Source organism: Anarhichas minor, unplaced genomic scaffold (assembly GCF_050575085.1).
Source record: "Anarhichas minor isolate MPS153535 unplaced genomic scaffold, ASM5057508v1 ptg000006l, whole genome shotgun sequence".
NCBI lineage: Eukaryota > Metazoa > Chordata > Actinopteri > Perciformes > Anarhichadidae > Anarhichas > Anarhichas minor.
This window is the reverse complement of record NW_027466452.1, coordinates 991,167-1,063,255: the sequence shown is the minus strand read 5'-3', so window position 1 is coordinate 1,063,255 and position 72,089 is coordinate 991,167. Positions and strand designations below refer to the sequence as shown.

The 72,089-nt window shown below is 41.1% G+C and overlaps 2 protein-coding genes and 1 long non-coding RNA gene across 4 annotated transcripts; 2 read left to right on the top strand and 1 right to left on the bottom strand.

Annotated features, from left to right (window-relative positions):
• Nucleotides 1-38,568: 38,568 nt before the first annotated feature.
• Nucleotides 38,569-44,276, bottom strand: LOC142934416 (uncharacterized). 2 transcript variants are annotated; one of them, XR_012947727.1, is made up of 2 exons: nt 40,684-44,276; nt 38,569-39,386 (listed from the first exon to the last, which is right to left on the bottom strand). It is a non-coding gene; the product is annotated as an uncharacterized LOC142934416 (long non-coding RNA). The 2 variants fall into 2 exon arrangements; XR_012947726.1 differs by having other exon boundaries at nt 43,818-44,276.
• On the top strand, nt 41,383-50,643 carry cahz (carbonic anhydrase). Its single transcript, XM_076078938.1, has 7 exons — nt 41,383-41,549; nt 42,500-42,697; nt 43,889-44,007; nt 45,275-45,367; nt 45,558-45,620; nt 45,768-45,923; nt 48,838-50,643. Exons 1-7 carry the CDS (start codon nt 41,516-41,518, stop codon nt 48,955-48,957), a joined length of 783 nt encoding a protein of 260 aa, XP_075935053.1. The 5' UTR covers nt 41,383-41,515; the 3' UTR covers nt 48,958-50,643.
• Nucleotides 50,644-65,771: 15,128 nt separating this feature from the next.
• LOC142933795 (uncharacterized) lies at nt 65,772-71,053 on the top strand. Its single transcript, XM_076078021.1, has 5 exons — nt 65,772-67,515; nt 67,756-69,693; nt 69,781-69,876; nt 70,484-70,537; nt 70,930-71,053. The coding sequence occupies exons 1-5, from the start codon at nt 67,248-67,250 to the stop codon at nt 70,956-70,958; spliced, it is 2,385 nt and encodes a 794-aa protein (XP_075934136.1). The 5' UTR covers nt 65,772-67,247; the 3' UTR covers nt 70,959-71,053.
• The last annotated feature ends 1,036 nt before the right edge of the window (nt 71,054-72,089 follow it).

The following is a 72,089-nucleotide window of genomic DNA, read 5'->3' as shown; positions in this document are numbered from 1 at the left end:
AACAACGTATCATCGCGGCATTTAAGAAACCGTTTGTGGCAGAATCAGACCGGGCTCAAGCTATTACAGCATCTATTGAGGTCTTTATTGCTGCAGACATGAGGCCATTCTCCGTTGTGGAAAACAAAGGATTTCAAAATCTGTTTAAAGTGCTCCAGAGTAACGAAGAGCTACGTGACTGTGACAGCTCACTTCATCACGGCGGAGTGGAGATTCATAGTCCTGTAGACACGCCCCCTCTGGGATTGTCACACAGACACACACCTGGTGCAGGTGCTGACAGAAGCAGTAGAGTGGAAGCTAGACACGCCCAATAGTAATATCCCAGTCACCACAGAAAGGTCTACCCTCTCCCCAGACAATGGAGATATTCTCATCTTTTTAAAAACAATGTAAAGTTGTAGACCATTTCACAGTAATGTAAACATTATTGCAGTGTATTTGAATGACTTTAACCTGACAGGAAGTAAACATAGACCCAAGTTAAGAGTTGTTGCCGAGCAGTTCAGTTGAAACAGTGGAAGCTAGCTCACTGGCTGTTTCTTTCAATATTGATCAAAGGACGAGGGTATCAACATACCTCATGTTGCACTTCAACTTAACAGAATTGAGTATTCTTGAATGTTTTATTTTTATTTATTTTGTTTCAAATTGGACATCTTCAATATTTTTTGTTTTATGTAAGACTATAGCTCAAAGTTCTTTCTTTAAGTGTTCTTGAAGTTCTTTAATTAATAAATGGAAAGCAAAGTTCTATTTGTCTCCTCCCCTTTTCTTTGCTGATCCGAAAAATGATCCGAACCGTGACTCAAGAACCGTGATCCGAACCGTGAGGTTTGTGATCCGTTGCACCCCTACTGGACACATACCTCATACAACCCCACTTGAAAAAGTCTGAACTATCCCCTTTAAAGGCTGTATTGCTTTCATTGTGATTTCTGAAAGTTACTTTAGTAACATAAATGCAGAGTAGGCGAGACAAGTGTTGGGTTCAGAGTGGGAGGCTGTGCCTTGTGGTAAGAGATTTGTCTGCTAAAGCTTTAAAATCACTATTAGGTACATCACTAATCTTTTCGTCTGCTTTGCTTTTTCTCCTATACCACCCAATGTTATACCATCTCCTCTAGAAGCCAGAACTGTAGACACTCCAAAAAAATGCACATGCAGAAAAGCAGGAGATTGTAAAGAATGTATAGGTATGGGGAAAAAGGTAAATTGGTCCCACAAGAACAGAGCATCTCTGTATGTTGAGGTTGCTGGTCTAGCAATCTCTGACAGTCAGTGTGTAACAGGACACAGGGAAAATGTTAATCTCCTCAGGAGCAGTCAGAGAGCTAACAGAGTTGAAAGATTTTGCCTTCTCAGCTCGCGGCATACTAAAACTTCTCCGAGGACATGTTGGACTGGCAGGAAGCTGTCAGGATGAATACACGGGAACACTCAGAAACAAATCAGGACATCACAGTTTCTCACAATAAATAACTGTGCAAGAACTACCAAGACACTTTCTGCCTTCAAGCATCTCTTTGGGAAGGGGAAATGATTCCAGTCTTATATGATATAGAATTTCTATGAAATGAATTGAAAACAATGGAATTTTGCAAACGGTTTAGCAGTCTGGGGTCTTTTTGTTGATACAGGTTGTCTATCCACAAATAAGTAAGTATGTTATTGTGTGACTATTGAATCGCAACCAGGCGGCAACCTCCGGTTCTGAAAAGTGAAGCCGATGCAGAAGGCTTTTAAACCTGCATGCTCTCTAGTGTCCACCAGGGGGCGACTCCTCTGGTTGTATAGAAGTCTATGAGAAAATGACTCTACTTCTCTCTTGATTTATTACCTCAGTAAACATTGTAAACATGAGTTTATGGTCTCAATCTCTAGTTTCAAGTCTTCTTCAATACAGCATGATGTTCATTTCGTAAATTATGATCCATTTAGAGTCAAACAGACCATAAAGCAGGGGATGCTTTAGGGCGGGGCTACCTTGGGATTGACAGTTTGCTACTATGGCATTGTCCTGTCTGGGAGTTGTCAGTGTTTTGGTGTTAGATCCTTAATCATGTCAGTGTGTTTTCAGTTCATGGAAGTTAATTGTAACATTTTGGTCACCTAAAAAAAGTCGTATTCAGCGTTCGGTTACACTTAGCTCCAGATGGCAGGATAAAGCTGTTAAAATAGGCTAAATATAGTGTACACTGATATTAATATCTATTTTTTTGGTGTCTAAAATACGTCCACAGCAGTACATTCCTTTGCCCCCATGCTGGTACTCCTGTCTCTCTAAACTCCATCTACTGTAGTGACACACTGACTATGGAGAAGAACCTCATACAACCACACTACAAAACATCTGAACTATCTCTTTAAACAGGGATTCATCATGATGAAATCAAATATTGTGATACACAATTACAACGTCCAAAGTTCATTTGCTCAGTTCAGAGCTCATTATAACACAAACAGCATGATGCATCAGCAGCCCTTTCAAAATATCCTACCCATCTCATCCAAAGCAGGTATGAATACTATTTCCACACAGCAACAACACATTTCCTGCTGACTTGGTTAATTCAACTGGCTTCACGGTTGTAATGGTTAGTCACTGGGACAGGCTGCTCGTCAAATGGGATACTCCTCTTTTCCCCAAGGTCAGTGGGCAACGCAAGCACTGGCTGACAAATGGGGAATCTCCTTTCTCTGTCTAATGCTGCGTTCACACCAAACGCGTCGCGAATTATTCGAAGTAATCTATAGTAGATTACATACAAAATCTATGCACAGACGCGATGAGACTGTCGCGGCGCGAATCTGCGATGGCGCGTCGCGATGGACGCGAATCCGCGTCAAATGCCAAATCGCCCCAACGCGCGAGTTGAAATTTTTCAACTTCTGCGAAATATTCGCGTTACGCCCCGGTGCGATAGCCTATCAGCGTTGAGTTGCTCCCCCTGTCATCAGCGACGTCCTGCTGTTGCTGAATCAGAAACAATGAAGGAGAAAGTAATAGTGGCGCGTCCAGCGCGATTCACGCGAATGAACACTTGGTCCCCGGCGTTTTGACCGGTGGCGCGATGGACGTGAATATGCGGCGCGATGAATTCGCGACGCGTTTGGTGTGAACGCAGCATAACACACACACACACACACACACACACACACACACACACACACACACACACACACACACACACACACACACACACACACAGAATGCACTATGATCCATCAAAGTGGTTCCATCTGGCTCAGCTATCCCCACGATTCACTCTGCCCCAGTTTCTAAAGAAGGAACATTTCTAATAATACGGTTCAAAGCAGGATTAGGTCATTGTTAAACCAGGTTTATGCTCACCATAGTGGTTTACGCAAACTAGTACCAGCCACTTTCAACCAGTAATATTGTGACATCCGTCCATCAATCAATCTGCAACAACGAAGGTGTGTGTGGAGCCACAGTCGTCCTTGTGGCTGTAAAACAGTGGATGAATAGTTTTGAGCGTTATGAGGATCTCCTTCATCAACTGTGTTAAACTTTTTTTTTTTTAAACGTACAAGATTACATGAACATATCTTGATATAATTTACCTTCACCCAATATTATTTTTTTCTGAATAGAGCTTAAACACATCATAATGGCAGTCAATCCAGCGCAATCATGAATCCCACCGCTCGTCTTGGCAAGACCCGCCCTGCATAGCTGGTTGAGGCAAAGGGTACATCCCAAGTCTCTTAATTGCATCCCCGTTTCCCTCACTTGTGTCCTTTCCTTGCATCTTAGTCCCTCCCACCAGGGATGCATGGAGAGACACAAGGAAACCATGCGAGGAGAGAGGAAACGAGGAAATATGTTTTAAGAGACATGAGACGACCTTTCCTCTGAAGCGTCACGTGAAGCGACGTCTGTTTCTGATGACGGAGGATCAGCTGATCACAGCTGGATCAGCTGTCAGTCGGCTTTAACAGCTGGAGAGACTTTTGAGAAGTTTGTGTTCACATGATCACTGTACTTAATAATAGTAACTAATAATACTAATAACTAATAAAGACACAGTTGTCACCACTGTAGAGGTGTTTCTCTCTGTAACCTGTTACCTCTTTAACAAACTGTGTTCTGTTTATAAACGCAGGATCGATTTCTACCGACAGAATGCATTTGACTTATTTATGACTTATTTGCGTCTGTACGTTTTGAAATTGTGACTGTGGCGTCATTATTAATTAACCCAGAATATGATTATTGTTTCTCTTAAATACTGGAATTATTTTATTAGGCTCCATGTTTCAGGTTAAACTTAAATGATAAAACTCAAACACTCAGGAATGATCAGCCTCACGTGACTGAATGAAATGATGATAAATTATGTAAAAAGCTCTCTGACTTTAAGCGAGGAGCGAGGAAACGAGAATTAAGAGACTTGGGATGTACCCAGAGACGATTGATTGAGGTTAGGCGTTGACCTCGAGTAGTTAGGGTCAGGATAGACCGTTGGTCAGGGCATAGGATCAGAACAGATCCGTTAACGCAGTAGTTCCCAAACCTTTTCTATCAAGCCCCCCCACCGCACCCGACCCCACTCACCCCAAATGGGTCGTACCTTCTTTGTTTTGAATTAATTGCTTCATAATATACAAACTCTATAAAATATTTGTTTTTCTTTCTAAAATAAGTACATATCACTTCACTTTTCCACTTCACAGTTTATTGTTCAGTTTGTTTTACTGAAAGAAAATAGCAATAATAAAATCAATTTCCAAAAAGATTGGACTTTAGATTGCTTTCAAGTAGTGCTTTCTATATTTCTATATTTATGTATGCTTTTTATATTAATTGCATTACATTCTTGAATATATTTTCAAGTAAAATTAACTTCAAATGTTAAAATTGAATTGAAAAATCTGGATCCTTTCATTGATGCACACTGCCTTCTGAGAGTCGGAGGCCGCCTCCACAATGCAAACCTTGATCAGAGTGAAAAGACTCCAGTGATTATTCCTGGCAAACATCAGGTTGCAACCTTACTCATCAAGCATCACCACGAACAAATCTATCACCAAGGCCGTCTGTTTACAGAAGGGGCTGTCCGTACAGCTGGTTTTTGGATAGTTGGTGGCAAAAGAAAAGTGAGCAACATCATCCACCAGTGTATAACCTGCAGAAGGCTTAGAGCCCCACTTACAATTCAAAAGATGGCCAGTCTTCCAGCGGATCGTCTCTCGACAGAACCTCCTTTTACGAATGTCGGGCTTGATGTGTTCGGCCCTTGGAGTGTCTCTTCACGTAGAACAAGAGGAGGCCATTCACACAGTAAACGATGGGCCGTAATGTTCACGTGTATGAGCGTACGAGCGGTTCATACTGAAGTCAGAGTCCCTTGACACATCCAGCTTCATCAACGCGCTAAGGCGCTTTCTTGCTGTGTGCGGTCCTGTCAAACACATCCGCTCAGACCGTGGCACCAACTTTGTTGGTGCCTGCAAGCAGTTGAAGATACCCTCAAACATTGACAACACAACTGTGAAGTCTTACCTGTCAGGCCAAGGTTGCTCTTGGACCTTTAACCCTCCTCACGCCTCTCATTTTGGCGGTACATGGGAAAGAATGATTGGTCTTGCAAGGAGAATCTTGGACTCCATGTTCCTTCAGCTGAAGGACAAACTTACCCATGAGGTGCTGGTGACTTTCATGGCAGAAGTGACAGCCATTATAAATGGCAGGCCTCTTGTTCCTGTGACAACTGACTCTGAGGACTCATTTATACTCACTCCAGCTGCTCTTCTCACTCAAAAAGTGAATGTCCTTTCTGCTCCTACTGGAGAGTTTGGAGTTTCAGACCTCTACAAGCACCAGTGGCGGCAGGTCCAGCACCTGTCTAACACCTTCTGGGACAGATGGCGAAAGCAATTCCTCCCAACAATACAGGCACGCAAGAAGTGGCAGTCCACTCATCCGAACATCAACCCAGGAAGTGTTGTTCTCCTCAAGGATAGCCAAGTACCAAGGAATGAATGGCCTCTTGGACTGGTAACACAGACCTTCCCCAGCGAAGACGGGAAGGTGCGAAAGGTCGAGATCAAGGTCACACGAACAGGAGTGACTAAACTCTTTCTTAGGCCTGTCTCTGAGGTAGTGCTTCTTCTCCCCCCAGAGGCCCAGTGAAGTGAACTGTCTCGGATTTATTGAGTGGCGTGTATTCACGCCAGGCGGGGAGTGTTTTGTTACAATTGTTAAGTCAGTATGTTATACGTTTTATTTTGAAACAGGAAGTGTCCTGTAACTTGTCAGGTGACTTATAATCAGGAAGTGAAGGAAGAGCGTGGCTCAGAGCCGCTGTTTTCGGTAGTTTTCCAATCCAGTTGAGTCTGCCTGCAACTTATGCCTTTTGATAGCATCATTGGTATGTATTGATTTGTTTTATTGTTACTTATGATCGCAGATGATTATTTTTGTGACAATGTTTAGTTTTGGGAAGTTTTATGCACAAAGTCCTGAGTAACTCCGCTATGACTGTTGTTAAAGTTCATATCAGCAGTAAATACATAAAAAGCAGCGATTAAAAACAAAGCAATGTATTTCATTGAAGAATCAGTATATGTACATTGTGTGTATGTGTAAGGTTAAAGAGAAATCATTTTATTTGTATTCATTATGCCTTTTGTGCGTTTTAGTTTTACTCTTTCTTACGTCATTAAACCTGTGGACAACGGGCACTGTCTTCAGAGTCGTGATGTCAGGAAGGAGTTTGTCTAACTGCCAAGGTGTATCACAGCACATATACTGAGGGCAGCATAGTTGTTCCTCCACTACTGATTTTGGACTTGCAGCTGTGACACACTGCGAGATTAATGTCTTCTTCCCTCAGACTGAAGAATTTATACACCAACCAGTCACCTGTCATCGTAGGGTTTTGATAGGCAGGCAATCAATTTATAAAGCATGTGATTACCTAAGTCAGTGATTTTCAACTGGCACACCAGTGTGCTGTGAGAGATCGTCAGGTGTGCTGTGGGAAAATTACCAATTTCACTTAATCTGTCCAAAAAACATGATTAAGTTGCTGCAAATACTTTGCCATTGTTGAGCGTCTGAGCTGCAATATAGTGTCTGGCTAAGTAATAAATACTCTTCCATGCCAGTGGGTGGCAGTAGGTAGCGCAGTAATGACCGTGTTCATTTAGACAGTAGAAGTAAATGATGGGAGAGGTTGTGGTGACAAGACGAACAGCGATGGAGAAATATTTAAAAGGTAAAATGCTCTGAAAAAGACTCTGAACTGGGCCCTGGACAAAATAACTAAAAACAGAGAGAGACTGAGCTGTTGAGGAAGAGCTTTGTGTGCCTTTCTTCAGTTTCTGCCAGCTTTGTGTTCATCTAAACAGGCCCAGGTTTCACACTGAGTGAGGATCAACACATTGAAAGACTTATACATGCTGTATTCTGCTACAGTGTGTCATTTTGTAACATTTTTGGTTGTTGGTGTGCCGCGGGATCTTTTTAATGTAAAAAATGTACCGCAGCTCAGAAAAGGTTGAAAAAAACTGACCTAAGTGAACAGATGTATATAGTATTGTCAACGCAATATTTTAGTTATTTGATTTTCATATGTACTTCCTCTATAATGAATGCAAAGTGGGGGACATGTAGCATTAACCAATGAAACTTTGGTCACAAAATAAAACCGATCAACATATAAAAATATCGTGATAACATTTTTGGCTATATCGTCCAGTTCTAAGGTAGCGCCGTGTGGACCCTCCCCTAGTGCTGGTTCTATATGGTGCTTGACAGCTTCATTACTTACCGTTGGCTGTATTGAGAAAGGCAGAAGTATGTTACTCCTAACATCATAAACATGATGTGAATTGTATGAATAAAGCTGCACAGCTTTAATGCTCCTAATGAAAGACAGCAGGGGGAAATAGAGGGTGAAAGCTCCAGTGTAGCCGAGAGCAGGGCAGAGCAGTCAATCCACAGTATGGCAGGAATATTAAATGCAAGAATGCGTCTGCTGGACCAACCATCTTGAGGGTATGCATAATTTATAACAGTACACCAAAAATAATCCCACTTAAGCAAAGACATGGGTGTGAGGGAGGTGGCTAGAGAGAAACAGAGAGGCAAGCTGCCAAGTAGTTTCTTCAGGACAACAATATAAGAAATACAGCTGAGTTCACTGTGTAGTGGAATGGGGATTTGAACAAATAAACAGTGGGAACTACATTCTAACAATTATCTGCATGTTAGTTGGCAGAAGGTAGATTATGTGCCAGGTTATGCTTCGTCACTTCAATAACAGTCTCTTAGAAACAACTTCATCCATTTATCCCTAAATGATTAATGCCAATAATATCAACTATTGTGTCCACGTTGTGAAAAGGCCCCAGAAAACCTTACAGTGAGGGGCAAGTTAAGTCTCAAGTCTTTCATTGAGTCGAAGTCAAGTCAATTCAAAGCATGTGCTGTATTATCACAACTTCTTTATCTATTAGCATACATCAGTTTCAGTGTTAGTAATAATAAGAATAAGAATACATACGCTTTTCATAATACTCAAAGACACTTTACATTAACATCATCATATTAAAAAAAAAGAATAAAAAAAAAATTATTCACTAAAATTGTAAAACACAATATTGGTCAGACATTAAAAGCAGTTCTGATTAGGTGAGTTTTGATTTGTGATTTGAATATGGAAAGGCCAGTGCAGTCTCGGATGTGTTCGGGAAGAGAAAGTGTTGTCACAATCTATTGTGGAATTTCTAACTTTGATACAATACCTTGAAAAATATTAATATTAATATTTGTATACAATATTTTTGATACCACTGGGAAAAATAGAAAAAATATTGATGGCACAAAACTTCAATTATTATTAAAAGATGAATACAACACTGCCAAGTTAATCTGGTGCACTTTGAGTGCAATATTAAGAGGCTAAATCTATGAAGAATTCGGTTCGGTTGTATAGATATGAAAGGTGATGACGAGGTCCTGTACAGCTCACGGTCAGAGCCACAAGCCACCTTCACCCAGGGTGCCATACCCAGAGTGCACCGTCACGGAGAGGTCCCAGGAGGGGAACCTCCCACACTGAGCGGCCGGCCCTGATCCACCAAGATTGAAATGTTAAAATATTTTTGGTTCATTATGAAACTGTAGCAGGCCTAGACCGTCTAAATAGTTTATGTTAAACTCTGGAAGCTGTAACATGACGACAGCCCGCAAATTATTATTCAACAGGAGCATGTGAGTGAGTGAGTGAGTGAGCGAGCGGCTGTGTGGGCACTGCAGTGGAGTGTGTGGTTGTGTGTATCAGCTGGCTGTCAGAGAGAAAACGCAGCTGGTACCGATGTATCGACGAAAAAGATGTACTGATGTAATGATGAAGGATTGTTCATGAGTCCCTAATCTCAAGTCTGAGTCAAGTCTTAGGTCCAGTCTCATGTCACTGTGTGTGCGATTTAAGATTGACTCGGGTTCATGTGGCAGACTATCCTCCTTCTCTGGTATGTAAGGATATCCTTACATCCTTTTAAGTAATCAGGAGATCATCTTTCTTCCCCTGAATATTTCTGTCAGAAGTCAGGGCCTTCATGCTCTCGTGAACTCATCTGCTTGGGGAACTAACGAGGGAGAGAGAGGAAGTTCGGGAGGACATAGACGATTCTGTTCTACGAACCCTGATGCTTTCAGTATCAATTGCACAGGTTGTGGAAAATCGGACTCACGAGATCCTCATAGAACTTGGGTGGGGGAAAAAAGGTCCACCGAGAGATGGTCAGCTAAAAGACATGTCTTGAAACATTTTAGTACTAATTATTGGTGGTAGCAAAAATTGTAACGCTGAGAGCGAATTGGACGTTTTGAGATTGTGTGCAGGGCAGTAAAACATTTATAAAGGCATGACAAGAAGAGGAGAGTTGGAGGTGTGGTTCTGCCCTGAATGTTGTCTTATCTCATCTCCAATGGTCAAAACCTTGCATCATCAGAGTACTCTCTTCTTTATCATTCCCAACTAAATGTGATTGTTAGACTTTTGTCATGGCTCCAATCCATCCAAATATTGCAATATATGCAGCTGAAAAAAATTGTTAATAGCGACACTTGACAAGTCAAGTCAAAGTCTTCAGTTTAGTCAAGTGCACCCCCCTCATGAAACAGTTCTGCAAAAACTCCAAGGAGTCCCCTGCCCCACAGTTTGGGACCCGCTGCACAATGGGTTTAATGGTAAAAAAAGGATCATACAGAAGTGCCCACTCTTTTCAGGAGATCAATTTCAAGAAAATGGTGTGCATTGCTCTATACAAGTGCTGAAGCGAGAATAATATACCTGGATACTTGTAGATAACAACTAAATAAATGGACTAAACTTTGTCCTACCTAATGCACACAACAACCTCAGCATTTAACATTACCACAAATGTTGGAAATAGGGATTATCTAATTTACTCTCCACGATGCTCTCGCTACCTTTCGGTCAAAATGGTTGTCTAGTGTGTTAACAGTGTCCTGCTCTGGTGGATGAGCAAGCAACGAATGAAGGCAACCTGGGATGTCCCCATGTAATTCACAACGCCGGTCAATTCAGAGTGTTTTACAAGTCTAAATGCTGCCGATTCCAAACAGTCTGACTCACTAACCGCCATTCAACCCTCACCTTGTGCTGAACGCAAACATTTCTGTCATTCTCAGAAAGGAAGTGTACAAATATGTGAAAATGAATTTTCTGGAATATTGACTTTTTCTCTTTACGTCACTTTTCAGCTGTTTTAAGTGCTGGAAAGACTTTTCCATAATGCATGGCAACCCTGCATAAGGTAAGCCTGTTGTCCATTAGTACAAATCCTATTCACCCCTGCAAAACTGCAAACCTAAACCAAAAGACTCAAAAAAGACTTCCATGAATAAACATCACACATGGAGTGGAACTAAGAGTGGGGGAGTAACAGGCTGCTCAGATGGAACTTGTAACGTCATATTTTAAGTGTCAAGTGACTCATTGTGTTCACACGAGATGTGCTGTCTAGGCAGTGCATCAAAACCAAGAGCTGTGAAAGCACCAACAGGAATTCACTCTGACACCATGAGTGTTTCATCAACTAGCTAATGCACTGAAACAGTTTGAAGAAGGTCAGAGACTAACTGTTCTCGCAAAAGACAGCAGCATGAAGAGCTTAAAAATGGAGCAGATTAATCAACAAAGCTATTTCTCCTGAGCGTTTTTATTCATGCATTCGTCTTTAAGGTAAAAGCAGAGAATTAATGCTGGTAGTGGGAGGCCCTCCTACTTGATAGATCTATTGTCTTTCATGATGACAAAGGCAAACCCTAAAGGTCAGCTACCGAGTTACGCATGCAAGAAGCACAACAAGACTGCCTGTTAGTTCTAGCTCTCAACATTTTATGGATACCACTTCTGTGAACAGACGTGTGTATTAAAATGGGAATCAGTATTTGAGGTATGGCTTTAGAACCATGATGTAATTTTTGCATGTTTACCTAAGCAGCAACTTCCGGTTCTGCCGAGTGAAGCCGATGCGGAAGTGTCTTAAAACTTCTCTATACTGACCATCAGGGGGCGACTCCTCTGGTTGTATAGAAGTCTACCAGAGACGTATACGCTGTCCCTACGTCACTCCTACGCATTCTAAATATGGTCACTTCCATTCATTGTCTGCAACATCGTAATCCAAGATGGCAACGGTGAAATTGCCAAACTCAAGGCTTCATTACGGCAGTCCACAAACCAATGGGTGACGTGACAATGACTACGTCCACTTACATACAGTCTATGGTTTTACCCCATGAACTACAATTTAGTTAAAGCAAGAACATTTTTGAGGATGTGGTTTTGAGGCAGGGGTTGTTAGACATTGACAAAAATAAATAAACAATCATGTTTACTATCAACGACTGAAGAGACTGCTGTTGTCTGCAGATTTTCATTTATTATTTTGTGTATGATGGTAAAATATGTAAATGGACCAAAAGTTTGTGAAATAACTGAAGAAATCATTAAACCAGATAGCTAGGGCAACAACAGTGTTCTGAATCAATCACCTAGATCAGTGGTTCTCAACTGGTCTGGCTGCGGGACCCACCATCACCCCTTAATGACAAGCCGCGAGCCACATCGCGGAAAATTTTCAACTTCTCAAATGTCTTTAATGTAAAGATGGTGCAGTTCGTCCATTTGTAATGCAAAATGACCACTTGCCTTAATTCGAGCTGTGGTCTGTTGTTTGATGTCATCCGACATGTCTTCAATTCCTCTACTTATAGTGTCATATAGGTAACGTTTTCAGTTTATTCTCTGCTGATATTAGCATTACAAGGCATTAACGCCAAATATTGTTAAGAAGTGTGAATAGATGGCTCTCCGCTGCATAACAAATCCCCTTCAAAATAAAAGCACAGAATTGTATTTTATTTTTTCCAGACAAAGGCCCGCGACCCACTGAAAACAGGTCCGCAACCCACTTTTGGGTCGCGACCCACCAGTTTAGAATCACTGACCTAGAGGCTGCTGCTGTAAACAAACACAAGTTGTGTTTCCATTCAATTGTCAAACTAACTTTAAGGTAAATGTTGCAAAAAAGATATGCAAATTAACTGGTAACTGGTTTGGAGTGAATAAACTCAGCTACAGCGTAGTTGGGTCAAAGATGGCGCTGGTGGCTAATTTCGTAACCTCAATGGGACTTACCTGGTTAAAAGAAGGTTTATTAAAAAAATATATAAATTTAGACTTCATGTGAATATCCTAGAACAGCTGAACAGTCCTGTGAGTTAAACATTTGCTAAATCTGAATTTATTTAGCATTTGGGTTGGCCCCTTTTAGTCAATTAGTTGACTAAGATTTCAATTGTGTCTTAGAGTAGTCTTTATTTTTTTATACTTTTTTCATGCTAAATTACTTATTTCCAAGAAACATCTCTGGTAAACAAGAGTTAAAGTGCTGCTTTCGTGTCGTTCTTTGTACAGATCTGTCAATTAAATCAACTAATCCAGGGGTCTTCAACGTTTTTCAGGCCAAGGACCCCCAAACTGATAGAGAGATGGAGCAGGGACCCCCGACTATATATATTGTACAAAATTGTTTTATATGAAATGGGCCTAGTGCCATGTATAAACATACCTTGATATTGTGCATTAATTACTAAGCTATTCAAATAATACACAGGTTCATATATTCATGTTTTTATTTTAAACATGTGCAAGGTACAGTGAGTAGGGTGGCCGTGCCACTGCCTTTTATAAACATACCTTGTCATCTGATACCAATGCCAATATCAACATCGTCTGTCAATAGCATGATAATCATGCATACAAACTATTCAAATTGACGTTTTTATTTTAAACATAAATGTGGAAACGAAAATGAGTGATGGCCTATTAGTGCCACTGCCATGCATAAAGATACCTGTTATCTTTCATACAATACTGAACTATTACAATAATGACAGATTCATGTTTTTTGGTCAAGTTACAAAATGATCCATATTCGCTCATAACAATGTCCAAACACTTATAATAATATACTGGCCTCAGTAGTTGGCTGTTGTGGATATGAGCTGCAGCGCTTTAGCAGGAATATCTTGCAAAAATGATTGCACAAAGATTCGTGGGTCAAGTAAATGTCGTTTACATTTATTTTTTACAACGGTATCTTCTTTTCAAATAATATTGCAGCGTGCGTCCTTGTGTCTGGGTTCTTAGTCAGTTGGGGACTGAATAGGCTCTCGGTCAATCACGGGCAACCTGACAGAGCCGGCATGTAACATGCGGCCTCGTGATTGGCACAGCAGCGATAGGGGCGGGTCCTCCTCTTTGTGTGCAGGAGGCTTGGAGGGACAGGTCCAGACTAGTCTCGTGCTGAGTGGACTGGTGCCCAGCTTGAGAGCTCCTGTGTGTTGCTGAATGTGTGCATTTGTGACTGAAAGATAACATCTTCTGCCTCCATTTATCCATTCGCTACAATATGTTGGATTCATGTTAATGTGTATTTAAAGACATCTGAATTCGTGAAAAATTAAATAAAATGAAAAATATGAAGAATTGTCTAATCAACCAAAAATTTCACGACCCCCCTGCAGTACCTCGGCGACCCCCTGTTGAAGACCTCTGAACTAATGGATTAGTCTGAAAAATCACGAGTGTAAGTTGACTACGAATTTCTTTGGTCAAAGACAGCCCTAGTTTCCATAACACATTTAGCGCATCAACTGTTTTTGGTACACATTCCTTGGTTCTGTTACTTTCTTGTTTTCTCTGTATATATTGTGTTATATATTGTAGCATTATGTGTATCTAGCTAGCTAGTTCAGCTTGAGTTTATTTCTCATCCAAGAGAAGATGTTTGTTAGCTTGCCCGTTAGCTTGAGCATTCACAGAGAAAGTCTGTCTTTTTTATCTTCAGCAATGTTTCTTTCTCTGACAAACATCTTTAGAATCAAAACGCTGCCGAGGTTACTCTCCCGATAACTCAGAGTTACCCACAACCATTAACGCTGTCTCTTAACTCAGATAATGAGCAATAAACCAAGATCAGAACCATGCTTAGCTAGTGAACCAGCTAGCTAGGTAGGTAGCATGTGCAGCCTTGTTAAGCTGAATAAATAAGAGATGTTAGCTTCTGTGTACTGTTTTTATGAACTGCAGCGACTAAAAGGATGATTCAGAATTACTTTGATGCTTCTGCTCTAGCTAACAGGAGCTAACTGGTTAATTCTGGTATAGGGGCAGGGGATGTGTGATTAGGGGTGCACCCCCGAAACCCAGTTCTAAACAGGAACCTCCTGAAAATCCTAAATTAGTGAAGACTGGAGTATGTATTAAGGTATTGATAAAGTTAACTGTTCTGATATCATTGCTGAAGATATGAGTGAGATTTCCATAGTGGACAAAACTGCGGAAAATAAGGTTATTGATGGATTATTGGCAGCACCACAAAACTTCTCTCTCTCGTCTCAGTCTCTCATCCACCATCGCTATGTTTTTTACAAGCACTGCGAGTTGGTACAAACAAGCTACAACAAAAGCCGTCTACTCTGTAGTCTAACTGTTTAGCTTTAGTTTAGCTGTTAACGATCGTGTATCCATTGTTTCATTCTTGTAAACCGAGCCGCTGGCTGAGACAAACTTGCCCTCCTCCTTCTACCAGCTGGTTGCTGCAGGTTGAAGGACAGATACTGATAATGTCTGTGTTCTTCTTTCTTCATAAACTTCTCTCAGTATTGCGAAGACAGGGATGTGATTTATTTCATTTCGACATTTTGGATACGATTCCAGTGAGATATTATTGAGTTTAAGTCCAGAAAGCTGCAGCTCATCTGGTGTTCAATCGCCCCAAGTTCTCCCACACAACTTCCCTTCTCCGTTCTCTACACTGGCTCCCTGTAAGAGCCCGCATCCAGTGTAAGACTCTGGTGCTAGCCTACAGGGCAGTGAAAGGAACAGCTCCTTCCTATCTCCAGGCCACGGTCAAGCCCTACACCCCCGCCCGACCTCTTCGCTCTGCTGCCTCGGGGCGATCGGTTGCCCCGTCGCTCAGAGGACCCTGCGGCCGATCAATCCGATCATCCGCTGTTTTCTGTCCTGGCCCCACAGTGGTGGAATGAACTCCCCACTGACGTCAGGACAGCAGTCACTGCCCATCTTTCATCAGGCTGAAGACTCACCTCTTCAAGAAGTACTACCTGAGCCTTCCACTCACCACTTATTGTATTCGTATTACTTTGTTGCACTTATTGTATTCGTATTACTTTGTTTCTGCACTGTGCAGATGCTCTGGTTTATGCTCTTAGATGTTTGTTTAAAAAAGGAGATGCACTTATGACTTCTGGTGACTAGTAGTTCTCTTGAATACCAATGTTGAATACACTTATTGTAAGTCGCTTTGGATAAAAGCGTCTGCTAAATGACTGTAATGTAATGTTATATTTTAAACATTACTGTTGCTGCTGTAGAGACAACATTTTGTTATACAATACAAATATATTATAATCCTGTTCTTAAATGTATCTTGTTCTAAAATAATATATTTTTTAAAAGGCAATTTTTTTGTCATGGAAAAAAGCCAATAACTACAAGTGACATTGTGAAAAGGGACATAATGAAATAAAAATTGTCATGAACTACAAATAAATCGGAGGAAAATGCCATTTTGAAATGAAAGCTTCTGATGGCATTTGGAATTTTTAAAAATCCATTTTAAATTAAAAGGCAGTTCTATAAAACCATGTCATTGTGGAATAGGATTGAAATAATATTTCAACAAAGCAGAAATAGTTGAATCTGGCAAATTGCTCAATTCATCCAATAAGTAATAAAAAATAAATAAACGCAACAAATCGAGATATTTGAAAAAGCTGGAACCGGGAACGGTTGTCACATTTTCCTCAATAAATGACTGAAAAAACAACACACAAATTGATGATTACATTACTGATATTCCAGTCATTGTTTCAGCAGCACACAACAAACAATCTAAAAACTTAAAAGCAACTTGCCTTCCATGGAGGAAACATCCCTCTAACTCTGAATCATCCACAGACATCACGTTGACAGTTTTCTTTTGAACTACTTTGAGTTTTACTCCCGATTTTAGGAGGCGTGTCCTTGTTTCCTGTATAGTGTGGCCCTATGGTGTCCTTTTTATTATTATCATTATTGTAATAAATGCAAGAACAATTACATTACTGAGCACAACACAAAAATGAAAACACTGCATTGTTCACCGGCTGGTTCTCTCAGTATGTGCGGACGGCTGGTTTGCTGTTAAGCATGTTACGAATCACTTTGCATAGAAAAGCATTGAGATGAGAATACACTGTTCCATTATGATGAATGCATAGACATAGAAGATATAGAGCATTGTTAAAAAAGGTTGTATGAAGGTGATGTGCCGTGGAACTGATCACCTCTCCACGTTGGGTGGGAATATAATAATGTCATCCTTTCCCAGCTGACACTCTGCCCAAGCACTCGTCGTCACCAGTAGGTCTCCTTGAATTAGAAACACGCGGGGATCTGCACGTCCTCTCGTCCTCAGCCACGGGCGACCATTGACGCTGAGCTCACAACTTCTCTCACCAAAAACAAAATGACTCTGCACACCACTTTACGACATCACGCGACCCTTTTCGCGTTTCATCTCTCGGCTGTAAATTAATTAACGGGCGGTGGAGCGAGCGAGCGTGCGCGTTAACTCCATAGCAAACCCCCCCGTATCCAGCCTGCGTGTGCGCGCGCTCAATCTTGACAGAATCAAGGAGGTATTGCAGCATGTGTTGGGGGGGGGGGGGGGCGTTATGATGTCGGTGTGACATGGAGCGAATCTCGCCTCGGATTTCCGACCACTTAACGGTGTGGCTCGTAGCTTGCGACGCAAACCGCCGTGTCTTTAGGTGATTATTCAACATTCCGTCAAGAAAGCCATGTTCATTTCGAAACACACATAACCACTGCACCTTGTCAACACTGTGTGCCCCCCCCCCCCACATAATTGCTGACCGGGCGGTGTAGCGAGCTGTCGCCGCATCCATCACTCCAGAAACTTTACAATTGTATTGAAGGGGGGGGCGTTAAGTAGCGACACAGACGAATTTCTGAGGGCTCACTCGGAAGGTTTTTCGACATACTTTATGTGGCATTACGCGACGTTACATTTTGGAAAACTAAGAAGGCCACGTTAAATTGCGAGAAATTTGAATGGCAAACTGAGTCTCCCCACGCGTGACAACGGCGCGGAGGGGGCTGCCGCTGAAGCTCATCCCGTTAACGCCAATGCAGCTGAGAGCAAAAGGACATTTCAAAAGCGACGTTTCATCACCGGCGGTCCCTCTTACCGGTGTGAGTCATTTTGTCAACGGGCAGCGGTTCGTATTGATAAGGCTGTTCAATCCGGAGCCCGTCGCGCGCTCGAACCCCGAATATTACAACCCGCGGGTTTCAAGCCCATCTTACCTTTTGCCGTAGAGCAGCAGCTCCTCACACCATCGCTGAACGGAGGCACCGGCTGCTAAATCCAAAAAGCACGTCCGCTTCTCGAAGCGAGGCGACCACAACAGAGAGTCACTGCTGGAATGTGTGTGTGTTTGTCTTAGGTGTGTGTGTGTGTGTATGTGTAAGCGCGTGCGTGTGCGCGAGTGCATGTGAATGTGGGGGCATCAAGTGGCGCAAGCCTGTGGTCCGTGAACTGCGGCAAGTTAACCACAGCTAGGCAGAATCACACCGGAAACCAGACAATTCAGCTCTAGAAAGTAAAAGCACACGTTTCTCATGTGACATAAGGGTAAAAAAAAAAAAACGTTTGGAATTTAATTATTGACAACTGGTTAACTGATTAAGATCTCTTTGAGTTTAAATACATAACGTGGCCAATTCACTAGCCTATATCAAATCAAACTCCTCCCATGTCTTCAAGTCATCATTTGACTGATGTGAAGTTATGCAAGATCCTCCAGGTAGCGGACAAATATGTAGCTGTCAGATTTGTTTCATGTAGGGTTAATATGTTGACAGCACTGGTGGACTCGGGAACAAACACAGCAAATGTGCCCTGATTGATGCCCCCCTGATAGATAAAACAATATAAAGTGCCCTCTTGGATGCCCTTAAAGAGCTAACGTGAGATGTACAGAGAGAGAGTGAGACCAGGAAGCAACTTATGTGTATTATGTTGTCTTCAGCAGCGAATAAATGCTAGAAAATCATACTCTTGAGTCGTCTCCTTCAATGCCCACCCCAAGTCTGTTACACCTGCCCCTCAAAGAGCCTGAGTACAGCACTGGCTGACACCTTGTTAATTAAATATAGTCGTTTGAAGTATAATTATAAATCTTCTTTTTCTTTACATCATAGCATATCTACGCTTGAGCGCAAATTTCTCCAAACCGAAGTTTTGTCCAAACAGGGACAGATTAAGCTGGGAAGGCCCCATCTGTCCTGTTCTCTGTGTATTGCCTTCTGTCAGGGACAGAGCACACAGCAAGCAACATATTGCTGCTTCATTGGATTTTACCCACACTGATACTACCTGCTCCAGGTCTTCTGTCTCTTAGTTGCCGGTAATTCTGTTAAACGGAAATGGACCTTTTTTCAAGTAAAATGATAAGTAAGTAGATAAGTAAAGTAAAAATGCAGGAGCATCATAAAACCGTATCGTTTTATTTAACACTGTCCTTTAGTGGTGCACATTACCAAAAACATTTGCAATTAAATTAAAATCAAATCATTTCAAATCACGCAATGACCATCTGACCACCAGTGCTTCTGTTAATTGGCGCATTTGACAAATGTGGCATTAGTCCGAAAATGATCATTATTCTATATGACAGATAGTCTACATAATGCTTTGCAATTAAGGACTTTCATTTTTGAAGCAAAAGCGGAAGTAGAGTTGCGTCACCGCAGCGGGCTTCACTCTGGTGGACTCATCCGACAGAGAGAGGCTTGAGGCATGAGAGCGACGTTTCTTCGACATGTCTAGTGAGAACAGAGATGGAATCATTTTGATTCATTTCAGGTTCTGCATGTGTTCTGCTTAAGGAGAAATCACAATAATACGTATATGAGGCTCATTTTTTCACAAACTATGGTCAAATTAACAACAACAAAAACTGTACCTTGCATGCATTCTTTTGGACTGTAGTATTTCTAAATCAGACTTTATCCTCCCAGTAAAATTGGTGCTCCTGGAAGAGGGAACCAGACTGTCACACAATAATCTAATTACAGCCTTTTTTTCATGCCCCTCTATTATCCTGGCACTTTAGGATCGATGCTCCCCACATCTCAAGAAAGTGTATATCTGTCAAATAGATCTACAGGAGCTTATCACCGGCTCAGCACGCCGTGCTAAAACATCCTAAGTCTCTGTCGAAATGGTGAATGACATCAGATTGTAAGGCGCTCACATTTCAGACTCTGTTTCCCGGTTTCTACACATCAGTTGTGTTGTGAGGAAAGGCCCAACAAAGACTACACTGTCTGTGATGCCTCAGAACATGTAGAATGTCCACATCGATGTGGTTTGGCAACCTGACTGAACCACAAACAGGACAGGAAGAACAGCTTCAAAAAATGTGAGGAACGTCTCTGCCACGGTCTCTGGACATTTCCACTTCCTGCTGCTGGAGGAAGTCCTCCTTTCTCCCCTCAGGAAAACGCCCACAGAGCTCAGACCAGCTGCCTCAAAGACACTTTTCACCACCAGGCTGTTAGACTACTGAACAGCCAGCACTTTAATTAATAAGCCTTATTGAAGAATACATTGTCATTGTTATTTCTTCTTCTATATGTTTTGAGGGACGAGAGAGTCGGGTCAGATGAATTTTACCTTTTAATTAGTGCTGGGCAACAATTACAATTTTTAATCGCGATTTTTTTTTCAATTAATCGCATTGTTATGCGCAAAATTCAATAATGAATTCAAAAGTAGTGTATTGCGCACTTTTATTTTAAAAGTACTGCTATATGAACAAAAGGTCAATAACATTTGGTTTAAACACTACCTCTTGCACACGACGCCCCCAAATTTGGGGGCTCTCGGGCTCAGAACCCCTGAAAATCATGTTCGTATCATATAAGTCACTTCTTACACACTCCAAACACAACATAGACTACTAATATAAGCATTTAGAAAACGTGGCATAAAAGCATGAAATCCTGGCCAGAAATCACAGTTATGAGTACCGCAAATCAATATTTGCACCCTGATGCTAGCGGCTACCAAGCCATGCAATGCATTTTATAGAATTAGCACACGTGGCCAAACGTGTAAATAACTTCGGTTTTTCTCTCCGTGGGAGCACTACGAAGCTGTGAGTGGTCAAACGTACCTTCGTACTGCCCTCCGCCAAAAAGAATCGTGGGTATGTGGCCAAGTTTTATGAAAAATTAGTACAATAACGTCGCAGATTATCCATTTCAAAGCTGGAGTCATTGTTGCCAACTGCATCCTGTTTACTTCCGAGCTGTTTCCAGAATAAGAGCGGTCAATCCAGCATGGGCGAGCGGTCAGACTTCCCACCAGCTGAAATTTAGCTCGGGGAGACGAGGCACTTCTTGCAACTTTACTCGCTGAAACTTCTGTCAATCAACACCAAATTCGACACACGCCTTCCTGAGACTCTGACGCGTCGAAGGAGGGCGTATTGACTGAAATCGACCGATGATAGGCTGAGCTACAGCCCCATACACACACATGAACTGAGAAAATCCTATAGATAACAGCCAGAAACAGGCTCTGATGATGTTAGGAATCTCAAAATGATTCCTAACATCTGTATTTGGATGTATTGAATAATATGTGTGATAAAAAAAAGTGAAATATATAGTTATATAGTATATAAAAGTACAATGTAAGAGCTGCAACAGCTGGTTCGAAAATGATGACCTCTCTCTACTAAAGCCTCTTATTCTTCACTTTATCCCACTTTAACCTTTATTCAGCAACTACTGATCGGTTGTGCTATGATTTGGGAGAGTTTTTAGGGAGATATCTGCATTATTTCAAAAACATTATATCAATAAAAGTGCTTTTTTTTCAGGCGAACCTGATTATTTTCAATTTGAGCTGTGTAATGTCTTCATTACTATATTAACCAGCAACATATACACAATATTACCCATCTGAACAATCTCACAAGTGTTATCTGATTATAGCATCAACAATTATTAAAATAGACCTTGTAGTTACAGAACTGTGGTCACTTTTGTATGGGTATGCTATTTTTGAGCAGAGGCCTACAAATAGGGCCCGAGCTTAAGAGGTTTTAAACAAATAAGGTTCTTGTTAACAGCAGTATTCCCTTTACACAGCAGCAGTTATAACACAGTTATAATGATTCTGATCATAGATATTCAGCCGGTGTTCACAACTTTATCTTCATGTGTAATAGATGATATTTAAATGTACTTCTTGAAAACTGCAAACCTATCTATGTCATGTTGTTATGTTTGTTAAATTGTCAGTAGTGATAACTAAATGATGGTTATTATACATATTACAAACAAAACACTTTAAAACTCTAAAAAAATAATTTAAATGAATCATTTATTTTTTTGCTTTTTTGGTATTTTGGTCAGACACATAAGCAACGCTGGTTACCGTAATATGTGTGGTATTTGTTATGTGCGTTGGTACATAGAGGGTGATAAGAAGCTGTACATGGAGGGACTTAGGACCCAGGGGGATGTAGGTGAAGCATGGAACCTGTAGTCTGTACCGTAGCAGTAACCTGCATGAGGAAGTTATGCTCATACAGAGTTGCAGTTAAGAGCAGTTTGTTCTCACGTGCTTATATGTTCATTTAAAAACACGACAATATGTGTTTTGATATTGTTACTTTTGATCCTGTAACAAAATGATCGCGCGTGCGTGTCTGTGTGTGTCTGTGTGTGTGAGACAGGAGGGACCGACGGTTCTGGACCTGGCGTGTCACCCGGTGGGGGGGAGAGCGGCAGCAGAAGGAAGAGACGCCAAACAAACAGCTGTTCACCGCTCGCTGCCTGGTTCTTGTGTTACAAATGTCCGTTTAATAATACATTTTAAAAAACTACGTTAACGCGCGATAATATTATTGTCGGCGTTAAATAATTAATGCGTTAACGCGATAATAACGTGTTAACTTTCCCAGCACTACTTTTAATGTATAGACCCTTTTACAGTTTGTAAACAACGATGTCTTACAGCTATGTAATGGCATTAACCACCAAAGATGGAGAATGCAGCCTAAACAAAGTGACTTTCCTATGCTGTATAGTGAATGGGTGGAATATAGCAAGTTGTCCAATATTTAGTGGCCAGATATATACATGTGTTTGGTGGAGAAACCTAGCGTGTAACGTTCCACCAGCGCACTAATGCAGTGGCCATTTCACGATGACTACGTCCACTTCTTATATACAGTCTGTGGTTGTAACGTTAGTATATCCAGCATCCAGCAGCAAAAATGAGCTGCAGTCAATGAACAGTGGCCTGTGAAGGACTGTACAGAGGACACGCTAGACTCAGTCCTGAAGCCCAGAAGCTAAGGGGGCTCTGCTGTCACTTGTTTATGAGTATAGTTTATTGTCCACTTCACACCAACTTCAACACTGCACGTGCCAATGTCCACAGCAATACACCCACCGAGTGTGAAGTAGATCAGATGAATGGTTCTCGAGATATGCGAAGGACACACACAGACACACACACACAGACACATACACACAGACAGACAGACAGGGATTCCTTGCTTTCATATTTAGATGTTGAGATATGAAAATTGTTGATTTTTGTCACTATTCTCAGTCACTGTACCCCCCAAAAACTCCTAAAAGGCTCGAAGAGCACTTACAAAATGTGAAACTCAACTGTATATTACTTCCTGTGTACTTCTACTTCAGAGGAAAACTTTGTAGTACTACCTGACAGAAATATGCTACTGATCAGGTTGCAGATCCAGATTATACTCACAGAATAGAAAAATTAAAATATGATGCATTGTTATTCTTTCATCTATCCAGCATCATAGAATTACAAGCTCCACCTTGGACAGATGTTAATTAAGTAATGTTAAGTACATTGTGTCTCTCATGGTAATAATGCCTTAACATAAGCTACGTTACGTAAGCGACGTAGTAACGTTACATAACATTTAACATTAGTCAGCGATGACTTTTGGTTTCAGGTGACACAATCACTGGTCTTCTGGGAGAAAGTCCTGAGTTTTTGGACACAACCATCCACTCCAACCTCATCCTGACCTGGAATTTACTGCTCTTTATACTACGTCACCTGACTTCCTCCTTAATTCCCGCCATAACCGCGGCCATGTGCACCATCGTATCTTCCGGCGCCGCACGAGTGGCCGCCTTTTACAGCAGCTCCTGCTCACCACTGAGCTTTTTCTATTGATATTACTTGTTGCTCTTGTTTTTTTTGCTCTGCATCTTGTGTGCACTGTCCACTTTGCTGCTGTGATCCTGTGAATTTCCCCACTGCGGGACTAATAAAGGATTATCTTATCTTATCACAGTTTGAAGCAGAGGGCCACTGACCGAGCTGCTGTATTTGAAGTCTTGGGAGTGGAACTGGAGGCTGGTCTCATACAGCGTTTGGAGCTGTACCTCCGAAAAATGAATGCGCTGTCATTCGTAGATAACTCACGGAACACACAGGTAAGGTGGGAGGGGATGTGGATTTGGTCTTTGACCCAAGAGACTGTTACTCGCGCCCTTCTTGTGAAACCAGAAGTCAACATTGATTTGTTTTGTCATGTAACTGTTGTACTTTAGTAGCGCCACATCCACACGTATTTAAACCCAAACCTTCCTAAACCTATTGAAGTTCTTTCCTGTGAATACAGAAATTTATTTAGAAAAGACTGCATGTATCTAATTAGAGGAAATTGACACGCGTTGGAGGACTTTTTTAGGAAAATGCACGAAAAATGAAAATGATTGAATTATGTTACTAAGTATTCTCTGTCACTGTACTCCCAATGACTTTAAAAAAGGCTCCAAAAGCCCTCACAAAATATGAAAACCAACTGTACACTACTTACTGTGTACTTCTACTTCAGAGGAAAACATTGTTACAAATATAAAATGGTAATCCAGTACTTTTACTGAGCACGTAAAACGCACAAAAAATGAGGAGTACCCTTTTCGTAGATATACAAACCGTCGTATTATGTTTGAGAACAGAGTCTGAACCCTGCAGCCTCAACTCTCCATATCTCCAGACTGAAAACTCATCTGTCCTGACTGCACCTGAACTACCCGTAACTCTTTCTCTGTCTCTCACTGCAGCACTTGACGCACTTCTGCATACTTGATAAAGTTAATGCATTTTTTTTGGTGGGGTTGTTTCCAAACAGTTGAATGGACTTATTGGAAGTCACTTTGGATTAAAGCATCAAATGTAATGTAATATATTTCAGGTGTAGCAGCAGACATACATTTAGATCCCAACCAATAATAATAACAAAAAAAAAATACACGTACATACAACCTAGGCACATGCTGAATTCATACATGTCAGATTCACTTGGCATCTGTAGCAGGTTCGTCCAGGATGCAGCATCTATCCTGTGATGACAGCAGGGGGTAAATGAAGTGGGGTGTTTAGCTCAGGGAGCGCTAATGATTAGAGGGTTTGCACTGCAATTAGCACTTCATTGTGCAGAGCAGGATTTACCTGAAGCAAAGCCGAGAATGCCCTTCCTGACGAGAAAGAGGGGGCGATAAACAGGAGGCGGGAACAGTCACATCCGCACTGTCTCAGTTCAGCAGCTGGCTCGTCTGCAGGACACGGTGGCTGCTTGACAGGACCGCGAGGCAGAATGAACCTGAGCCCCGGATGATCGCGTCTCACTGACACTCAAACTACAATCGACAGATCATCCTGTCTCATATCATCATCCTCTTCGGCCCTGCTCAACGTTTCAAACACAGGGGCTGCTGTTCCAAAAGTGTGCCAGTGTGTGTGTGCGTGTGTGTGTGGGAGTGGATTTTATAGGCCACTGACAGCACAGACTTGAGTCATAATGTCATGATGTCCACAGTTCACAGTTTACTGCAGGTCTTTTTTTTTTATTCCAGCAGTTTTTACTTTAAAAAGCCTGTTTTATTTCATTATGCCACTTGTATTCGAATTAAGTTAATTTTGTGATTAGTAATCCACTTTTCCAGAAAAACTGCTGAAACTTTTTGTCAAAAGTACACACAAAAACAACAAAAACATACCCTTTGATAAAATATCTCACATCTCTTGCAGAAGCAACGTAAATTCTACTTTTTGCATCACAACTATACACACAAACACCAAATAAATATGTTTTACAGAATCCCAACTGCAGTATTAAACACGATTTTCTAGAGACTTTGCTTGTTTCATTTGTAGGATGCTGTAAATGTAGACTGTGAACACAAATGCAATTTGTTCATTGTTTGCTGTATTGGATGGAGGAGCATCCGTGTTGATGTACACTGTAGTCTTAAATATATCCGTTCCACACAACGTGATTGGTTGGTGGCTTTCCTTGCGGTGCAAAAGATCAGACAAAAATCAACCTCGCTCAAAAAAAATGACTTTCCTTTTTCGCCACGTAATATCTGCTTTCTGTGTGAAAGTACTTATTAGAAAAACAACATCACAGCCTCTGTGTGTGAAGGCCGTCAGGGGAAGGCAGACAATGTGCTTGGTTTAGCATAGCTGCACTATATAATAACAGTAAATTACTGGTATCTCTGCTGACCATTATTTTACGGTAAAATTGTTAAGAAATGTGTGATTTCCATCAAAGCGGTTGGCACTTACATGAATCAATGCTCATCCTGCTACAAGCTCAAGATATGACTGCACAGAAAAAAATCAAATTTTCATACAAAAGAACAAATTAGACCTTTACACTTTTCTGTTATTGTTTCTAAATTGGACAAGAACCAGACCAAAAAAACTGGAATTCTTTTTATTCTTTATTAAGAAATGTAGGTATTAGTGATAATGTTTTGAAAATGAATATCAGTGCAACACAACAAAATGTGATTATTATATTATTCTTCTAAATATGTATGAGGCCACATATACTGTACAGGATGAAAAGCTCAACCTCTCTTGAAGACATTTCTTAAGATAATAGAAGACTTTTTCATATTTTGTAATATGTATCTTTATCAGTTATTATCGACTTTGTATTACTTTCCTTTTAATTATATTAAAGGAACGAAAGTAGCTTTCTGTGGACAGAAAATAACCATACCTCCGACCACAGCTTTATAGTGTACTATAATACATATCATATAATTATAATACAAAAATATAAGATTAATTATGTTTATTACTGTATGATGATGATATGATGAATCAATTAGCAGCATTTACTGCTATATATTAGCTGCAATTTAACTGAAGAAAGTGTTGCTCATCATATATACGTTTATATTCATTAGAAATTAGGGATTTTGTTATGTTAGTTTTGTTGAAATTCCTCAAGAACTGTTGGCTGAATTGACTTTAAAGTTAGTGCAAATATTTATGTCCCTCTCAGGATGGATTGTAATGACGTTGGTGATGCCTCCGCTGTTTATCTAGCGGCATCAAGTCAAATTTAAAGTACAATTACATCAAAGTGAATGACTTACCCGTCCATCTCAGGTGTACTTTGTGTTTAATGCTAATTTGCTAATAATAGCATGCTGACAAGTTAAACTAAGATGGTTGACATGAAAAAACATCATACTTGCTGAACATTTTTTAGCTACAACTTACCAGTGTTAGCTGTGGGGCCCAAATGGCTGACGATGCTCACCAGAGAGTAGAGTTCTCACCGAGAAAAGATCACAGGTACCAAGACATGCAGACACATTTCATTTGACAGCAGGAACTGAATATTTGATTTCTCTTTTTTTCTTTGAATCTTTCTTCTAAGTCGCATTTTCTTTTACTGAACTGATGTTCTTTACCTGATAATTGATGCTGGATCCGGTGTTCACCATCAGCTCCCTTGATAGCATGACGGGGGCAGTCATTAATGAAGGGGTGAATCTGAATCTCATCAGGTGGAGGATCAGGACGCTGTTGACAGCAAAGAGGTGGAGGAAGAGGGTCAGATCTCAGATTGACAGAGGAAGACAGAAGGAGGTGAAACTGCTTTGCCCGACACCTGACTGCACTATGATGATGGATGATTGTGACGGTTCCCTATCGTGGTTATTTGTGTATGTTTCTTTAAGCCAGCGGGTACCAGAGGTGGTGATCGCCCTAAGTGGAGGCACCTGGGCCCGGTGCACTTCCACTATAAGGCTCCGCCTTCCTGGCAACGCTCTCCTATCACCCCGTGGAGGAACGAGGACGGCTCGTTCGCAACCACCTTTGTTGTTAGACGTATTGCTTATGTATAATAAACTCTTTGCTTTTTGGTCAACTGTCTGCATCTCCCTGATTAGGTCATGGCTGTCAGAGCCAGGTCGTGACAATGATATTACTCACTTTGGCAGGGTGGAGAAGGACCCCTGCTGCACGGACTCGTCGGTACCACACTTGCATCGATACTCCAGCTGGTTCTCCTGCAGCAGGGAATAAAAGTAAGAATCACTTTTAAGGCAAAATCACAAACATATTCCTGCGAATTGACAATATTTGGTGGAGTGCTGGAAGCTAAAATCCCACCAAATGTTGAGTAAATGAGCAGGACCCTGAAGCGAGCAAGAAAGATTGTAGCTGACCCCTCTCACCCTGGACATGAACTGTCCGTGCCCCTCCCATCTGGCAGGAGGCTGCGGTCCATCAGGACCAAGACCTCACGCCACATGAACAGTTTCTTCCCATCGTCAGTCAGGTTCATCAATAAAGCCCGGGACCCCCACTGACTCTGTCACCCGAGGACAATTTCCAACCGGTCACTCCCCTGCACATCCCTTCTCTGTTTCTTCATTTAAACACACTTGACACTTTACATTACACTTCATCATATTTGTTTATAGTACTGTTATCTGTTTATTTTATATTCTATTGTAAAATATGTACAATTCTATTGTTGAATATGTTTTTTCTTGCTTACTATTTCTTACACTGTGTTGATTGTTATTGTTATCATAATTAATATTATGCACCACCCGCCATGACAAATTCCTTGTATGTGGAACATACATTGTCAATAAACGGATTCTGATTCTGATTCTGATGTGGAGCTTACTTTGAGGTATTCTTGAAGACACTGGCTCACAGAGCAGCTGGGCTTGAGGTCCAATGACAGGTTGAAATTATCCTCGTCTCTCATGGATTGGTCACGGCATTTGCAGAATTAAAGAGATATTAAATTAAAGGATTTCACACATCTCTACACCCAAAGTATAAAATCGTCTGTGGTTGTGTCTTTATACCCTTTGCAGGTCCTGGTGCTCAACATCTAAAAGAAGTTTGTTTAGTTATATTATTATTATTTAGTTTTATTAGTCCCACAGTGGGGAAATTATTCTCTGCATTTGACCCATCCCTGTCGGTGCAGCCGAGGATCGAACCGGTGACCTTTCGGTTGGCGGACAACCCTCTCTACCCAGTAAGCCACGGTCACCCCCATCTGGAAGGTGATGTGAGCATTGACGGGGCTGGTCTAACTGTAGCCCATGTTGACTGCCGCTGCCTACAGGTCAATGGACAGAGACGTCAGGTGCTAACACAGCTGAACTCGTGGGTGTCCTGCACAGAAACAAGCAGAAGGTGGATATTTTTACAAAAAGCGTAAAAGTATTCAAGCGTTGTGTATTGTGAAAAAAAAGCGTACTAACTTTCTGACTGTTGTCCAAAAACTCTTTGTTAAAATCAGTGACAGTCCTTTTAAAACCAGTTAGGATGCTTCTTTTCTCCGCCTTCGTTGAAGTGGCAGAGTCTGACCTCCACAAACCCCCTGGAAAGAGATACGCTTTGTTTAGATCCTGTTGTTTCTTCCTGTTGACCTGCAAAATTGAGTGTGTGTGTGGAGGTGCTGTATCTGAAAAGGTCAGATAAGGGGTGAGGACTTCACACCATCTGCTGCTTGTGGATCTCCTGAACGAAAGGTCTCTGCGTCAGGAGGGCTTGAAGAGTGGAGTTCATGTAGCAGGTCTGAGCCAGGTTGGGGAACCTTAAACACAACAAAGACAAAGGACTAAAAGTCAGACTGGAGCTGGTTTTCTTCACCATGTTTCAGCTTGTATTTCAGGGGGGAAGATTTCTAAAACTAAGCCTTGAAAGTTTGAGCACTCAGTACGTGTATAAGTCTCCTTGCAGGTGCTTACCCGAGGCAGACTCGTTCTGCTCTGAAGAGGGTTTTTCTACCGGCTGAGGTGGACAATTTTCTGAGTTGTCCGTATATTCTCGTCCACACACTGGTGATGATGTGTTCGGCCGGTAGCCGAACCTTGACCTGTTGGGGTGGACTGCCTCTTATCAGCAGGGAGGTCCTTGGTGATCTCATACGGTTGGCTCCCTGGAGGAGAGCTTTTCTCTTTCTTAACTGGAGACTTCCCCATCTTTTTCTGTTGGTTGTTAGCACAACAAAAACAAAAAAAAGAGTTGAATACGGCAAATAAAACAAAAAATGTGACAATAATAATTTTGTAAAATGCTGAATCCACATGCTACTGTAACTGTTTGGTCCACCAGAAGCTAATCTGTGGAACATACCTTGTGGAAAAGTGATCGAAACTGACTCCACCAAGACTTTTTAATTTTATTTCCAGCCCTAATTACAGTAAAGAAAAAAAAAGTCAAAGGATTGGGATCTGTGTACACCAAAATCTGCCCTCCTGTTCCTACATACACATTTAAATGTTGCAGCAGTTCTCAATAACAGAGTAATTTCTCTGGTAATTGTTCAATTTTTTAAAGAAAAAACTGACTGGCCTCCCCAATCCCCAGTCGTCACCCTTTTGATGTCTTCCAGTCAGGCTTTCGACAGCAACACAGTACTGAAACTGCTCTTGTTAAGGTTTTCAACGACATCCACTTAAACACAGACAATGGAAGAATTTCAGTCTTAGTATTACTGGATCTCAGTGCTGCAATCGACACGGTCGACCATGACATACTACTAGAAACCATGACATACTACTAGAAAGACTAAAAATCTGGGTGGGACTTTCTGGCACAGCACTTAACTGGTTTGAATCCTACTTGAAGGACAGAGAATACTTTGTGTCTGTAGCTAATTACACATCAGAGCTGACTAAAATGACATGTGGTGTTCCCCAAGGTTCAATACTGGGGCCTCTTCTGTTCAACATCTACATGCTTCCACTAGCTCAGATTATGGAAAACAACTAAGTGTGTTATCATAATTATGCAGACGACACACAAATCTACATAACTATGTCACCAGGGGACTATAATCCCATAAAAGGGCTGGGTAACTGCATTGAACAAATCAACAACTGGATGTGCCAGAATTGTCTTCAATTCAACAAAGATAAAACAGAAGTAATTGTTTTTGGTACCAAGGACGAACGATAGAAAGTCACCGCTCAGCTTCAATCACTGATGTTAAAACCCACAAACCAAGCCAGAAATCTAGGTGTAGTTATGGATTCAGACCTCAACCTGAACAGCCTCATCAAGACAATTACAAAATCAGCCTACTATCACCTGAAGAATATATCAAGGATTAGAGGACTTATGTCTCAACAGGATTTGGAAAAACGTGTCCATGCATTTATCTTCAGCAGACTGGACTACTGTAACGGTGTGTTTACAGGTAACAAGTCTGTCAGAAAGCTGCAGCTGAATCAGAATGCTGCAGCTCGAGTCCTCACTAAGACCAGGAGGGTGGATCACATCACTCCAGTTCTGAGGTCTTTGCACTGGCTTCCTGTCAAACAAAGAATTGACTTTAAAATCCTGCTGTTGGTTTATAAAGCACTGAATGGTTTAGGGCCAACATACATCTCTGATCTGCTGCTACCTTATGAACCATCCCGACCCCTTAGGTCGTCTGGGACCGGTCTACTTTCTGTTCCCAGAGTCAGAACTAAACATGGAGAAGCAGCGTTCAGGTTTTCTGCTCCACATATCTGGAACAAAGTCCAGAAAGCTGCAGGTCTGCTGAGACCCTCAGCTCCTTTAAATCAAGATTGAAGACTTTTCTGTTTGCTGCCTTTAATTGAACCAGATTCAAGGATATTAATCAATTTCTGCATTTTACTACTGTATTTTATTTCTTACACTGCTTTTTAGTGTTTTGATGCTTTTAATGCTTTTATGTGAAGCGCCTTGCCTCGCCTTGCCTTGAAGCGCCTTGCCTTGCCTTGAAGCACCTTGCCTTGCCTTGAAGCGCCTTGAAGCAAGACGGCACCTGCTCCCACCTGGCTGGCATCTACTTGGAGCATGAACGCTTTAACAAAACAAGGAGCAGCTAGCACGGGAGAAGAGCATAACAGAGATTTCACATTATCAAAAGCTCCCTGACATTTGGAAGACCAAGCAAATTTCCCCTTGGCCTTGAGCAGTTTAGTTTAGTGAGGGGAAACACAATAGTAGAAACGTTTCTACAAAAACTACTGTAGTAACCCACTAAACCCAAAACCTTTGTAGTTCCTTCTTTGTCGTGGGTTGTGGATATCTAGCTATTGCCATGACCTTGGTCTGAAAAACCCTGTCCCACCACACGACCGAGGTATGTCACTGTAGCCCTTGCAAAGTCACAGTATCGCTGTAAATGACAAAAATCATCAAGATAAACAGCACAACCTTTTAACCCGGACACTACGCGATTCATCAAATGCTGAAATGTTGCAGGGGCATTCTTTAACCCAAAAGGCATCCCTTTATAGGAGTAAAGACGCTTCGACAGAGGAACTTGCCAATACCTCTTTAGCCCGACCGAGTGGTACCGTGGTACTGTGGTTCCGAATGGACTTTTCATCAAGAAATATCAAAAATGCTCCAGACATATTAAATACCGAATTAACAAAAAAAGTCTGGGCAAAATCATCATGACAGCCATTTTACACAAGTATACACAGTTATACACAAACTAATTCAATAAACTATAAGATTTATCACAAAATCACGGATTTTTCTCCAAAAAAGTCGGCGAACTGTGCACCCGATTTGCATCTTTCATCACAAAGCCGGCAGCGATCATGGCGGATGGATATGTGATTTGGCACTAGGGCTCGATACGGCGTTGACTCAACGTCTCCAAATTCACCTCCGTCAAACCATTAAAAAGTTACATGAGCAAAGCCAACAAACCACACACTGCTCTCCAGAAAAAAAATTGAAAGTCAGCATACCTTTTGGTGATTTTCGTGCCGAAAAACGCAGGCAATCCATTGAAATACGATGCAGCGAAAATAGTCCCTTCCTCCTCTCTGTCTCTGCAGTGAAATGAACGTGCTGGCACCTTCTATGAGGAAATGGCCAGCAGTTTTCTGCTGGACCAATGGATTTTATGCATAGGGGCTGTGCCAAGCATATCTCGATTTTGAGTGGATAAAAGGCTGTCAATCTTCGAAATAACCCGCGTAGTGCGTTCGCTACTCTCTTCCACGTTCAACAAGGTGTCACATGATGAAATCCGCCAATCACAGGCCTTACAAAGCTTACATAGACACGGACTGAGAGGAGATTTTTTTTATGGAGGAGAGATATGAGAGCTGAAAATGGCTGAAAATGATGCCAATCTGCTTTATTACGATGTATTGAACACTCTTAGTGATAAAGCAAGTGAATATATAGTTAATATGTAGTTATATAGTATATAAAATTAGAATAGAGCAGCGCAAAAGCTGGTTCCAAAAATGAGAATTCGGCTTGAAACTCTGTACTCAGACCTCATTTATGCTGGCCTGCTTCACTCAATCTAAGTAAAATGTGCTTGTAGAGACCACAAACCTGTTGTGCTATGACTGTGGAGTATTTTTATGCTTCAATCTGCATTATTTCAAATAAATATTTTCAATAAAAGTGCTTTTTTTCCAGGTGAACCTGAAACTTTTCAATTTGAGCTGTGTGCCATCTTCATTCACTATTAACCAGTAACATATACACAATATTTACACATCTGAACAAGTCTCTCACAAGTTTTACCTGTATTATACCATCACAATTATTAAAATAGACCTTGTAGTTTTAGATTTACAGTCTTTTAAGTATGGGTATGCAATTTTCAAGCAGAGGACTAAAAATAGGGCTAGGGTTATAAAGGTTTAAGCAAATTGAATTTGCTGATAAACTTTGCAGACCTAATCTGATCTATACAATCATCCATACGTGGCAAAGAAAATGAATCAGATTTCGTCACAGAATTCACTTTTCTCATATCAGTGCAGAATCTAGGTGTTCCATCCTGCTTGGGCACCAAAATACATGGAGAAGCCCAACTAGATGACATAGGTACAACAGTTGAACCACCTCCTAATAACGTCATCATGACGCCACAGCTACGGTTATTATTTGTTTCTAGGGGTGTAATAATGCACATATTTCTATATAGTGGCTTGATTAGTGATCAGAGACAGGTGAGTGAACAGGTGAAGGGCGTTTAGACTGATAAGGAGGGAGTGGCTGACTAATAGAGTGAGGAGGGTGTGGAGCTGAACTGTGACAGTTTCAGTCATGTGTAAAACCTCCTGAACACCAGCTTCTTCCTCAAACTCCTCGGCGGTGTTGACACTGGTGATAAAGGGAAACACAGACGGTCATTCTACTGTATGGTCAAGAGGGGATAGCATACAAGGAAAAGCAATATAATGTATTCAATCATCTGGAACAGGAACAGTAAAATAATCCCTTGCGTCTTATCTGTGGCAGAAGGTGGCAGATTTGTGTCTTGGGCCACAGCTTCTTTCAGTCTACTGTTTGTTTCTCTGTTCAAAAAAATGATTAGAAAATAAACAGTTAAAATGAGCTGAGAGACACAAATGACTGCATCAGAGGTTCTAGTTGCAATATTCAGCTCTGATAAACGTACCTTCTTACTACGTTGTGTTTATTATGTGTTTGAAATGATGAGTCAGGTCTACATCATTCTCATATTAATAATAAAAAAACACTCAAAACAATTGAGCTAAACGGTATCTGTACTTCAGTCTTGGTTTTGTTTATTTAGGCATATAGATGTCGTTGTTGGTTGTAATCTTTGTTTGGTTTATGATCACAGTTTAAAACTCTACTTTGCTGTTCACCTGATAGATGTGTGTTTTGTATCTTTAACTCTGGAAACACTGAAGCTTCACATGGTGGTGTGTGTATCGGCAATCTCTTGCTACTGATTCCTGTTTATTTATCATTTCTTTAAGCATGTGATACTGTGTCAGTTCTTATTTATAGGGTTAAGATAGTGTTTATTTATTTATTCTGCTTTTTTGTGTTATGTTACAATATATGATAAGATGCCTGCACCCGGGAATCAACACCAGCCAAAAAGACAGGCTGTGAAGTTACTCATTCAGGTTTAAGCAGCAAAACTAAAGCAGTAAATATACTGAGTGGGACACTCAGGATATTTCTATATTGTGCAGCACGATAAAGACACATTCTGAATTTCTACAGTGAATAAAAGCTACTAGCATGTTTGGGGGTCATTCAAGGGTTTTCCCTTTAGCCATTACTTCTACAGATAACGGCCAAAAGCTTAAAGACAAGACCAGCTGTGGTTAAATCATTATGTTATTGTTTACACATATCACAGCCTTCTTCTGAACATTTCATTTTTTTCTGGCATTGTTTGCCCTGTAAAATCAAATTCCTTGAATGAAAAGAGCAGATTTAGAAAACTTTATATTAATGTTTCATTAATTATTGTTCACAAATAAATCACAGCACCCACTTATGTCCCCTCCTCCTCCCGCCCACCTTGAGCACTAAGAGAGTATTTCTACACAGTGGTAAAGTATACAAATAGTAGCTTCATAATGTATGTTATTATACCAAAAGTATGAATACTCATTATGCAGAATATTGCATTTGATTATTATTATTTATGCATAATTATTACATTGATTTAATGTTCTAGCTGGTATAGGTGCTGCTATCCTTTTTTTAAACAAGTTATAGTAGCTTGATCAATAAAGTCTTATCTTTATCCATAATGATGCATCATCATTTATTCATTAGTGAGAGTCTGGATTTTTAATAGGAATCTGTAACAAAAAGTAATATCAAGTATAGTGGGGTAAAATAAAGTACAATAGCTCCCTCTGAAGTCTAGTGGAGTAGAAGTAGCATAGAATGGAAATACTCAAGAAAAGTATTAGTAACTGAAAACGGTACTTCCCTGTGCTCTTTGTAGGAGGGAATACCACTTTGAGATTAGGGCGTATCCTCTCTTTGAGAATCAGGAAATATGTTCATGTTGGTAAGAAGTCCCTCCTTTAGTTGAGTTTGACCAATGGTCACCTGTACATAAACTGCTGATTCAGCCATTGATACCAGATTGTAATTAAGAAGTGGACGTAGTCACCATGACGTCACGTATGGGCCTACGGTTTTTAAGTTGGTATTTTGGCCGTTGCCATGTTGTTGTTGTTTTTTTGGAACCAGAGAGTGACATGAAGGGGTGTAGCTAAGGGAAAAAAAGGGTTACAACTAACTTTCATGAAGTGAAAGCACACTGAAAGGATTAAAGTTATAAGACGAAAACACAGACAACTTCCGGACCGGACGCCGTGGCAGCGCCCTGTCAATCACAAGGTATCCCGCCCTAAAGCAAAATCTATTTGACTCTAAATGGACCATAATGTACTAAATGAACATCATGCTGTATTGAAGAAGACTTGAAACTAGAGATTGAGACCATAAACTCATGTTTACAATGTTTACTGAGGTAATAAATCAAGAGAGAAGTAGAGTCATTTTCTCATAGACTTCTATACAACCAGAGGAGTCGCCTCCTGGTGGACACTAGAGGGAATGCAGCTTTAACACATGAAGCTTTGACTTCACTTTTCAGAAAGGGAAGGTTGCCTTTTGGCCAATACATGAGACTTTTTTCCCCTTCCGTGTGGAAACCAAAAGGCGACATCAGTCGTTACCATTTTCTCTTCTCCTCAGAAAAGTTTGCTCTGACTTTTAAAATAGCTTAATTTTATGAAGATAGAAAGGCGCCAGGGTGTTGACGCCAACGTTTTTGGAAAGCTCACTAAAATTAGCTAAACTAGCAAATTGAAATTCAACTGAGGTTTTAGAAAGACATAAACACACAGAGCGAGAGATAGAGAGAGAGCGATAGAGAGCTAGAGAGAGAGAGAGAGAGAGAGAGAGAGAGAGAGAGATTAACTTCATTAACGTTAACTTTGCTGGCTATGCTGTTAGCTAGCTAATGTTACTACACGTACTTGAGCTCGAGCTAGCTAACGTCACAGAGCTTGCTTCTCCAATTTGAGCAACTTAATGTAATGAAACAGACCAAGTGAAACATTATCTGAGATGTTAACAGTTCAATAATCATGAAGACAAAACAATACTGGACACTGTCAGTTTCTGGTGATAAGCATAACTTTGCCTTGGCTCCTTGGTTGATCTCCAATTGGCTCTGCTCAGAAGGATGACTACTGAAGCTCTGCTGTCCAAAGTCATGTTTACCAACAGCAGATTGCGTCTTGTTACTTACAAATGATTAGTGGGCTATGAGCAGTTAATAAGTAATAATGAGTAATAAAAGTGTGCTGTCATCGTAGCAGAAACATTAGCCTATATCAACAGTATGATATAGATGGATAGTGACTCACTGAACTGATTAATTACAATTATCTGCCGCTATGGTTAACTGACACCATTAAATGTGAAAATTGAATATTTGACTGTATGTTTACTGATGTAAATCCACTATAAATTTACAGCAATTCATTACAGTGTACCAACAAATGGACAGGCTACATGAGTTAGTGCTTTCAGTAATTGTGCCACAAGTAGCAGCTTTTGTTGTCTTGGCAAACGCAAATAAAAATATATCAAGACCAAAGCAACAAAGCAAATAAAGACGATACAAACTGCTGGAATCATATGAATAAATTAATAATGATTAAACTATATTGTATGCTGTATGAAACTAAAGCTTATCTCAGTCTGAGCTCATTTATTTTCTCCTGTTTATGACTGAAGAACAGGTTGAAATGTGTTTTTTAAAATAATTTCATTTTTTTTTTTTGCTGTGAAAACCGGTAGAAAGAAATATTCAAACAAAAAAGAGAAAACTATTTAAATCAGATGGTTTTTTTTCCTCGCTTGCTTCTCAGGGCTTCCGTAGTTATCTTATGTATATGCAATGGGAATGTAATGAGCATAAAGTCAATTTAAACTAAAAGCAGAATGAATTGTAACATCTGCCTCTTGGGACTACAGATGAAAAATAGCCTCTTGGCTTTAACTCTGGCACATTTACAGACATGTTTTTATTAATGTGCACTGTCCCTTATCAAATAAACCAATAGATACAATTGTGAAGTGTAAACTATATCGACTTCTATATTAGTTGTGTGTCAGCAGGTTCATCACACACCAGATTAAATAACAAAGTGGAAAACAAGACCCCCCCAATTCCTCAAGCATGTGGTCCAGATTATCCCAGTCAGCAGTACTCCTCCGAATGACTATTATGAATTGATTGATTGAAAGAAGACGCTGGTGCTATGTGGAAACATGCTCATATGTTTCTGTCCTGTGTAGATGGAGCGGTGAATCAAAGCTCGGCTTCCTGATGAAGGTAAATAATTCTCTACTCGCCCTGTGAAGACGAGGCCAAAGACAAGAAGTCTACAGAGCCAGATGTTCTGGTGATTGAAGTCAATCAATGTCTGTCAATAAACTGACCTATTGTACATCTGTGAATGAAGAACAGCTGGACTCCTGCTCACAGCTATAATCTTAGGTAATCAGAAATGAGAAGTGTCACAGTTGTACTGGATTGGGCCACAAGATGGCAGCAAACGCATTGACTGACTGACGCTTTAAATTAGTTATTAGAAAGATTAAGATGAACATCAAGTGAAAAATATTATGTCTTTCTTAATATTGCTGACATTATTGGTGTACATATATGTACATGTACACCAATAATGCCAGTTAGTACCAGACTGGATAATGATACTTTGCATGTTTAAAGACATGACAATACAAGTTTATTAGTACAACGACATGCTTTACATATAAGACATGAATAGACAATATGACAAGATATACAATAAACACAACGCAATCCTTCACGGTACAGTAACATTTGAAAACCACATGTGGAGATCCATAATGTGAAGAGTAGGCTATTCTTTTAGTACACGTGTTTTTCATGTTGGTTGTCTTAAATGTGAACATGTTTTCTTTCTGCATGTTTTTCATCAATTGTTTTTCCTCCACATGTGAAAAACATGTACTTAATGTGTGCAGATGTCCAGGATACTCTGTGCATCGGCCCCGGCCACAATGACGCTCTTAAAGCCACCATCGGATGGGCCAAAGAAAGGAACCATCAACCCAGAGTGACTCTGAACCTGGATGTGTTATGGTGCAAAGAGACCGTGGAGCTGATGGTTCCTTGTCTTCAGAATGTAGCTGATTAGCAGCTAATTTGCAAATCACTATTATAACAAGTCATAATCAGGCCCTTTAATACTTATCTCAACAATAGGAGAGGTGTAGAACGCCCTATTTCAGTATAATATTGTATTATTACTGCGTTAGAATTCAAGATAGAATGTCTCCGTCTGGCCCTTCAGAGAGACAGCTCAGCACATCCCCTGCCGCATAAAGCCTTCATAAAGGTGTACACCAGGGAACTGGATAACCAAAAGTCAGTGAAGGCTGGCAAGAGGGCGAAAAGAAAAATGTCGACTTCAGGATATTGCGCTAAAACTGGCTGGACCGTACGATCTTCACACGCCGCTGCTCCAGACTTTGAATCCATGCTGAACCTGTAACAGCTGAGAACAGCGCAGTATTACAATATTAAAGTATTACAGTATAAAGTATTACAGTATTATTACAGCAGTGAACTTTATCTGTCTGTCAGGTTTGTGCCTCCACCCCTGCTGTATAGTACATACATACAACAGGACATCTCAAATGTAGACTACAAGCACACATGAATATTTCACATGTGAAGACATTAATAAAAGCCCACATGTGAAACATGTACTTAATGTGTGCAGATACAATGACACTCTTAGAGCCACCACCAGATGGGGCCAAAGAAAGGAATGATCAACCAGAGTGACTCTGAACAAACCTGGATGTGTTGTGGTGCAAAGAAAACGTAGAGCTGATAGTTCCTTGTCTTCAAAATGTTAGATCATTTGTACCTCAGTATTACAACAAGTCATCATTTTTTATTTTTTAAAATTATTATTATACTATATTGATCCCGTTAAGGGGGAAATTTCAATAATCAGCACCTTTAATACTTATCTCAACAATAGGAGAGGTGCCGTCTCCATTGCCCTCCACTCAGCCCTCACACATCCTGAAACATCAACACCTACATCACATTGCCTCACTTTTATTGTTTTGGACGGTGTGTTTGGCTAACCGCTAATAGCTAATGGTACTACCAGTACACAACTGTGCTGTACCTTGCTGCAACTCAGGCCCTTCCTCACTTCCACCCCAGGCCCTTGCTCGACCACACCCATCGTCGAGCTCAGCCCTGATTTTGTTTAGACAGACAGAAATATAAACACCTGGCGAAGTACTTCCTACTAGGTGTCTCCAGGACCACATTTTGCCATGATGACTAACACACAGACTCATAAGTGTCGCTGTATTGATTCTTTTGCCGAAAGTGGTTACATGTCAGTAACATCATTGGTACCCATCTACCGAGCATCAGGGATATTGGTGAGAAGGGGAGCCTGTACAGAGCTCAAATGATATTAAAACCCACCCAGACACAACCTGTTCACCTGCTGCCGTCTGCAAAGAGATACAGACGCATCAGCCGCTGAACAGCCAGACCTACGAGCAGCTTCTCAGGCTGTGAGACTCTTTAACTTATCCTCCATGTATGGTATAGTTTCTTTTGTGTTTGTGTTTTTTTGGACAATGACAATAAAATAACCACGTAACCTGCTAGAGGCTCCTGTTTTGTTTCCATTGGTACCGTCGCCTGATAACTGAATAATGAAGATAAGTTGTTGTCTTGGTGACTGAAGAAACAGCTTATTTATAAAGAGCACCTTTTATAATATTCCAACGTATTTATTTATGGATGTTCATCCTCACCAGACACCAGAGCAACATATCATTGGAGAAAGTGGCACCGATTCCTCCAGTGTGTATAATCTGTGCTGGTTTGAGTTATGATATATGTCAGGTTTTTTTTTTTTAATGCTAAACCGTTTGTAACTCTTTTTTTTACAGCTTGAATGAATATGAATACTAATCAATGAAGCACTTCTGGAGTGGATGGGGTGGTGTTCTCCATCAGGCCCTAAAATCTCTCCATCAGGCCATGCAGAGATCCACAGGCACGCACATCCCGCCCTGCATGCAGCCTTCATAAAGCAGCCCAGCAGGATAACCGAGGTCAAAGAAGGCTGGCAAGAGTTGAAAAGAAAAATGTCGACCTCAGGATATTGCGCTAAAATCCGCTGGACCGTACCATCCTCACACGGCGCTGCTCCAAACACTGAACCTGCGCTGATCCTGGAACAGCAGCGCGGGGGATTGGGTGCAGTATGTGATACATGTGTGTCCGTCACTGCTTGAGAGCGGAGAGACTCGGGGATGAGACAATAGAAAAAAAATATTCAGAATATTCAGAAACAAAGGGAGTGGACGGCAGGGAAGCGGAGGAGAGGAGAGGAGAGGAGGACGCCTCCATCGCATCTCTGGATGGCTGCAGCGTTCTTCTGATTGACCGGCCCGCTGAAGGAACGACAAGCCAAACCCACCCGGTGTGAGCCTGCATATATATAAAGCCCAGCAGCAGCAGCCTTTCAGCTGGGTGTCTGTCACCAGATCATCATCATCACCCATCATCAGCCTCGTTCCGACCTGACCCTGGATTAATCATCGTATTGTGTTATCAGCACAGCACACAGCGGGAGCAGCCATGTCTCACGGATGGGGATACGGACCAATTAACGGTGAGGATCTCTCAGCGTGTACCGGATGGGCAGGTTATATACCTAACAGGTTGAAACTCTCACCTCAGTGTTACACGAGTATGCTGCAGTCAGTAAGTTGCCATTCCTCAAAAACAATGTGACAACTTAAATAATTGACATGACAGCAGTCTACTTAAGCACACCTTCAGGGGAAATGGGTTTGTAGTTCATGAACACTTGGATTTTAAAATGACTGCTCTGGTTAAACAGCCAAACATTGTTCTTAAACATCTACCAGCTAGCTGGTGCAAAACGTATGAAACTCAACTTTTCAAAAGTGCTGCAGTTTGAACTACCCCATAGAATTAACACCACCTGCTGGCTGCAACACAGACAAAAAATGTACTTTTTGATCAATTTAATGCTAAATGAAGATATGTTTTTGAGCTATCGTGTGAAGGGTGTGAACATTGCTTTTAATAAAACAACAGAAGGAAGTATATAATTATTACCAGCTGTCAGTGGTTACGTTCACTGTAAGGTACATTTATGATTTACTCAGTTTGCTTGAATTTGACTTCAGTGACAATACTACAAAATCATGCTGAAATAGCCCATTCTGCATTTTGAATACTTTTACTTTTGATACTTAAAGTACATTTTTCTAATTTTGTATACTTACCTTGAGATGCACAGTATTGCTACTTTTGTTTGAGTAAAGGATCTGAATATCACACTACTGCTGAGTAAACTTGGGAAGATGTTTTTGAATGTACAACCTTTGCTACTTTTCAACTGTGGCAACATGTGAATGAACTGAATACTTGTTTCTGCACTGCTACCTGACAAAGACAGGCATGAATCTACAGGGAAACTTTGAAGAGGTTGGCGTAAAAGTGCTCCACACACGAAACATAAAAGAATAGGACAAAGCACTTGCTACTAATATATACTGATTTCATATCTAATATTGGAATATGCATTTGCAGGACCTGACAAATGGGCAGAAGATTTTCCTTTAGCTAATGGGCCCAGACAGTCTCCCATCAACATTGTCCCCAAGGAGGCCAAATATGACTCCACTCTGAAGCCACTGAAAATCAAGTATGACCCCTCCAACGCCAACGGCATTCTCAACAATGGACACTCCTTCCAGGTGGACTATGTGGACGACACAGACAGCTCCAGTAAGCACAGATCAGCTCCTGGTGTTACATAGACACGGAGAGAGAAGACTACATATATATACACCTCATATATTTACCTCATTTACACATGATTACCTCATTTCATTGAACCCTTTTTCTTTCTTTTAACAAAATGAACCACAACACTGAAATGAGGAAGATCTTAGTTAATAATAAGAATGAATATGAACAAACAATCATACCCTCTAAACTAAAAATAAATGTGTTTTGAAGTGAAATCAAACACTATTCCCAAGCCTGTTTACAAGATATTTAGTTAATGCTGCATCTTTGGATGGATGAGTAAAACCACACTAAATGGAAATTAAATACTCTTCGGCCCATTAGTATTACAGTAGTACAGTAGTACAGTATTACAGTAGTACAGTAGTACAGTATTACAGTAGTACAGTAGTACAGTATTACAGTACTACAGTAGTACAGTACTACAGTAGTACAGTAGTACAGCGGTACACTTTATCTGTCTGTCTGCTTTGTGCCTCCACCCTGCTGTATGTACTGTAGCAGATAAGAGCGTATCTGGAGGCCAACAGGACATTGGCACCACTTCACCCTGTTGCACTGACACTGTTTATCCAACATTCATCCAACAGTGTATATCAATATGAATTTCTGTTATTTTCTGTTCTTTCTTTTTGGACTTCGTTTCAATGTTTGCATAAAAAGTTGCCTATTCATACATGAAATTTGATTGTGCGTTGAACCCATGCAGTGGGCTGCTGTAAAGCACACAGGGAGCAGCTTGGGGTACAGTGTCTTAAAGCACTACCTGCTCTACCTACTCCCTGAGCCACTGCCTAAACTAACCAACTAGTTCTGTTCTCTTAATAGAGGGTAGGAAGAAACAATCAATGATGTGCTCTGGGTTGGATGACTTGTTGCATAAGTGTTATTTTGGAAGCTCCTACAGTGCCACTAAAGATATTTTACATGTTTTCACAGGCTGAGAGAAGCTGATTACTTTGATGAACAAATGCTATACAGTTGAAATAAAATCGAAAGAACATAAGCATTCAAATGTAAAGTAGAACTAATAGGATCATATACATATACACTGACTGTATGCTAATGTGCAGGTTACTGAGGAGCATAGACTTACTTCATTGCTGGTGTCAAATCTGTCCTTCCCTGAGTGTGTCTCTAATGATTCGGTTGTTTTGCTCCCACCAGCCCTGACCGGAGGTCCTATTTCTGGAACGTACCGTTTGAAGCAGTTTCATTTCCACTGGGGAGCCGGTGATGACAGAGGCTCCGAACACACTGTCAACAGCATCAAGTTCCCAAGTGAGGTACTGAGGCTACTGGATCTTCTGTTAACAACTACCACAAACAGTAACAGGCCATCAATTCATGTTATGAGATAAATGGCTACGTCCTGTGGTGTTAATGGGGTACTATCATATCTTTTTCAAGAGGCTTAGGTAAAATATATATGAAGGAAGGAAATTTGTCAGATAAAGTCCTAAATTATTACAGATGCTCCTCCCACTCTATTCTCTCCCACATTTTTGCACCTTTCAGAAAATGTCACTGAACCTAAATCACATATGTAATGTAAGCCACATAATTGAAGTTATGTAACAAATGTACTTAAACCTAGACTTTCACCAAGGAGATCATTTTTCGTGTCCCGTTTGAAACCAAAAGTCAACGTTGACTTATTTTAAGTAACGTAAGTATTTTACAGAAAAACACTTACGTAACATAGGCCACATAACTGAAGTTACGGAACAAATGTACTTAAACAAACACATGACTTTCACTCAGGAGGCCGCTGTCCGTGTCCCATGTGAAACCAAAAGTCAACGTTGACTTCTTTCAAGTTGCGTTAGTACGTTGCGTTAAGATAAGCACTTAACTTACGTAACATAGGCCACGTTACTGAAGTTACGTGACAAACTTGCTGGCCTTAACCCAAATAATGATCCTTTTGTTGCCTAAACCTAAGTGGTCCTGACCAAGAGTCCGTATGTGACGAGTTGGGAGTTAGAACGGGTTGAGATAACACACTGTAGCCTGTGCCTTAAAAGCATAGACTGTCGATAGGAAGTGGACGTAGTCGTCGTTACCCATAGGTTTGTGGACTGCGTTCTTTTTAAGTCTGGAGTTCGGCATTTTGCCGTCGCCATCTTGGCTTTTTGCAACCAGTGAACACAAGTGACCATATTTGGAATGCGGAGGAGTGACGTAGAGACGCAGTATACGTCTCTGGTAGCGACCTGTCAATCACTGTGTAGCCCCGCCCTAAAGCATCCCCTGCTTTATGGTCTGTTTGACTCTAAATGGACCATAATGTACTAAATGAACATCATGCTGTATTGAAGAAGACTTGAAACTAGAGATTGAGACCATAAACTCATGTTTACAATGTTTACTGAGGTAATAAATCAAGAGAGAAGTAGAGTCATTTTCTCATAGACTTCTATACAACAAGAGGAGTCGCCCCCTGGTGGACACTAGAGAGAATACAAATCTAAGACACTTCCGCATCGGCTTCACTTTTCAGAACCGAAGGTTGCTGACTGCTTAAAAGTCAAACTTCTCTTTTCTTGTTAGCTTCACCTGGTGCACTGGAACACTAAGTACCCCAGCTTTGGAGAGGCAGCCAGCCAGCCCGATGGACTTGCAGTGGTCGGGGTCTTTCTCAAGGTGAGTCGCCAGTGATTTATCACTGAGAAACCATCAGTCTGTGACTGCACTCCAGACTTGGGGTGGAAACATACTTTAAGTATTCATTCCCTGTTAAGGACACGGTAAAGAGATAAGCAGAATAATGAACGCTGTATTTGAGTAGTATAATTGTGTATATAATTATGTGTGTGTCTGTGTTGTGCTCCAGATTGGTGCTGCCAACCCCAGGCTTCAGAAAGTTCTGGATGCCTTGGATGCTGTTAAGACCAAGGTAAGGACAAATGTGCCAATACTGTCAATGTACAGCAAATGATATGCTAGGGAGACTAACAACTCCATAGTCAAGATTAACAAGGTGTAACAATGGCTTCCCTCTCTCGCTCCTTCTTTTCTATCCTTTGCTTCTTGACACCTGCAGGGAAAGCAGACCACCTTTTCTAACTTTGACTCAAAGACTCTTCTTCCTGGTTCTCTGGATTATTGGACCTATGATGGCTCTCTGACCACGCCTCCTCTGTTGGAAAGTGTCACCTGGATCGTCCTCAAGGAGCCAATCAGTGTCAGCCCTGCACAAGTACTTTGCTTCATATACTCTCTCGCTTTACCTTCACAAAATCTAAATGAGTTATATCACCTGTCAAGTTACACATTTTGAGCATTGATATACTTGCATTCAACTACAGTAATTGTGCACGATGGCTATCCTTCATTCCTTCTGAGTTTTGGTTGAATACGTTCTGAGAATTTAATGCTACGCATCTGCAAATCTGTATGGAGGACTAAAGCTGGCATTCTATAGGATGAATCAGTAAATAAATGACTCAGTACATAAATAAATAAAATAATAAGGAAAGAAATTAAGAAAGAAAAGCCTCAATCATCAAACAAATGTGCAGGTTAATGTGAAAATAAATAGTTAAATTAAGTTAATTTAAGATTAAGATTAAGATACACCTCAGATATGATTTAATTATAGGAAGGTCATATGGCTCCGGGTGCTTTAGTGCAAGTATAAAGTACATGTATCTATGTGCGTGAACGTACACACAATATATGTGTGTATTTGTGGAAATGCTAAAAACAGACATTCTCTCGGCTACCTGCTGGTATGGGGGTTGGCTTTATTATCATGTCGTCTGGAGAGACTGCTGCTGGATTCTCAGTGGGAAGCTGAAAGAGTTTAACTTAAAATGAGACAATAAAGGGCATGAAGTGTCAAGCCTCAGGAAGTCTGAGAGATTAAAAGAAAGAGCCACTCAATTACTGCAGAATAAAGAGAAGAAGGTTTTTCCTCAATTGACATACTTTCAAATACCCTCATATGCACTCAAGACTTTGACTTGCTAATCAACTCATGAGGTGTACATGGTTTAAGGAGCCAGAATGTTGGTCCAAACATTGTAAAGATCAAGACTGTTAGAAGTCCTATCATGCTTTAGAGCAGGGTGGGTCTGTCCCTTCAGGGGCCTTGTGTTTCCCTTAGATTACTCTGACTGCCTGTATCTCCAGTCAGCAGTTTGCACTCTACCTCTTTAACATGAGTAACGCCCCATAACTTCATGTGACATAAAACCCACAAGGACTTTTCTGGCTAAAGGTTTTACCTCCCTAGATAAATGATAGATGTTCATCTATGAGATGTGCTTATGTGGTGAAGAAGAAGAAGAAGAAGAAGAAGAAGAAGAAGAAGAACAAGAACAAGAACAAGAACAAGAAGAACAAGAAGAAGAGTGAGCCTGCTGAGGGACAGTTAATCCGGGCTCACCAGCTAGCTAAAGGCCAAATGGCTCCCTGAGGAGTTGTTGTTTACGCCACACTGCTGCTCTAGTCACTTCACACAAACACACACATACAATTCTTTCATCTCACCATTCCCCTTAACATGTGCACTTGTTACCAGTAGTTTATTGATTTGGCTTGATTTGCAGAGGGCAGTGAAGGCCGTGTCAACTGTGGGATCATTTCCTTCCACATATTAATGGTACTATGTCCGATATGGGACTATTTTCAACGTCAGCAGGGCTGTCTTTTGCACCACCATGTGCACATGCTAGATAACAACCACGGCTGGAGATTGTGAGGCTGGCTGCGCTGTATGAACACCGGATTAAAGACATTCTGGCAGAAGTGAAGCAGATTATTGCATTCAATTCCACATCTTATTTAAAGGGGACACATCATGTTCATTTTCAGCTTCATATTTGTATTTGGGGTTTCTACTAGAACATGTTTATGCTTTAATGTTCAAATAACAAATTGTTTTTTCCAGTCTGTCTGTCTGAAGACACCTGTATTCACCCTCTGTCTGAAGCACTCCGTTTTAGCGCCTGTGTCTTTAAGACCGTCTTCACAAAAAGCCCAGCCTGCTCCAATAAGCTTGCGAGAAAAATATGGTGAACTTTTGCAAACGTAGTTCTCAAAAAACTGACTGGGTTGTTTTATTTCACAGTTTGTGTGTTGGTGCACTCCAGATACTGTGTTCTTCAAGAGATGTCCCCTTTGACATGATCCGGGTACTGTTTGCATCAGCCCTAGCGACTGTGCAGCAGTGGAGGGAACGCCACTGTATTGCCAACCTGTTATGATTTAGTCACTTGAGGATACAAGAGCTCAAGGGAATGTATCATCATTCTCCTTCCTAAGCAACACACGCTCCATGTTCATTTACATTAGAGAAATGATTCTGCAGACACAGAAAACATTTTTTTCTGATTGAACGGCAGGTGTTGGACATCTGTTTTTTTGCGCTGTATACATAATCACAAATTCTGCAATAGAAGTAGTAGAAGATATATAAGTATAAAAGCAGAGCAGAGGCTGATTGTCGGCCCGGCTCTTACGCGTACCTGCTGCGAAGCAACAAGATGGGAGATGAATTCCTCTTTAATGGCAGTAAACACAACACATGGCTTGTTTGTGCACTTTCTTTTATATTTTACTGTAAATTTCAATGTTTCTACTTTTTGCACTGTGTTGATTGTTGTTGATTGTTAATGTTATGCACCACCCGCCATGTCAAATTCCTTGTATGTGCAACATACCTGATTCTGATTCTGATTGTTCAGAGCTCAACAAGATATTACTAACAAACAGTAGCGTTAACTTAACGTGACAAACAGCAGGAATGTACCGGCACAGAGCCTTTCGTAGGAGAGCTGCTGGCCCAGCTGTGGAGTTTAACTAGACTCTAAACTCGTGCACACCAAAACCTCGTTCATGCACGTGAACAGAACAGCATCTGCGAGCGGAACAGCGTCCTCATGAAGCAGCATTTCTGCTCCTCGTGCACGAATGCGGTCCCAAGCATCTGCTCCGACTGGTAATTCTACTGTGCTCTCAGTGATGATGGAGTTATACTTGTTAGAAACAACACACGTGATGCTTCACTTAATGTAAGCGTTTTCAATTTCAGCAGCTGCTACTGGGACTTAGTCCATGGAAATATTTTACCTTAATCCTCTTTCTCTTTGTCTCTCCTTCCTCATAAGATGGCCAAGTTCCGCAGCCTCCTCTTCACTGGAGATGGAGAAGCTCCGTGTTGCATGGTGGACAACTACCGGCCCTGTCAGGCTTTGAAAGGCCGCCAGGTCCGCGCCTCCTTCAAATAAGGCCCTGCTTCATCTACGTGGCTTCCTTGCCCCCTTTGCCTATTCTTATCCGTATTACTCCCATTTTCCTCCACATGCAGTCTTTCCTTAGCTTACATTACTCAACTTCTCTTAGCCCTATTGATATTAACATGAAAAGTAGAATACAAGCCTTTCTGCTTACATTTTCTATGACATAGACTAACTGGATGTATCTTGAATTAAATAACTTTGAGGCATTTTTAAGCTTTGACACTGTTAAGAAATAGGTCACATTTATACCCAGATAAAATCCAGATGATATGTAGGGCACTTTCATTTAAACTTATCCACGGATACAAATCTGATTACATCCGTCTTCACTTTCTCTCCAACATGCAACTCAGTTTTGTCCGTCCTCCTGTCCAGAGGGAGGTGGAAAACACCAGAAGAAGAATAACTTCTGCACTTCAGCTGTTTAATTCCAGCAATTGCAGTTTAGCTAACGTTAGCTAACAACTATCCATCAGATAACGCAAACACGTGAATGAACCGTACTTATGAATTACAAGCGAGACAAAAGTTTTATCATCTTCACGGCTCTAACGTTGTGCGTTTCCGCCAGCTTGACACAAGGCTGATGTGAGGTGTGGTTCAGAAACATACAAACTCAATGTATCCTGTGGTTTGCAAAAACATACAATGATAACTTTTTTTTTGCCGGCTGGGTTGAACACAGGTACCAAGGGACCAGTGATCTAACAGACTAACTAAAGCGCAGGTATTCTGGCACCTGACCTCTGTTATGCAACACATTTTCTCTGCCCACCATATAACTCATAAGCTAAGCTATTTTCTTACTTCTAGTGTCTATTATAGTGTCAAGCTAAAGTTTTTATTGATGCCTCATTTTGTCAGTTTGGGACAAAGTGATCACGCTGAGTTTGATGCGTAACATTTCACAGTGTTGACTCTACAGTTGTGTACTGTGGCCACCAACCGTCATCTGGCAGGCACTTGTACACAGGAAGGTTTAGGACTGATGATCATCTCATGATGGTAATGCTTTGGAATGTACCAGTATGTTGTGAGAGACAAAGTATTGGCTGACAGTACAGCCTGAGGCCATGTCCACACTAATGCATGTTTTTTTGTCTCTGTTGGGCTTCCATCCCATTTGGAAAAATTGAGCTTTTTTTGTTCATGCAAAAATGAGCCAGAACTTCACTGAGACATCTGCATTACTGTGATCATGGCTCACCTCATTCTGCTGACTCTACAAAAAAAGTGTCAGTCCATTTTTTATTGTAAAGAAAAACTATGACAACTGAACTACCTATCACCACAGTGCATTAAACATTGCCTTTAAGACTCATGTAACTTCTGAACTGAAAGGATCAATCTATGACGATGTATTAACCCACTATACAGTAACAACAGAGGTCAGACTTTCTCATTACATTTGTATAGTTTGTCAGCAATGTGAATCATCACTCCATCGAAATGAAGTGGCAGATATTCATAAGAGACCAGCGAAATGTTACTTTATTTGAGCTTTTATATCAGTTATGAAACAATCAGCTTTTAAAGTGGGCTTATGGTGAGATAGCTGTAACCCTTTAAAGTGTGTCACACACTGCTGCCACATTACAGGTGGAAGAAATGTTTTTGTGAATCTGTCATGTCATAATGGAAAACAATTTGATCAATAAATATTCATAACTTGCAGATGTCTGAGAGTGTTATTTTTGTTTCTCACAACTCATAATCACATATTAGCCTTATCTTGCTATTCAAATTAAAGGACTGGTTGTAAAAAGAAGTCTGATTGAATAGAAGTCTATGAGAAATAGGCTCCTCCTTCTCACTTGATTTATTTATTAACTTGGAAACACAAGTTTATGGTCTCAATCGCTAGTTTCAAGTCTTCACATTATATACAAATTCAGGGGGCTAGCAGGAAAGCATTCCACTTAAAGAGTAGGCATGTCAGAAGGGATATGATAACTGTTTTGTCCAATGATTAAAGAATGATCTGTTGTCTACCTTATATGGACCCGGAGGGTGCAGAAAGCGCTGAATGCTCTTTTTAGGGCTTTTAGGCTTTTTGAGAATTTGGTACATTTGAGATTTTGTATGATCTATTATTTCATTTTTGTTATTCATTTTTGGAATCTTTTCTAAACTTTTTGTAAAAACCAAATAAAACTGGTTTGTATTTTGTGCATTCCAACCAAAGTCCAGCGTTGCTCATCTCTGGGGCCCTCGTGATCTCCTCAAGGTGAGAGAGCTCCTCCCTGAGATCGGCTGACAATAGCAAATAAATGAGACATGTGATTTGAATGGCATTCCTGTTACAAGCTGAGGTTAAGATAGGTTTGTTCATCATTGTTGTGATTTACTAACTTGGTTGGCTCAGATTGATGTATGTTGCAAATGTATCATATGTGATGTTGCAGTGTTGGTTAATAATGTTTAGACATTAGCTGAGGTGTATTAGGAAACAATAGGGGTTAAAATGGTATCTAAATTAGGAGTGTTAGGGCCAGGGTCCTGAAGCTGCCCTTAATAACCAAGCTAGGTTCCCAACCACACGGGGTTCCTCCTCCAGCGGTGGCCCTTTAGAGTGGCATCACCCTGGAGTATATGCAGTCCTACCACACCTGTTGCACACACACACACACACCTAAATCCGTTGATATCCGGCAGTCGGGAAGGCCGACGTTTTTAGCCTGAAATAAGTGACGGTGGCTAGTGGTATTAAGTTATCCTGGTTATCGCCTCCCTAAGCAGGCTAAGACAGTCTCGCGTGTAGATTTTGGGAGTGCGTTCGTTACCTAGGTCAGAGGTTATTGAACAAACCGTCTTCCAGCGCTTCACGTGCAGCGGGAGGGTGTATTGGTTTTGGTATGGGAAATTTTTGGTTGATTAGACACATTTTTTTTTTTAAACATGAATGTGTCCATTATTTGAATAGTTCAGTATTGTATGAAAGATAACAGGTATCTTTATGCATGGCAGTGGCACTAATAGGCCATCACTCATTTTCATTTCCACATTTATGTTTAAAATAAAACATCAATTTGAATAGCTTGTATGCATGATTATCATGCTATTGACAGACAATGTTGATATTGGCATTGGTATCAGCGGACAAGGTATGTTTATAAAAGGCAGTGGCACGGCCTCCCTACTCACTGTACCTTGCACATGTTTAAAATAAAAACATGAATATATGAACCTGTGTATTATTTGAATAGCTTAGTATTGAATGCACAATAAAGAGGTATTCATGGATTAAATGACTACAGGCCCGTCGCCCTGACATCTGTGGTCCTAAAATCCTTTGAAAGACTGGTGTTGACCCATCTGAAGAACATCACAGGACCCCTGCTGGACCCCCTACCGTGCAAACAGGTCGGTGGATGATGCAGTCAGCATGGGACTGCACTACATGCTGCAACACCTCGACTCCCCAGGGTCATATGCAAGGGTTCTGTTTGTGGACTTCAGCTCAGCGTTCAACACCATCATCCCAGAAATACTCCAACCCAAACTCTCCCAGCTCACTGTGCCAGCCTCCACCTGTCAGTGGATCACTAACTTCCTGACAGACAGGACGCAGCAGGTGAGGCTGGGAAAAATCACATTTTGGGATAGGATGTGTGCTGGGATGTGTGCTCTCCCCACTGCTCTTCTCCCTCTACACCAACGACTGCACCTCAGAGGACCCGTCTGTTAAACTCCTGAAGTTCGCAGACGACACAACGGTCATCGGCCTCATCAGGGACGGTGATGAGTCTGCGTACAGACGGGAGGTTGAACAGCTGGTCCTCTGGTGTGGTCAGAACAACCTGGAGCTAAACAAGCTCAACACTGTGGAGATGACAGTGGACTTCAGGAGGAGCCCCCCAACACTGCCCCCCCCTCACCAACTCAACAGAACGGTGTCTGCTGTGGAGACCTTCAGGTTTCTAGGATCCACAATCTCCGAGGACCTGAAGTGGGCCCCCAACATCGACACCATCAGGAAAAAGGCCCAGCAGAGGTTGTACTTCCTGCGCCAGCTCAAGAAGTTCAACCTACCTCAGGAGCTGCTGATCCTGTTCTACTCCACCATCATCCAGTCTGTTCTCTGCTCCTCCATCACTGTGTGGTTTGGATCGGCCACCAAACAGGACAGGAACAGACTGCAACGGATTGTCAGGTCTGCAGAGAAGATCATTGGTTCCAGCCTGCCCTCTATCCTGGATTTAGAGGAGAATCTCATTTTTTTTTCACATGAATGAATGGCTGAGAGGTTTGTATTTAACAGTACATTGTTTGCATCTTGCAATAAACATTGTTATGTTCTTGATCACTTTGTGTTGTGTCTATTTGCCTTTTCTGTTGAAAAACTATGGGTTTTGAGACACTGATGGGCTTTCAATGTCATTAATAAATGCTTTGTAAGGCATAGATAGTCCTCACTTTAGATGAGGTCACACAAAATACTTTACTAAGGAGTAGTAACTACCTAATTAATCATGAATTGCAGTATTAATATGCATTTATAAAGCATATATTAACACAGTCCCTAACCATTAGTGCATATCTAAATCATTATATATATAAATGCATGAATAATGTACATCTAAATAAGTTCTTAATCATTTACTAACACTTTATAAATTATGTTATTAATCATCTACAACTCCTTAATAATTGGTTTGTAATATATATAATACTTAATTTACAAATAAGGAATCCATCATTTATATAGTATGAAAACACAATCATGAAACACATAATAGACGAACTTATTAATCAAGAATAAAACATTTATAACTGTTATGAATAGCATACTAATGAGTGTTAATGTAGGAACAATGCTTTATAAATGATGAATTAAGTGTTTACTCATACTTGACTAATGCTTCATAGTGTGTAGTTATTATAGAGTGTTACCCAAAACTTTAATGTGGGAGGATGGGGGTGCTTTGTTGTAATAATTAAGCCTCTGTTTGAAATCATTTGCAAAACAGTGCTGCCGCATTTGAAAGGTGGGTGAGTGGTATTGGCTAGTGATGGCCTTATGTAACAATGTTTGGCTGTTTGTTTGCGACTCCTTTGTGCGAGTCCTCATCATCACAAACCATTAGCTGGATGGTCTTTGTTGGACATTTGGCCCTTCAACAGTCTCTGACAGTCTCGTTCAGTGTCTCAGCTGCAGTGATGGAGGGAGAGAGGACGTCTGAGACTAATGCTACATCTAATGCTACATCCATAGTACTCCGTTTCTACTTGGAAGCAGATTTGTCAAATAGAAACGATCTCCGTCCACACGGGAGTTTCAGCATCATTCTCGAGTTGATCTGCATCCACACGGCAGCCTTCGAAGGCGGACAGCATGTGACCGTTAACGTACACTGGGCATGCGCGTGACGGCGTAAACAGGAAGTGGATTGCTTGCTTAGTTAAACAAAATACGACAGAATAATAAAGTAGTCTTTAATAATGAAAGGTTGTATTTGATACTTAAAATCTTCCTCTAAAAACTGTGCTAGCAGCAACGCTTGAAATTAGTTATCCATGTTGAAATGAATTACTGGTCGCCCTGGCTGTTTGTTTTCTTCCGGGTACGGGTCACGTGATAGTGAGTGTGACGAATCAGGGACGGAGACGTCATGGCTGCTAATAACCAATCCAGTAGCGAACACGGGTGTGGGCTCATTTTTTCTAACACATCCGTTTCCGACCGTCCACACTCAACCAAAACCCCGGAGTTTTCAAATACCTCCAACCTCTGGGGAGTTTTCAGACTCCTCCGTTTAGGGTGCTCCAAAAGTCCGGCGTAGTGTGGCCGCTCAGTGTAAACGTAGCAAATACGGAGTAAAAACGGAGTAGGCTAGTATGGACATGGCCTAAGAAAAAAAAGATAAAATCACAAACAAAAAAAACGTGTAAATGAAAAATAGGACAATATTTAGTTTTTTTTCCAGTTGTTTTGTATGATAAACAATGCTTGTGTGGGCAACGCTCAAAGATTCTGAACTGTTGATTATCTTTAAACTTTTTCTCGCGTGTGGAGAAGTTTGCCATTTATTTGAACACAAAACATGATCTTTTCCTAAACCCAACTAAGTCTGTTGCCTAAACCTGAGGAGACTTCTGCCCAAGTGAAATTGGCTTTGGTCAAAGTTTGATTGACAAATGGTTCATCCAATCACCTGCCAAGTATTTTTTAGAAAGTGCCTGCCCTTTTCCAAACAGCTTCCAATGACGGCTTCTCATAAGGTTCTGTGTAAACAAACTATCAGGTCATTGTATGATAAAAACTGGTGGGCAAAACTACAAAAATAATAAGTCTGGAATTATGTAAATTGCGATACTGTCTTCTTAACGGTCCCCCCTCCCTGCAGTCTTTTCTTGTCTATGTCTGCTCCTGTCTGATGAATCTGGAAATTATATTAATGAGAGGACAGATGACCCAGAATTGGCGGCAGCACCACAGAGCTACAAAAATGGCAAACAATGCCCTGCCCACTTCAAAGGCAAACTGGAGACATTTACTGTGTGTGTGTGTGTGTGTGTGTGTGTGTGTGTGTAGCGTGGCTGTCAGGGTATGAAAGGGGCTTTGATGAGTCTCCATAGGCTCTCTGCTTCACAGACTAGGCTACTGTTTTAGAGAGAGACGATGGTAGAGAGGAGGAGAGAGACACTGAAGATGGTTTGGAGTTTATGAACATGAGGGTCGTGTTGTGATTGTAAACAACACGGCCCCGCTATGATAGAGAAAGGCATGACTAATCCTCTGTGTTAACTCCAAATATTATGTAATGAAAGGATTCTCTTACCAACTTCCCCTCTCTGGCACTACAGTGTCCCACAGTAACACACAATGCCGCTCTCTCCACGGCTGAGTGACAACAGTAACCATGGCAACTGCATGTTCATATCATAAAATATAGAAAGGGGGGGTTGTAGAAACTGCTTCCGTTGGGACAATTTGCGGGCTGACCTGAGCTATGTGTTTATCCGCAAACAGAACTGGTTGCCCTCATGGGATCACACCTTGATTATTCTGCTGGGGTTCATGGCCTCAGAAATACTTCTATGAGTGAATCAGTGCGATCAGTTCTCTGGGTGTGCACAGGTATACACCGAGGTTGGCCACAGTGGGGGACAGGGGATGGAAGACATTTAAGACTCACTGGAAGACAGCGAAGTTATGATGATACTAACAAACTTATGTTGTATAGCATTTTCTTAACAATGTTATAAAGTGTTTGACAAAAAAAAAATACAATATAGATAAATAAATTGCAATGAAATAAAATTCAAACTCAGGTGAAAGCTATTTGAAAGAAGAATGTTTTAAGAAGTGATTTAAAAAGGAGTGATAGATGTAGCCCGATAGCCCTTAGTGAAGGTATGGCACGTTCCATGCTCACGGGACCGCATTTTATGCAAGCGGAGCTGAGGCTGCTATGATTGGTGGATTGTAACGGGACATATAAGTGGGTGTGGTCAGCATCACAATTGTAATGTACGTTATGTTTCCTAATGACCTGACCCGGGGGCAGCATGTAAACGGAGAACAGTAACAGACCCGAAATTGACCCTTGATGAACGCCATAAGTGAGTGGAAGACAAAAAGTCACGGAACACATAAACAATCCGAAAAACATCTGTTCAAACTAAATAAAACTGTCATCCCTTATTTACATTAATTTATCAGAACATTCACAATAATCACTCAAAATCAGCAGGGGAGGGGCATAAAAACAGTTTATGCAGGTTTGCATCTCTCTCTGTCTCTCTCTCTCCCTCTCCCCCATCACTTCACCCTGTTTCCGTTCTGTCGATAGATTGCTGCAAATGGGGGAAAACGTAATTAGGGGTGGTAGTTTGGTTTACAACCATAAAAAGCAAGCAGGCTAAGAAACCCAGACCTGCTCAGTTTATCAATCTCATTTGCTTCATTTCAGCACTATGGACAGCACCACCCCTACACAAGCACTCCCTATTTTAGCCAAACTTTAATTCATCATTCCACCATTACACACAATTGCCCACTTGCTGTTGGGCTCACATTGTTATCATATATATGCCCAAATGTTTAGACACCAAAAAGGATTGAACCACATGCCAGGATACAGTACATCTACCGCTATATGTGGGGGAAGTTCATATGATGACTGTAATTATTGTGGGGGATTATTTGCATGTAAACTGTGAACAACAAGATTAAGGTCAGGGTAGGATGACCAGACGTCCCAGTTTACCTGGCACAGCCCCAGTGCCATGAGGTGTCCTAAGCACGTCATCATTATTTACATATTTAACACTGTTTACATTCTCAGAGAACAGCGAAACAGTTACGTTAATCTCTTCAAAGTGTGAGACAAAGTGAAATGTAGTTTCAGGTTTCTGAACAACTTGCAGAGCGAGCATTGAGCAGTTGTGAGTCCGGAGCACTGCCCCCTGTTTGCAGGACTGCATTCATGCACCTGGAACAGAAATGCTTGCACCCAAGGATGTTTTTTTACACACACTTGTGTACACTGTTCTGTGCATTCCTATCATGTGCATGAGCTTGGTTTTTATACCCGCTGGTTTTGAGACTAATTGAACGGCATAGTATAGAAACTGGTAAATCGGTCCTAGTGGTCGTAGTTGACTAAGGTTTCTTTTGTCGATAAGTCTTATTTTTGTGATTTTTAATGCTGAATGACCAATTTCCAAGAAATGTAGAAACGCATGTCTGGTAAACACATGATTTTAGGTGCTTCTTTTGTGTAATTCTTTGAGAAGAAACTCAGTTTTACAGATCTGTTGATCAAATCAACAGATCCAAAAAATTGCATGAGGGTTAGTCGACTAATGTCACGGGGTGTGGTGGAGGACTCAAAAGCAGACAGTCGGATGCAGTGAGAAACTGGTTTTACGAACAAAACAGGAATCTTTATCGGAACACAACAGGGAATCCAAGGACGAGACAAGAGACGAGACGAGGCAGGGCAGGCAGACCGGGAGCAGGACGAGCCAAACGGGCGGGTTGACATGGCAATGATCTGGCAAAGAGTGACTGAGAGGCAGGAGTTTATATAGTGGCTTGAACTATGCTGATGAGGAGGGAGTGGCTGATTAGTGATCAGAGGCAGGTGAAGGGAGTTAGGCTGATGCTGAGGGAGTGGCTGACAGGTAGAGTGAGTAGGGTGTGGAGCTACACAAAGACACAGAACACACAAGGCAAAGCCTAATCGTGACAACTAAGGATTTTTTTTGGTTGTGTATGAGCCTAGAGACTGGAATAATTATGCATGGTACAATTATTCTTGTGCTAAAAATCATCCAGTATATTAAATTCAGCATCATCTCTGTAAAGGTTCTCATCTGGATATCTTGTAGTGCAGAATTTTGTCACATATGCCCCAAGAGGCTTCATCATAATGGAACTGATGACAACGTCCTCAACCAAACAGAGACTCGTCCGAGTCCAGCTGCTTTAAATTAAGGACCACATCTGTATCAAAACTAAAAGACTACAATGGTTCCTATGTACTCTCTTGTGAATGATTAAATGATGCACTGAATCTATTACATTATTCAACTTTGTGCTTCTTTAGAATGTAAGAAGTTACCATTATGTGATAACTTATAACATTATTATTTATAACTTATTACATCATTAGTTATGGAATGGGTTACTTGATATGGAATAAAAGCAGGTTGACATGAAAGCTATTTATTTGGGATGAACTAATTATAGTCTCTTGGTCAAGATGTGTTCACATCAGCGTCCAGCAGTCTAAATTGATTTATAGCCTCAGCAACTGTTAGCTATTTTGAGTTTCCCGTTAGTGAAATGCTCACTAATTTACTTAAAGTTCAGTGTTGACTTTAAGTAAATTGAAGCTCTCTCTGGTAAACTCTCTGGCTTTTATTGTGAAAGGTAAGAACGGAAGGAGTGGATCTGGTCTGCGCTTCCATTGACAAGGTAGAAAGGAACAATAAAGTTTGCTGTCTTGGTTCGAACGACGGAGTCTCCGTGTTCTTTTACACTAAAGTGTACAGTTTGAAAGTCCACTTATTGTGGGTGGGGTACGGGGTTGGATGGGTTAAACAAACAGGACTTTCACCCAGGAGACAACATTGACTTATTTTACCTTAGTTTTGTCCCGTAAATTATGTACTCCACTAACGCCATTTGTGTAACTTACTTTGCGTAGCATACTTATTTTAACCTAAACCGCAATGTTTCCTAAACCCAACCAAGTGGACATTTATTTTGAAAAGACACTAACAAGCGGAAACAAACACGTAATTCCTGACACATCCAAAACTGACGCTAGAAGGGAAACCTAGAGCGTTATAGTGTGAAGCGTAGGGCCACTGACCAAGCGGAGGTATTCAAGGAGTTGGTAATGTAAGTTAGCAGGTCCATTAATTGCATGGTCGATAGTTCGTTCCCCGGTTCCCACTTTCTCCATGGACAAAATGAAGGGAAACAATCTTTCATCATGATGCAGGGCAGACCAGATTAATGTATCTTGCAGGGCTGTCTCCTTTTCCCACAAACGGTATACACAGTGCAGTCATTTTGTTTCTCCTCGGCAGCATTGATAGTGCCATTTGCTCAATGTATAATGTATGGAATATATGAATGCACATGCATAAATGATTTCCCCCAAGAGGCAGCATGGGTTGAACTGGATCCATTATGTATCTGCTGGCCTTTCTATGCCATGGTATGTCCATCAACTTTTTATCACCACCGAGGCAGATGCATCAGATGAGAAGAGAAGAGGAGCAGACTGGAAAGACTTTGTGTTACGCCCCTTTTCTATTGGTCCAGGGGAGGATTAGGGACTAACACAAAAACAACCCGAATGATAAACAAATAGCCCATGTACCACAAACAATATTTATTTTGCTCACGTACAGTTCAATATGAGTGAGTCTCAACACAGAGTGGGAGAGGATGGGACAGGTGTGGTCGAGCCAAACAATTGAAACCAATATGACAGAACTTGGCCTAACTACCTAACCTCTGAAATCAAACAAACAAAATGGCTTCTCTAGTTTATCTAAATGTACTCGACCAAAACCAAATACAGATGGGGCACCGACCAATAATCCTAGACACAGAAAATCAACTACGTGTTAGCCAATGTACAGGGTACCCCAGACTCACCTACTGTCCGCAACCTCTCACCACAAACATGAACCTGAAGTCTAGCTCTCAGCATCGACAGAAAACAATTGAAGACAAGCCCCTGAACTTCTTCTTCTTCTTCTTTTTTGTTTTATGGTGGATGGCATCCAGTGAAAGGTGCATTACCGCCACCTACTGTACCGGAGTGTGGACCAGAGTAACCTATCACCTTACAAAACAACAAAGGAAGTTCCATCATTTCGTTGACTTAAATTATTTTGCTCAATCCTGTTTCTTTCACATATTGTAGTACATTTCCTGCCCCCAAGGTTAATGCCTCTTTTAGGTTGAGTTCCTCAACTCCCAGCTTCCTCTTCAACCTGTCTCGCTCAAGTGAGAATTTCTGGCAATGACATGATATGATCTACAGTTTCTGGTATCTGGCAGTGCTCACATAGTCCTGTTGGGTGTTTATTTATTAGTTGCATTGTTTTGTTCAGCCTTGTGTGCCCAATCCTCAGTCTGGTTAATATGTTTTCTTCTGTGGTGCTTCTTCTGGATGGCCTCCCTTTGCCAACTTCTTTCTGAACAGCATAAAGATGTCTTCCTGTGTCTCCTACATCCCAACTGTGCTGCCATTCCTTAATAATATTTATTTTGATTATTGATTTAGCTTCTGCTTTGCTGAGTAAAATGTATGTCTTGTGCTGCCTTCCTAAAGCTTGTTTTGCTAATGTATCTGCTCTTTCGTTTCCTTTTACCCCTCTGTGTGCTGATACCCACATAATGAGACTAAAATACCCATATTCTTGAGTCGGAACAGTGTTTCGTATATTTCATTAATTAAATCCTGCCTGCTATGAGATGTGAATGACTGTAATGAGGATAATACTGAACTGGAATCTGAACAGAAAACGACCTTTTCGATCCGAACCTCCTGTGACGGTTCACGGTTTACCGTGTGGGTTTAGGAGTGGATCAGAGACTCAGGCGCAGACTTAAACACAGGACACAAGGTGAGGTGAAAAACAAGGCTCTTTACTGGGCACTTAGACAAAAACAGAAACCAAAATCTACTCCAACCGGGGGCGAGGAAAATCCAGACTGAAAATAAAAAGCTAAGTCACAAAAAGGGCTTGGACACAAAAAGGCAGTCACAAACCGTGAAACGCAGAGGGTCAACATGAGAGATGACCACAGGAGAGCAAAGAGTCCACGGGGAGGAAAAAGTCAAATGATAATCCGGCAACTGGAACAGGGCAAGCAGGAGAGTATAAGTAGGTGAGGGTTGATGAGCGGATTGCCGGCAGGTGAGTAGAGATGACTGGGGTTTGCAAAGGGAAAAGCCAGGGGCAGGTGATTTGGCACAGGTGGAGAGAATAAGCATGATCAGGAGACACACACACAGACACACACACACACCACACTCACACAAAGCAAAACCCAACCGTGACACCTCCTCTACCCACTGCAGTGCTGTTATAATGGCCGACGTCTCAACTGTATAAACAGATGATCTGATGTTCTCCTTTTAACTTCATATTGTAAGGATGGTATGGTGACCGCAAAACCAGTTCTACCTGTATCAGGATCTTTAGACCCATCTGTGTATGCTGGAGTAAATGACTGATATGTTGTCTGTAGTCTATCCTCCACCACTCCATCCATGTTATCAAAATCTTTAAATGCCTGGGTTTTGTCCAAAAAATAATTATCAACTGCCACTGAGGGAAATAGCCACGGTAGTGTAGTTGATAACGGTACTGTAGGAGTGAATGTTATCTGATCCAATGACACATCTCTTGCTAATTTTCCACTGCTCCATGCAAAACATTCCCGTTTGTCCCTTTCTCTTTCCCAACATGGCAGAAGCACCTTAGTGGTTGGATGATTATCTCCAGAATGTCCTTGCAGATTGGCCCAGTAGTTCATAGTTAAAAGCTTGCACCTCAAATGCAGCGGCATTTCACCTCCACCTGAAGAGCAGCCACAGGACTTGTCTTAAAAGCTCCAAAACACAGTCTCAGAGTTTGGGATTGCACCACTTCCAGCTTCTTTAGTGAAGTTTTTGCAGCTGATCCAAATACTACACAACCATAATCAAGGTTCTGCTGGCTCCCAATTCTTTTTTTCGATGGAAATGAGGTCATCAGGTCATGAAAAGATGAAAAGGAATGAGGTATTCATCCATTTCTCTTTTGGATATTTGCTTGTCATTAACTGCAGGGATTCTGTCTAAAGCTGTAATTCTCTAAAAGAGAGCGAGAGGTTTCAAATGTTGATCAATTTTAATATTATTTAGCATGAGGATGAGATAACATTATCTACAGGATAATGTACAGAGGGGCTGATGTAAAACACAGTTAAAGTTTGATTCCGGTACAGCCTTTGTAATGCTGGCCTTCATTCCTGTTGTTTAGCATTGAACAGGTTGTAGTATATTCAGATTATCTTAATTTCTCTATTTAGAGGTCAAAATAAAAGACAACGCATCTAAAATGTTGCTAACGATCCCTGTTCCCGTCATACTCTCTTCCAAACTAACATGTTGGTTCCCTTATCGTCCATCTGCTCACGTTTCTTTACCCGTCAAACTTCTCCAGTGTGTTCCTAGATCTCAGCACTTTGTGAGCATTTGGTACATTAGGCATACACAGGTTTGAAAATGAAACCCTGTTCGTAATAAACTACAAATCCTTTTTATGTATCCAAATTGAAGAGGACTTGACTAAGGTTTGTTCTGGCTGTGATTGAAAGAAAGGTCCTGGAATTGTGAAAATCAATAGATTCATCACATCTGAGCCTGACTGCCAGCAGTCATGAGACGGTGCCTAAAGTGTATACAAAGTTGTAATTCTGACCTAAAGGTGGCACCAGAGATACTGGTTCTGGAGTTTGCAAGGCTACATTTTTCAGCTTTATGAAGGACAGAGGTGTTCAGCAAATATAATAGCAATCTGCACAGTGTTTCTATTAGAGTAAGATGGGGGAAGAAGCCCCCCCCGAACAACAAAATACATTTACTGTCAAATTAATATAAGAATATGAGTTCAGCATCTGCAGGATTATGATGCATAAACTAACACTAACACCAACACCAACACCAACACTAGGGCTCTTTAGACTGGCAAGTAGACTATAGAACGGTTCTAGTGTAATAAATCTCAGGAATACAGCAATTCAAAGGAAATGTCATAGTTCACAACACAAGAGCATATTAGAGGGGCCACTGTGGCTCAGTGGATAGCAGGGCCGTCCTTCAATCAGCTCTGCTAGTCCCATGTCGATGTGTCCTTGAGAAAGACACTTAACCCCAATTCTTTGTGTAGAAATGTGATAGAATCTGAATTGTAAGTCGCTTTGGATAAAAGCTAAATGTAATGTAATGTAGAGCCATTCAATACATGTGTTTTGAGCAGGTTTAGTGCCATCTAGTGGTCAGGAGATGAATTAAGGGGGTACCTCGGGTGACAGAATATTGTCTACTTCTTTATTACACCGAAAAGCACCATGAACCCTCACATCTTATGTCACTTTCTCCCACTTCCACAGAGATACAAAAGTTAGTAAAGGCGTCGTGCTGTTTGCAGTTTACTGTGTTTACCTCAGACACGATCCCCTCACCTCTCAAAGCCATACAGATGTACTGAGGGGATCATACTTACATGTATGAAAGCTCCATCTATCCATGCCTCACCCATTAACATCACATGTAACTTAATCACTAGAGACTTGCAGAAACCAGTACACGAAGGACTTGAGGATCTCTTTAAGATGCCATTACACATCCCTCATTAACAAAGGGGGTCCAAACTATTATATTTAATATGCTAATAAAAATGGCAATACTGTGTTTTTTCTAACCCTGTGTACCACAGTTTGGTTGTTTTTCTGTCGTTACCAAAGGTCAAACTGAAGGTATGATCTTTTCCTTCTGTATATGTTTACAGTTCCAACATTGACACTAAGATAAAACAGCAAACACAAACATACTAGACATCACCAGACCTCTAGACTGTACTGTAAATCTCCACTGGGAATAAAAAGATTAGCTCATTAGATATGAAGTCCTGACGGGTGAGCTGCTGTTAATTCCTAAGTTTATTTTGTCTGGACAAAAAATGAATAAAACACATTTTTAAGGCATTAGTTATGCAAAATGAAGTGTGTTAAAGAATAACAACCCATAGTATCCATGTTACACATGAAGAATCCTGTCAATGATGAAATGAGTGCTTGACATGTTAGTAATAGATAAACCGTCACCTACAGGTGCTCTTAGTGCTTGATTGTATATTGAAGTTACTGATTTAGGAAAATATCTATCTAATGAAGAGGTGAAGGAGCTATGGGATGGAATAACTGAAGTAATCCGGCCAAACGTGTGATTGAAATGAGAAGAGCCAGCTGAGACCTCTGTTGTCTGACGGGAGTCTGGCTCTATCTAGTGTTGTGACAGCTAACTGCAGGAGGCCCCAGTGCTGCAGAGTGGCCTCAGAGCTCCAAATTAGCTGATGGTGCACACACTTGACTGATCAGCAGCTACTTAAACTCAGGTGTGTCGGATGCTTATGATTAAACACTGCGTTGCTCCGTATGGTTCACATCTAAGTTCTCAACAAGGTAAAGTGACTTGACATTTTCATCACAACAAAATGCATATGAATGATTTGGAATTATGATTCCCCTGTTAAGTGTTATTCGGTTTGAGATTTTTGTTGAATTTTGTCATGCTTGATTTACGGTTATTCCTTGCTTTAGATCAGAGCTTCAAGCTATTTAAGTTAATGTTTTGGTTCACTTATTCACTTAAAGTACAGAATGCTGCTTGACTTTAGAAACTTTAACTTATTTAAATGGAAAATGGCATAAGAAGGTCAGACAGAACCACTAACACTATGTACATAAGTCATAAACCTCTGTCATGCTTGATGTGAGAACACATCAGACGGTTTAAAGATATTGTTATGAAAGGCCGTGGAATGTCCTATTTAAAGATGCTGTATCATGCTCATTTTCAGGCTTATACTTGTATGTTGGTGTTGAACTAAGACATGTTGAAATGCTTTAATGTTGAAAAAGCACTTTTTCCCCCCCCTCACACTGTCTGGCCCAATCCCAATGTCCCCCCCCTAAACCCTCAAACCCTGAACCCTCAAGGACTTACTGACGTCACCTGGTAAGTGGTTGAGTGTGAGAGACTGAGGCCAAATCCAATGCCCCCCTTACAGACTCACGGACTTTGAGGCACTCTCCCGCGAAGTCCGTGAGGGTTTAGGGATGTCCCACTGTCAAATCATCGAGTGTTTGAGGCTCTCTGGCAGACATTTTGAGCCCTTTATGAACCCTTTCCGTAAGTCAGCATGCTGACTTGGCCTAAGGGAATTACCCACAAATCATTGCAATGTGACGTTAAACACGGGGTAACCAGTGGACGCATGGAGACGTAAATAAAGAGGACGGATCACGTGTGTTCAGCCTGGAGTATTACATTTACTCAGAAACATTAAGGGTTAAAGATGGAACAAAAAATAAACATGAAATAACAGAATATTTATTTATTTATTTATTCATCAAATATTTGATGAATAAATAAATCTTTGATTTCAAGTTAATTTCATCTTCCATCTTTAACCCTTAATGTTTCTGAGTAAATGTAATATTCCAGGCTGAACACACGTGAGCCGTCCTTTTTTTTTAAAAAATTTTTGTTTTTTATTAATATATATATATATTTTTTTACGTCTCCATGCGTCCACTGGTTACCCCGTGTTTAACGTCACATTGCAATGATTTATGGGTAATTCCCTTAGACTAAGTCAGCATACCATGCTGACTTACGGAAAGGGTTCATAAAGGGCTCAAAATGTCTGCCAGAGAGCCTCATACACTTGATGATTTGACAGTGGGACATCCCTAAACCCTCACGGACTTCGCGGGAGAGTGCCTCAAAGTCCGTAAGGGGGACATTGGGATTGGGCCATTGTCTTAAAACACCTGTAGTCACCCAATGTCTGAAACACTCTTTTAGTGCCTGTCTATTTAAAGAAACGGTGTGTAGCATCTAGTGGCAGAAATGGAATCTATTCATTATTTTTCTTGTGTGACCTGAAACTAAGAACTGTTTCTGTTACCTTAATGACCCTCCTTTTTCCTGTTTTGTTCTTTTAGCTGCCATAGTTATCATACCAGCTTGGCACACAGGAAAGGTTTTAATTGGGTGCAATCTGCAACCTCACCTAGATGTTGCCAAACCCTGCACACTAGATCTCCAAGTCCTTTAAAAGTCCAGTCTGCTTTGATTGGCTTGTGAAAATAAATATTGTGCACCTTTGCAAAGATAATTGTGAGCGTGCTTGTGACAAAAGAATAGAAGATAAATCTGACTAGCTTGTTGAATCACATTTTTTTCTGATCAAGGCAGCTCACAAAATATTGAATGGGTTGTCTTAAAAAGGTGACTCATCATTAAAAACTCACTTTTTCAGTGCTTGTGTACATTTGGGCATATAGAGGGTCTACCAACCCACAAACTGAACTAAGACAACCCAGTCAGTTTTATTTTATTTATTTATTTTTTTGTTTGTTTTTTTGGTGAGCTGCTAAGATCTGAAAGTATGCGCTTCAACACGCAATTTTGATTTGGATCACCTTCCTATGTCACATGCAGGCTCATTAGAATACACCAGCAGTAATGTTGACTGCAGCAAAGGCTTGCTTAGATCTGGGGTTGAAGTTGCAATTTAAAGAGGGATTCACACAGAGGGTGAATACAGGATTCAGAAACAGTATGAAAGTGGTTTTTGAACAGTAAATCCCGTTAATATTTTTGTAGCAGAAATGCAAAATAGAGGTCTGTACGTGTAAGAAAGGCATGATCTGTCTGCTTACATTACTTTTGTAGTTTTCCTGCAGCAACGTGAAGATTGGTGTACAGGCTTTGTCATCAGTGGGTACACAGAAAAGTCACTGCTTTGTTCTTGGGTAATGTGTAGCTTAAAATAAATGCTGACATAATTCTACAGTAGAGTGATAACCCAGTGCTGGAAATGGTCCTAAAAAAGCACTTTCACCATCTCCTCATGTTTGAGTTGTTTTCTAAAATCTACAGTGGCCAGCTGTTTTGGGAAATGACTGATGTGGATGCACAACTGTCTAAAATACTTCTTCCTCCACCTCCTGTAGGTTGAATATGGCAGCGACTATCAACCGACCTCCGCCAGCTCATCCAGGACCAAATGGAGGGAACCCGCACACTCACAGCGGTGGACCAACCTCTATGCAGCAAGACCCAGGACTGCACGGCACCAGCCAAAACCCAGGACCTTCATCCCATCCCCAACACCACATCCCTACTCGGCCTGTCTTCTACGTCCATGCTCAACCCCCACCCCCTTTCCTCCAATACCAGTGGCCCATGCCCTTCTCCTATAACCCCTTTACGGGCTTCCCAGGCATGGGTGAGTCTTTGTGGGGTTTTCTATTACCTTATTTGAGGTGAAAGCTAAAATGGCTTTTCCCACTGGGTATAGTTTGTTTGATAGAAGTGGTGGCCAATAACATGAAGACCTGTACGATGATCTTGAAATGTTATTTAATGTAAGAAACTTTGATATTGTAAGGTAGTGCTTATTGGACTTGAACCATCATCTCGGTTAATTTGACGAATCCTTTATATATTTTTTTTTCTACCTCTGTAGGCTATGGTATGGTAATGCCCCCTTTCCCTCCTCCTCCCTACATGGAGGCTCCAGCCTACATTCTGCCCCACCCTCAACCAGTCGACTACAGACGTTTGCTGCATCCCCAGGTCTACGCTCCCAGCGCACCCTACCAGAACCCTAACCAGGCCCGCAGAGTCCACCTCTCTTATACGGGCCCTGTTCGGGAAACGGTTAACTCTGAGGTCCAAACAGAACCCACACAGAGAGGTGTAGGCGACTACGGTGAGGAAAGCCCAGTCGTCTGCACAGATTCTGGGCGTGCAACTGCCTCGAACTCTTCATCGCCCTCAAGCTCCACCTCCGAAAAACGAAGCTCTGCCGAAGTTGAGAACTATACCTTACCCGGCAGCGACGCAAACGACAACCGGGTTAAAAGGACCAGCGCAAGTAGCACAGTCAAACACTGCTTTGACGTCCTGCAGCCTACGGGAACGAAGACTGTCCAGGCGCGTATCAGAGTAACTCTAGAAGGGCAGCAGAGCCACAAAGACCATGTCGATCAGGAGAACGTTCACCCTTGCGGAGATGCTCACTGCAATGTGTGGTCAGTGAGTTCTGCAGATAGTATGGTTCCTGTGTGTAGCTCTTCTCAACAAGAGGAGGTGGTTGTCCAAGAGAGACGCATCTCTGTTCCTGACATTCTGATGAGTTGGGGAGATGGCACGCCACAGGCAACGACGCTGACAATGGCAGACAAGCTGCCTCAGATTGATATTGGAACTGAAGTAGAGCATGATCAATATGTTTACCAGAGTCCAACTGAGAATACAAAGGGTCCAGCGGTGGCTGACAGAGCTTTTGCTAATGATGCTGAAGGTAACTTAAGCTCAAGGGACAGTGCAACGCTTTTCAAGATTCTCAAAATGAGAGAAGCTCATATAGAGCGAAAGACTGAGTCCAGAAGAGAAAACGAATCTATGGGATTGATTGGCTCCGTCAGACATGGCCCACCCTACAGAGATGAACACCTGCATTCACTATACAATTCCAATAAGCTCCCTGACGATGAACAGGAAAATGGCAATGAGACAAATCCACTCGAGGACACTGCAGACATCATTCCCGATCAAATGTCATTCAATAGCGGTCGGATGAAGAGAAAAATGAATGAGTCTGTTTGGTCTGTGGAATCTTTGGCACCCTTTATCCCCACTAAAGAGTGGCTTTTGCAGAACAGCATGTTTGAGCCTCAAGTAATCGTTGAGATGACGGAGGAGGCTGAAAATGGTGCACTGTCAACCCAGAACAACCAAATTGTCAAAGCTGGTAAAGAAAGGAAACATACTCGCAGGTATTCCTCCTCTGATTCTGTTCTAATGTCTGACAGCTGGCTCATTTTCAGTACCCCCGCTGAGAAGCTAAGTCCACCAAAGAAACCAGAAACGGAGAGTGAAATTGATGCTTCTGAAATGAGCCCAAAGCAATGCCAGAACATGGGTCCTTCACAAAAGGATTCCTTCGCTTCCCCGACTCACCTGCTGTCAAGCAAAATAGTTTTATCTACCGCCACTGAAGAAGACATGGATAGAAATACGTCTTCTGAACCCGAGGCTAATCCAAGCCCAAACCAGAAATTGCTCATTATAAATGAGCAGCAGGAGCAATGCCCTCGATCTCCCGAGCAGGAACAAACTCTTCTCTTGAACTCTGCGGCAGGGGAGAAAATCTCCTCTGCAGGCCAGCTGATTCTCCAGAACGGAGTGGACATGGAGGTGGAGGATGAAGTCAGCCAGCCGAGAAACGAGCAACTGTGTGCCCCGATAGCGGCCCTGAAGACGGCTGAAGTGTCTCCATCAAAGGGACATTTGGTGGACTGTGGCGTCCAGTGCACCGAATTACAAGAGTGGAATTGTAACTGCAAGGAGACAGGAAGTGGCATGGGACCAAGCAGAAGGCATCATATTAAATACAAAGGTGATTGTCTCAATTCAACCATGACAGACGTGTGCTGCTCTTGAGAAACAAATGTGTGTAGTGCTTTAAAGTTTACTTATCCTATAGATAAGAAGCCAATCAATGGCCAGGCTGAAGGACTCAACATGAAGGGACAAATGCAGAAAAACCAGAAGAAGAATCACTGGAGGAACAAGGGTCAAGGTAAAGCAAGTGATCTAGAATGGGTGTAGCCAATACAGCCTCCATCATCAGGTCAGAATTTAAATTTGGTTATTTACTAAAAACAAATTTCTATCAATTCTAGAATGTGGTGTATGCGTGTGTAAATCATGTTTGACAAGGCCAGACTGTTTTTAATTTTCGTGTTTTAATAATTCATCCCAACAGAAAGTACCAAAAGGCTTGAACATTTGAATGTGTTCTTAAAGGGGCTAAATTCAGAGCATTAAAATGACTATTGGCTATGTAAGCCCACCCTTTTTATCAAGATTTAACAATAAAAATTCATGCGTTTTCTTTCCCAAAGCCAGAAAATCTACCATCTGAAATTACATTTTCAACTTCAGGACTGTAGTTCGACATTTGACTGACAAGTGACCAAACATCAAATTTAGATTGAAATGTCTCACTAGTTCACATAAGTACATAATATGTTTTCTTTCCATCAACTGAACCCGCCCACTTCAAACCGGTAAGAAAGGGTAGAGAAAAACAAACTGTTAAGACTTTGACAGAATATGGCGTTATCGTATAGGACACCGAGCTGATGGGAGAACAAATTTTACTCTATAAACCTTTATGTCCACAGAAAAGCAAAGCAGCCAGCAGGAAGCCTACAATGGATACTATGGGAAACCCCAAGGTGAGAATCTAAATGTTATCCATTCGTGTGTCAGGATGGGTGATCGTAAGGTTTTAAAACTGGGGCTTTCATTCCATTCTTAAGACTAGATTCAAATCTCTGGTTGGTTTGTGTAGATTGGTGGGAACGCTGTTTAGGATTTCAGTATTTCGGCGCAGACTAAACATCCACACACATCAAATGATCATAACTCTAAATTGCTAAAAGATGACCAAATTGTACAATAGGACATGTCATTCCTCTTAATTCTAATTCTAAAATGGAAAATGCTACTAGAGTTCATTACATTGGACTGATGGTTCTACTCACTCGACTGCAGAATATCTTAGTGACTGAAAGAGATGAAAGCGGGCCTTCTTTGCCTAAATACACTTTTTTTTTGCTTCTTCCAGGTGGAAATGGAAGGAACTCGTGGTACTGAACACTGACTGCATGCTACAAGACAGCACTTGGTTTTAAAGATTCAATTTAATATTTAAAATGAATTTCAAATTAAAAATGTAATCCTTATTTTTCACTATTTTTCAATAAATGTTTTGTATATATCATATTCAAAGTTTGGAGGTTTTTAAACTGTTAGCAGCAGATTGGGGTTCATTTGGAATCATTTTACTTGATGCAGTGACAGTAAGGTTCCCTTTCTCCCTGTTTTTTCATGATTACAATTCCTGCTCGTACATAAAAGGCACCTTCTAACTTCAACGACAAGTTCCCTTTCTGCCAGTTAGTTTCCTGAGAATTTCTGCTTTTACCTAAAGGGCACCTAACTTTCAAAAAGTAGGTTCTCTTTCTGAGTTTATATTAAATTAAACCTGTCAATTAGAAATCCAAAAGAACGAAACAAGCTTGAACAAAACTCATACTTAACACTGGGGGTCTTTTCTAAGAGTCTGACTCCCTCAAGTGTGAAAGATTCAGTGCTGGTGCGAAGTACCGGTAAACGGACGGCAGTCTGTTTGGTATAAAATACACCTTCTTCTTTGTAGGGTCCATGTTTCCACATTACGACTTAAAGCTCATGAAGTCTGAAGATCGACTTATCAACTCAGGTAAATGGAACTATCGAGATGCCCGTGAAGGCCCCATTGTCTACGTTTTCAGAGCGCCATTCTACTTTTCTTATAAACTGCTTCTAAATTGTTTTAGTAGCTTTAGTTGTAAGTTTCTTCTGATTTAAAACAAAAAGTTAACATTCAGATTATTCTGTGGAACTTAAACCATCCTACCAAAATGAACATGCAAGGACAACCTACTGAAAGAACAAACGACTGTATGAAACAACCAGAAGAGCAAATTGTTAACTTATTTCTAAACATTTATGTAATGCCATCTGAAGAAAAGCAATAGTTTAGGATGTATAAAATGGAAACTGAGCACATGAGGAATCTGTCAGTCTCATCCAAAATGTCGGACAGAGTGCCCCTACCCTCCAGCTAGTAAATTGGGACCCATGGCAAACGTTTTTATCCATAAATCTTATTTAATCTGCAACTGAGTGCATTTGACTGGAGTCCCCTAGGACTCAAATAAATTAGCCTTTTAAATTATTTTA

Bases quoted from the DNA above. Each gene is read 5' to 3' on its own strand.
- cahz (XM_076078938.1), top strand. From the start codon at position 41,516: ATGTCTCACGGATGGGGATACGGACCAATTAACG. The intron at 44,008-45,274 runs GTACTGAGGCTA...TTTTCTTGTTAG, and splicing joins GCATCAAGTTCCCAAGTGAG to CTTCACCTGGTGCACTGGAA. The intron at 45,924-48,837 runs GTACTTTGCTTC...CTTCCTCATAAG, and splicing joins TCAGTGTCAGCCCTGCACAA to ATGGCCAAGTTCCGCAGCCT.
- LOC142933795 (XM_076078021.1), top strand. From the start codon at position 67,248: ATGGCAGCGACTATCAACCGACCTCCGCCAGCTCATCCAGGACCAAAT. The intron at 67,516-67,755 runs GTGAGTCTTTGT...CTACCTCTGTAG, and splicing joins TACGGGCTTCCCAGGCATGG to GCTATGGTATGGTAATGCCC. The intron at 69,877-70,483 runs GTAAAGCAAGTG...TTATGTCCACAG, and splicing joins CTGGAGGAACAAGGGTCAAG to AAAAGCAAAGCAGCCAGCAG.